Source organism: Anabrus simplex, chromosome 1 (assembly GCF_040414725.1).
Source record: "Anabrus simplex isolate iqAnaSimp1 chromosome 1, ASM4041472v1, whole genome shotgun sequence".
In the NCBI taxonomy this organism is placed as follows: domain Eukaryota; kingdom Metazoa; phylum Arthropoda; class Insecta; order Orthoptera; family Tettigoniidae; genus Anabrus; species Anabrus simplex.
In genome coordinates, this window is record NC_090265.1 from 610,817,246 (window position 1) to 610,889,334 (window position 72,089).

Sequence of the window (72,089 nt, forward strand, 5' to 3'; positions counted from 1 at the left end):
GTAGTAAGGTCGTCTCTTCTACTATTTATTAGCCATTTTCTGCTCCGGAAAGTAAGACAATACAGGTTATGTATTTGTGTGGGTAACTATGGCTACTGACAACCACAATTAGCTTCTTAATAATTAAATTCGCATGCAGTTGCTTAGGCTTACCTCTCTGGATCTTTACGAAATCTAAAGAAAGACAATCCTGGTTAATTATTTCTGTTATGGGAGCAATTTATAGCACCACATGCGTTTCTGTAATATGTTGACTGCATTTTAATTAGTACAGCTGTAGTGAACGTATAGCGTTTCCTCTACCTCGCCGCTAGGAGCACTGTAGTCGCCTTGGATGCAAAATAACATCAGAGCTTCGCGACTGGTATACTAGACTGTGGTCTAGTGTCTTGGACTGGCTCTTCAAAGAATTAAACTTACGGCGCGCTTCCTGGTAGGAAAGACCATCCAGGGTCTTGATCTCCTGGACTTCTCACTCAGGTATACCGGACAGTCCCTATCTCGAGGAGAAAGAAGACCAGGGCAGTTAGCGCACCTACGAGAAGGAGCGTGTACTCTTCCGCGCCATGAGCTTCTCTTCCACACATACCACACATAGACGGATTCGAACAACGAGATACCATGTGTCCGAATCTCTGGCATTGATAGCACCGCACAGGACGCGGGATGTACGCGCCTAGATCGTCCCTTTTAGTCGCCTCTTACGACACGAAGGGATTACCGGAGGTGTATTCTAAATCTGCGTCCCCCACCCCAGGGTGTATTACCCTTTTAGTCGCCTCTTTCGACAGGCAGGGGATACCGTGGGTGTATTCTTCGTCTGCGTTCCCCACCCACAGGGGGTCAGTGTACAAAGGAAAAGGTGATACACGCAAAGCAGACAATTACAAGACAGTCAGCTTGACAGGTGTTGTTGTAAGTTCTGGGAAAGCATTCTTTCTGATTATATTAGACACATTTTTTTTTTTTTCTTTTAAATTACTAACTGAAATGAAATGGCGTATGGCTTTTAGTGCCGGGAGTGTCCGAGGACAAGTTCGGCTCGCCAGATGCAGGTCTTTTGATTTGACGCTCGTAGGCGACCTGTGCGTCGTAATGAGGATGAAATGATGATGAAGACGACACATACACCCAGCCCCCGTGCCAGCGAAATTAACCAATTAAGGTTAAAATTCCCGTCCCTGCCGGGAATCGAACCCGGGACCCATGTGATCAAAGGCCATCACGCTAACCATTTAGCCATGGACCGGATAATTACTAACTGGTTTGGTAGAAGGCAGTTCGCGTTTAGGAAAGGCTATTCCAATGAGGCTCAACTTATAGGATTCCACCCAATATATAGGAGATATTTTAGATTCAGGAGGTCAAATTGCCTGAACCGCTATTGACCTATCCAAGACTTTTCATAGGGTAGACTAGCTGCAGTACCCGTCCTTGACGGGGCAATCATATAGCATATCCGCCAATATTCAAGCAAGCTGTTTTACTCGGGACGCAGCAGTAATCCCACCTAGCGGAGCTGAGTATCAGCAAAATCATATCAATCACACCGCAACAATGGTCAATGAAACGTTAGTGTTGTCAGTTTTATAAGCTTTCGATATTGTAGGCCTTCAATTTAGTTTTCTTCCAACTCTTGGGATATTAAGTAGAGCATCGAATGTAAAGCTTCCTTCTTTCATGACTCCCTCATGTTTTATTCTTCAAGCGATCGTTCTTTTACGATTTTTCTCTTTTTTTTAAATAATCATCTTAACAATTTTCCATGTCGATATGTACCAATGACCACGTGGTTTTATTACCTTAAGAAAATCATGACAAAATCCATCACCACTTAACACGGTCAAACAATATTTCCATGTTAGCAATGCTATGGAATATACCTGGCGAGTTGGCCGTGCGGTTAGAGGCGCGCAGCGGTGAACTTGCATGCGGGAGATAGTGAGTTCGAACCCCACTGTCGGCAGCCCTGAAGATGGTTTCCCGTGGTTTCCCATTTTCACACCAGGAAATTGCTGCGGCTATACTTTAATTAAGGCCATGGCCGCTTCCTTCCCACTCCTAGCCCTTTCCTATCCCATCATCGCCATATTTCTATCTGTGTCGGTGCGACGTAAAGCGAATTAAAAATGATCTGGAATAAGTAACAGAAGTCTAAATTCATATCACGGCCGGTATGGTAAAACTCTATAAGATATAAATGGGATGTTTTCTCTATAACTTTTTTCGTAATACTTTTTGATAGGACCAATAACTTAGGTTATTTCTTGCAGCGTGAATAAAAAATATTTATAGCCTAGGCTGTAGTACCTTATTCCCAGACTTTACCCATACCGATTTTCATTCTGTTCACCCATTTTCTCGTGGTTCGGCTTTGATATGGACTTAGCAACAAACATCGAAATTCATATCTTTGTTATCATAGCCGGTACAGTAAAAATGTATGAGCTATAAATGATCGGAAATTGAATTTTATATAACCTTAGTTATGTAGTATTTATCTACAGGACCACTAACAACATAAATATTTGAGAATTAAATGTAGGTCTTCCGCTAAACTACCATTTCACTTAGCGTTAGTACAATTATTTTTAGCCAAGATTGTAGTGCCTCATTCCCGAATTTATACACCAATTTTCATTAAATTCTCTTCAGCTATTTTCTTGTGATGCCCGTGCATACATACATACATACATACATACATACATACATACATACAGACAGACAGACAGACAGACAGACAGACAGACAGACAGACAGACAGACAGACAGACAGACTGACAGGCAGACAGACAGAGACGACGGAAAATTTAAAAGTAAGTTATATTTCCTTGTTGGTGTGAACACGACTGATATAGAAATTCTGAACAGTGTACAGACAAAACTCTTATTTTATATACTGTACTGTATAGAAATATGATGGGAGACTGCTGACAAAAATGAGGGTTATTCAGGACCATGAAGTGAGGGTTGGCCCCTGCGGACTAGAATGTGTCGCCTCGTTGAGGCGATGCGTGACGTTATACGCCAGACAGCACTAGAGCAGCGCTTCTGTAAGCCTGGTGCAACAATGCTTTCTGGTCTGGTAGATTGTGTACTGGTCATCGGTTCGTTTACAATTCACGTAATTTCTTACATTGTGGTGGTTTACTGAGAACTAAAGTGTACTCTCCGAGAAGCACACGCTTTATGAGTAAAATGAGTATAGTTTAAAACTCAAGTCTAGCGTTAAACCACAAGCAAAAAAGAAGTCTAGAGAATTAATTTATATGCCAATAGTGTCCAAAATCGGAGGCAATAATAAAAGACATCTTCTTATGTGTCTTTGTTCAATCAGCTTTCTTGGGCGGAATAAAGGACAGACTGCAAGTGTTAACAATAAAACCATTATAAGATACACGGACACATTTGCTTAAAATAGTAAAGCATGACGTTAGGATAGTTTATGCGGGCGATAGGCTCGTTCAGCAGCTTTCACGTCCTTAGAGCTACACTGGGCTACTGGTAGCGAAACACAACGTTCACCTTGCACTGCGCACATGCGGCAGTGAACAATAATTATGAACCATTATCAGTTGAAAAAATTCTTACATAACATACCTCGTCCACCGCGCGCGAAAATTTATATGCATGCGGATGACACCACCATATCCTCTGTATCTTGGCAATCACCCAGAGTCCAAGAAGCTCTCTCAACTTTCGTACATTGGCTTCGAAAGTGGAGAATCAAAATTAACGTCACCAAGAGCAGTGCTATTCTATTTTCCTAAGGCATCAGAGTCGACCCCGAACCACTGGTCAAAGTGATCCGGTGGTCATCTGGATGTAACCTTGGACAGAGGATTGACATTCAAAGATCATGCCATTAGAATTTCGGCTCAGATCATTAAGCACCTCTCAGGAATCATTCCATTAATGAAAGCCGACCTAGAAAACATGCTCACTCTGTATAAATCCTCCATACGGCCAGTCTTTGCATACGCCAGTCCCATCTGGGGGATCACAGCTAAACTTCATCTTGATAGAATCTAATGCGTCCAGAACAGAGCCATACGCATGATTTCTGGCGTGCATTGGTTTGAACGGAATCGAGAAGTACATAACGACTTACAAATGGAAGAAATTTACACCAGAATTCAGAAGACAAGCCGGAAATTCTATTCTGGTGTAAATTCCAACTCCAATGAGCTTATTTCCTCCTTGGGCAACTACGATGCCGATGGTCTCAAGGACTCAAGCACAGAATGGCCAGATCCCTACTCATCTAAACATCCATACTCCAGGGTGCAGGCCACATTCTGACCAACTCGATTCCCTACCAAAAGTTACACCACTTCCATATCCATATACAGTGGCTCAAAAAAGTATTGGTCTGTCGAGAAATGCTACATGTGAGGAGGAGGAATCGAAGGGAATGATGACAAAAATTGACATATACTAGAATCCTTGATTATTTATCATCTTGTGTAACATGTACGTTGTAAAGAGAACATAATTCTTCTACGTCCATATAGGCCCTAACTATAAAACATAACTTAAAACAATCATTTTCACTTGTCACCAAAAAAATATTGGTCTGAATTAACACAATGCAGTTTCTTGATTCTTCGTGAACGTTTCAGTACTTGGTAGGCCCTCCTCTTCTCTTTATAATCTCATCTAATCTATTTTGCATCGGTCGTACCAAGGTTTCCGTAGTTTCCTTTGGTATGTTATTCCATTCGGTGAGTAGGCTTCTTTCAGGTCAGCTTTGTTTGATATTGCAAGTTTTCTCACGTTTTTCTCCAAATAGTGCTACAAAATCTCGATGGGGTTGATGTCGGGAGATTTTTGTGGATTTTCCATCCAACGCGGTGTATTATACAACAGCCATAACTTCATGTTCATGGCTGTGTGTTTGGGGTCGTTACCTTGCGTAAACGTATACTTTGCTGAGAGTGTGTCTTGAGGATGTTAATGTATGCTTTGTGATCCATAGTCACGTCAATAAAGGCTAATTCACCTACACTTTCACACTCATGCAACCACAGACAATCAGAGAACCGCCTTCATGTTTCACAGTAGCTGCAGGTTCTTCTCTTCAAGTTCAGAATTCGTCTTTCTCCACACAGCCACTCGTCTGTCTGACCTGAAGAGGGCAAATTTACTCTCATCGATAAAAACTCTCCTCCCATCCTCATAGTTGTCATTTCTGGGCTCTTTAGCGTACACAACTCTCTTCTTCCTGATAGCCTTTCTGATGTACGGCTTTCTATGGCCTGTTCTTCCCGCATACCCGCTTTAGCGTAGCCCATTTCGGATGATTTCAGATGACATTTGCACTCCTACATCTTGTTGTAACGCAGCTGCTATCTTCGGCGCACTTAGCTGAAGATTTTGGGCTACTTTACGCACAATCTGCCGTTTGTCTTGTACTGATAACTTTGAGGGGCAGCCACTTCTTGGTCTATTTTCTATTATCTTTGTTCTTTTGTACCAGTACACAATATTTTTAACAGTGGTAACAGCTCTTCCAATAATTTCACTTATGTCCTTGTAAGTTTACCACTTTGAAATAGTCGCACTGCAATCCTTCTTTCTTCCACGATTGTTTCTTTCATTTTCCTTCCGATTGCTAGCTGAGCACGGAAACAGTGTTGAATATTACCTTCCAAGGTGTCAGCACAGGCACAATGAGCCTGAGTTGTGGCAGACAGCACAAAGTCACGATGATATTTTTTACTAAACCAATACTTGTTTGGCGTGTAATGACGCACGCCGTTGTATTACTGGTCCGTTTACAAACAACATGAATCCCCTTGGCTCCATATTCAATCTGCCTATGTACTTGACTGTCCTGCATTTCTAAATGCGTGTAATTCCATTATATGCACCATTATTTGTACTATACTGTTCCATTCATACCACGGCTATGGGAAGACCAATAATTTTTTGAGCCACTGTATGCAGCGTTAGTTAGAAATTGTTACGAAATTGCACTGAAGGCCCTATGGGCCGAAAGGCTATAATCGAGACGTGTGATCTGTCTACTAACATCCCATTATTCTGTTGAATTGTACAATGCGGAGTAGGCTTTCGTTTATACTGTACCACTGCAAATGTTTCCACACTAATTCGTTTCACTGCCATTCGTCAATAATATAAGACTGCCATACAAATACTTGTCAAATGCATTTTCAATGTATTCATCCTCTAACATTGTCTAGGCATAATCGTAATCAGTACATCTGAGAAATATTACAAGATCACTTTTGACCATTCTAAAAAAAAACCGACATCTATAACACAATCATTTTGTGGTATTCTGTTCCTATAAAAATAGGTGTAACTGTGTCATACTTTTGGTACTGTTTCAGTTCAGCACCTGCCCTCGGGAAGTGGTCTGCGATTGCCCCGCTTCCTATATAGGACCGTCCTTGGCCAACACCTGTGGGGGAGGAGCCTTCGTACTCTTCATGAGTATCTTGGACATCTTCATCCGCTCACAATGTGATCTGAACGATCCTTGTGGTCGAATTTCCCCTCGTCAGGAACCTGATGATACGTACGACTTCGTGGTGATAGGCGGCGGCTCAGCTGGATCTGTGGTGGCTAGTCGTCTGTCAGAGGTTTCGGAGTGGAAAGTGCTGCTGGTGGAGGCTGGTGGAGATGAACCGCCAGGAGCTGACGTCCCTTCGCTAACACTCAACTACTTTGGAACAGAGATAGACTGGCACTTCAAGACAGAACCAGAGAAGTACGTTTGTCAGAACGATCCCGAAAAGCGCTGTACTTGGGTTCGCGGCAAGGTATGGTATTTACGATGGCATTGTCTATTGTTTCTACACTTAAGAAAATGGAAATTGCAAAACCATGAAGGCATTGGTCGTTTGTGTTGATTTTCAAGATATTAGAACTATGCCATGTAGGTATGTAAGCGATCAAAATTTTAGACCCATTGGATTGTTGCTACAGGTCTCGCCACGCGATTGGTCGCGGAGGAATCAACTCCAGTATACGGACTCTGGTGTAGCGTAGTCTGTGCAGTGAAGTGTTCCCCGTCAAACATGCCTCGGCGACAGAAAAGAGCACGCTATAAACAACTGTTGCCGTTTGAGAGACCGTTCGTTGTCTGGCTTTGCTTATTTTTTTGAAGGCAGGAAAAGAGACAAGGACTAGCGACAATGACACAAAATATAAAACAACAGGTTCTTGATATTTATTCCAAACTAGCACACTCAACATTAACAAAATTAAATTAACAAATCTTGATAAGTAAATTATATTATCTTCTCTGCCAGTTTTTGAACATGGTGATTAACTTCTCCAATATACTGGACGGCATTATCTCTGTAAATATACAGACTAGCATTAGCCTTACTCCTGGCTTAACGAAACAACAACAAAAATAAAAATGATATTTTACATGGGAGGACCTCCTTCCAATAATATCATACTATTTACAAGTTGTAAGAAAGTGAAACTATTTGATTTAAATTTATCCTGGACGTCAAATTAACAGACTTATCTATCTTAGCATTTGCAATCTCAAATAAATTTTCCTTCCTTAATACAATGAATTAGACGTTATCTCAATTAATTAGAAAAAATAGTGAAACCAAATTTTTATCGAAATATCGCTCAAAAATGTCTCCATTGGACTTGATATTACACAATCGTGTTTATACAATAATTGTAACTCCAAAACTTTCACTAATATTTTATCAGACAAACGTAATGTCAATCTTTAGAATCTGACAAATGTAAGGACATTTTTAACGTCGTAGACTTTACAAAAATAAATGGTGAAGCTTGTCCACTGAAATAATTCCTTCTTATTCATTATTATAGGGTATTCTGAACCTTTCTTTAGTTAAATTCAAAATAAAATTCACTAAAGGTTTAAATCTTCAAAAATTATAACGACACAAACAACGGTGCTGATAACCAGGACTCACGTAACGAACACGTGGCCAGGTCAAAACCATAGTCAAAGAAATATCACAATTCACTGAAACAATTATCAATCACACACACAGCATTCACACTAAGGCACACGAGAATTATTTACAATATTTACAACGAATTCCAGCCTTTGAATATTACATTTTATTTTTAATCCCAAATATTGGAAATTTCTCGATGACGGTATCGGGCAAAGAAAAGTCATTTACGTCCCTCAAATGCGTGATTGAGTCTGGATAATCACTTAGTTAAAAAAGATGAAATTTACAACGTTGATCAAGATAACATCGGTAGCAGATATCTGAAGAAATTGTCATCAACAAAAACGCACATAGAGGGGTGTGTCACCATAATTGTTCGTAATTGGCCGACGTCTAGCGTTTCATTTCTCGAAAGTACTTCCGTCTGAACTTGCCATGCGCCAACCTGGCGAAGCGGCCTTGGCCTTCTCCTCTGTAGATCACGTGAGGACAGCTGACAGCTCACTAGAAAAATTCAACACATAGCTCCCCCTCGCCAACGTGACCGATTCTGGACAGGTGATACTGTCTCTGTAACACAGGACTGGAGAATATCGCCCGTGCTAATGAAATAAAAGTCTTACACAGTCAGAAACAATAAATGCTTATTATAGGCCAAATTTGAAGGGGACAGTATTTCAGTTCGTGGTGAGTACATCCTGTATTGATTGTTGTCCAAACTTGCGCTCAGAGGGACGTGAAAGTGTAATAATCGAATCACAACCGAACACTCGAACTGCATGTGCAATTGGAGCAATGTAGTACCACTCCTTCTTCAGTGTATATCACAATTCGAAGGTTAGAGCCAGTTTCTTTCACCAGTCTTAAATAATTGACGGACAGTGTGGAATGAGAGGAGGATACATACTCCGGTGCTCACGCGAATGTCTCCTGTCATCCAGGGGTACAATTTTCTTGGTACTGTATACAGTTTTAAAAATGTCATTCCAGTATTTTACATAATCCTATAAAACAACTATTAAAGGTATCTATGGAGTTTAGGATTAATTTCTCGAGACATTTCATTATTGTGACACCTCAAAAGCAAGCACATGACAATAGTCCTCCAAGCGAGCATTGGCGGGAGATAAAATTTGTTGTATAACATACTTGTAACATTATCATCTTCACGAAGTTTTCAGAGTGATTATAGAATGCCGTAACATGGGACATTATCTACACAGTGGGAGTTAAGCATTCGATCCGTCTTTTCTTGAAACATGCGCTTTCCGCCCAACTGCGCCAACAAAGAGGTTACGAGATGCATACAATAGGTAAGAACGGAACGCAGCATATAAACTTGCACCGATCAGAGACATATTTGTGAAGAACTGCCTAAAATCGTTGAAGCCCGGAGAGTTCTTGTGCACTGATGAGCAACTAACTGATTGCATTTCGTGGAAAGTGCACTTACAGGCTGTTTATACATGGTAAATCTACCAAGCATGGGCTGAAAATCTTTTGCCTAGTTAATACACAACATATTTATACAATATGGAAATATATGTCGGCAAACAACCAGATAGTCCTTTTTAACTCAGCAGCTCACAACATGATGTCGTAATGCGACTAGTCCCAAAGAGGATGTAGTGTATGTATGTATGTATGTATGTATGTATGTATGTATGTATGTATGTATGTATGTATGTATGTATGTATGTATGTATGTATGTAAAGTGCACTTACAGGCTGTTTATACATGGTAAATCTACCAAGCATGGGCTGAAAATCTTTTGCCTAGTTAATACACAACATATGTATACAATATGGAAATATATGTTGGCAAACAACCAGATGGTCCTTTTTAACTCAGCAGCTCACAACATGATGTAATGCGACTAGTCCCAAAGAGGATGTACTGTATGTATGTATGTATGTATGTATGTATGTATGTATGTATGTATGTATGTATGTATGTATGTATGTATGTATGTATGTATGTATGTATGTATGTATGTATGTATGTATGTATGTATGTATGTATGTATGTATGTATGTATGTATGTATGTATGTATGTATGTATGTATGTATGTATGTATGTATGTATGTATGTATGTATGTATGTATGTACGTATGTATGTATGTATGTATGTATGTATGTATGTATGTATGTATGTATGTATGTATGTATGTATGTTCTCCAGTTGTGAAGTATTACTTCGGGGTTTAATTCTCATAATGCCTCCACATGTGTACACGGTAGAGGAAAGGGTATTTATGTACAATAATTATGTGAAAACAGAGTCTTGCAGGGAAGTTGTTAGGCGATTTGTAACAGTTTCCATGTGTAATTTTAATTATTATCTCATGTCATGCATGGATGAAGTGAGCGAAGTGATGACCTTGTTGCTATTCCAGTTCTAATTGTAGTACATTTTCTGGAGAACAAAACTACATATGTTGGCATCGTGAAAAGGAATAAAAGAGATATGTATGTATGTATGTATGTATGTATGTATGTATGTATGTATGTATGTATGTATGTATGTATGTATGTACGTAAGTATGTATGTATGTACAGTGAGTTTCTCTCATCGGTTGGCCGGCAGGCGCGCCCAGCTTACCTACCTCCCGTTGAATCATCACTTCCCGTTACACAGTGCAGTGACAGCTCGGGAATGCCCGCACTTGGCAGTTCAGGTCTGTGCGTAGAACGTGTACTAAGTGTTGATCTGTCGCTCCAAATGTTCTCCAGTTGTGAAGTATTACTTCGGGGTATAATTCTCATAATGCCTCCACATGTGTACACGGTAGAGGAAAGGGTATTTATGTACAATAATTATGTGAAAACAGAGTCTTGCAGGGAAGTTGTTAGGTGATTTGTAACAGTTTCCATGTGTACTCCCTCCACATAGAGAGACCGTGCGGAAAATCGTAAACAAATTGAGAGGAACTGGTTCCTTACTCGATAAGAAGCGAAGTGTTAAAAAGGTGTGCCTAACGAGGAAAAAGTAAATGAAATCGCAGAAAGATTAGAACACACGCCTACAAAATTCCTAGGACGACTTGGACAAGAAGCCAGGCTTTCAAAGAGCTGAACATGGCGGGCTATGAAAATGTTAAAATTTGGAGTAATGCAGGAGAAGAACATTTCCAACATCTCCTGTCATAAGGTACGAGCTTATTTTCTTAATTCTTAATTACTAATTTTTTAAATTCTTATTTTCTTAATTTTAATTATTATCTCATGTCATGCACGGATGAAGTGAGCGAAGTGATGACCTTGTTGCTATTCCAGTTCTAATTGTAGTACATTTTCTGGAGAACAAAACTACATATGTTGGCATCGTGAAAAGGAATAAAAGAGATATCCCTGAAGAACTGGAAGTTTCCAAGAATAAAAATACATACACAGTTCTGAGTTTGCATTCCCAATGCACGCTTGTGTAGTATCATACGTACCGAATAAAGGAAAAGGTGTTCTAGTGCTGTCCACGTTACGTGAAAAAAGGGACATCAACGAAGACATAGGTGGAAAAAAGAAACCAGCACTTTTGATATCCCTCAACAAAACAAAATTTTCACTGGATATCCTGGACAAAATGTGTGAGAATATATTTCTAGAAACTGTCGGCTGTGGTCATTGGAAGTATTTTGATCTGAAAAACATAGGTGGAATCGTTTTGTAAGAAGAACCATGGTTTTCCAAATATTTTGAGAAGAAAGGTCCCATACGATATCTGGATATCATCAAACCCTGTGTCATGAGAAAAATTCAGCAAGAAATGACCCAAGGAGGTGAAGAGGAGGTGCAAGTTATTCTTGGAAATCGAAAATGATGAGAGACCTGCTAATCATCCACAAGTCGGAGTGCGAGGACGCTACTACATGTGCGGAAGAAGTCGCAACAAGGCTAGTCGGATATCCTGCAGTACGCGTTTCAAATGGATTTGTCTTGATCACACAGATGCAGTCTGCCTCAGTTATTCTTGTTAAACAAGAGAGGAGGTAAGAGACAATGAAAGTGGTTGAGGACAGATATATGTAAACAGTTGGAAGTTCTGCCATATTCTTTAACAGATTATTTGTAGCACGTGATACGAAGTTTCAAAAATAAAACATACACATTTCTGAATAAATAATGCCGTTATTTAATAGGTAAAATGACATGTAAAATACATATATTAATACTTAAGATAGAACAGAATTGGGTTTGTGTTTTGTTACGCTGGTTTTCTGCGTAGTTTTTCACACAGCTGGATGACAGGGCGCGTGGCCACACTTGCGTGTTTGCACGACGTGATTTTATCAGTGTCGTGTATGTTGCAAAGCAAAGCATCTCCATTGTTCTACATATCAAAGGAATTTCATTACATAAAAACTCAGTTGTTGCGTTATGTTCTGTGGTGGTTGTTCGTCGAAGTCATCAAAGAAAATATTGGATCCATCCTATAATAGTGACAAGTCAGCAAGTAGACAATTTGTGCTCCTACAAAATAAACTAAAAGAAAATAAAGATATTTTGGAGTATACTATCACCGTATCGGTCATACAGATAATTAACTGAAAATTGGTTTAGGCAGTGGAAACTTTTGTCAAACTCCTTTGTCCATGTCGAAGTCAAGTTGCATCAGGTTGCACAACACCTCCGACTTGGTGGTGCAAACACAAGTCCGTCATGGCTGGAGAGATCCCCAGAAAGAGAGCGAGCTATGAAAATTACACGGAAGAAAAATACATAGTGATAACTCCGCCCAATAAAAATGGCCGAAACACGGTAATGCCAACGTGCAAGCTTGATTTGTGCTGTAAGATTTCGAGATAAGAGAATTAATTAGTAAGGGATATGTTTTTATAGTAGACCACTGCTAAAATTATAATTGTTTGTAAAATTTCAACGAGTTGAAAATTACGCCACCAGAAGATTATATAAGCACCAGTAGCGTACCCACGCTAGCTGATAACGCAGACTCCAGACGGGGGATCTCCGGAAAGGTAAATATCTGATAAACCGCAGATCGATTTGTTTCCCGCACTCAACCAAATTACTTGGAATTCTGAGCTACACGTTTAACCCCATCGCCAGTGTTACAGAACTCGTAGAGCGGCTGATGTGCAAAATGTGGTGGGAGCCGTTCCACCGTCTGTTGTTCGTGTAGGGGTAAAATTATTAAAGAACCCGCGGTGATGCGCAAGGGGTGACTTGACGTGAAGTATTGGAGGCAGACACGCGGTCCGCTGGTGTCCTGGCCTTACCTTTGTTCGGGAGTGCTACTGTACATTTTATCGATACGCTGTATGAAATAATATGTTCAAGTTACAGATAAAGTTAAATTACTGAAAGTATGTGAAAATTTGACTAACAGGACGATTGTGTCGCTGTAAAAAAGACCGCGGGAACTGTATTAGAGTTTCATAAACTGTGTTGGTGAAGGACGTAATTTAATTGAACGTCATTAACATTAGACTTGTTCCAGTGAAGAAGACCCCAGGGTTATGAAGGTGCTCAAGAGGACCAGAAGAGGATTTGAACAAGTGATCCACGCCAGCGCCATGAGGGGTTAAACGACTCCAAGGGCCTTCCCAAGGCCCGAGCTATGGTTTTATCGGCATGACGATGAGTACTTTAAATTTGAAATACCTAACTTTGTAAGTGCGGGGTTATTTTATGTAATTATGTTAAATCACGTAAGATAGGTTGGTAAATGTACAATGCGTGTATTGTTGAATTAGGGAGAGACTTGTAAATGGACTTCATACGGTATAAAATAATGTTTATGTAAATGAATGGGAACGGAAATTCTGGAATATGGGGTAAATTTTCGAGCCTGGATTTATAGACGAAATAACTGAAAAGTTGGGAGGCTTTAGACTGCGAGGGTAAAATATAGATTTGTTTTATTGAAGATTTCAAACAGTAAAATTAATACCTTTCTTTATATAAATACTCAATCTATGTTGGTAATGCATGACGGTAGTGTCTTCAAAATGCCAGTATTGATATGATAATCGTGAGAGTAGCAATACACTCTGATTTTAAAGTAAATTTGCATGAGTAGAATATAGAGATGGCTGTATCAGTTTGTGTAATATGTGACAAGCCTGGACTCAAACGGACGTCCTCCCATTTTTAGATAGATAGAGGTTTCCTTCTATGTCAAGAAGTATATAATTTTCTTTAAAATTTTAATAAAGTTATGGATACGTTCAGATCCACTTGAGATTTTTTGCGTTCAAATTTGTTGGAAAACCATAGGCTGATTTATTTGTGCGACCTACTAGTTGTGAACCCACGTATTACCTGTGTATGGATGTGACACTGAAATGATGAATAGTGGCTTGATGTGAGTTAAAGAGTTGTAAATGGGCAGTGAATGAATAAGCGAACGAAGCTTTTGAATATGATAAGAGGATATTGGTCAAAATGATATATATTTACCACGATGTTTTCTCTGGGAGACTGGTTGTCTCGTTTTAAGAAGGTTTAAAATGAAGGGTCACCGACGTTATGATTTATGATATGTGAGAAGGGGAACCTGGCCGCTCCCGTAAGAAATAATACTGCCAAGAGTATTGTTCAAGCCTGTGCACCAATACGGGTTCATGATTATCTCTGTAAAAAAATTGAGTAACTGGGACGCCAGAATAGTATTTGTTTCTTGATCTTTAGAATAATTTAGGTAAAGATTTTCAGAGACCCATTTGTCGGTGGCATCCTGGAGACCACCGGTTCGAAGTCCAAGGCAAACCCTGGATTTTCCGTCACACATAAGTTTATTATCTTTTAGTTCCATGAAATACAGCCAGTCGTATGTGTTTATTGTCTACACTTCTGTTTGTATTGTGTGTACATAATTTTTGAATGTGTTCTTTGAGATTTATTTCAGGTTTGATGTCTGAATTCGATAGCGGGTTCTGCCTCGTAATTTTGTCATCGTGTTCATTGCGATGTGGGTTCGATTCCGGACCCGACATCTGTTTAATTTTATTGTTGGTTGTGATATTGTCTACTAGCGTTGTATGTATGTATGTTGGGTATTCAGCCCGAAGGCTGGTTGGATCCTCAACAGGTCCACCATTAGCTGTCATAGATTGCCTAGGTGTCACTCAAGAGGCGTACTAGGGAAATGAGGAGTGAGGTAGGTTCCCGTTGCTTTCCTCACTGGGCCAGAAGTTGCTATTGCATAGCAGTCTGCCAAGCCCACTGAAATGCGTGCACCAACCGACTCTATGAGCGACTTTTTCACACCATTCATAGCAGGGACTGGCTGCATAAGGAATGGCATTACTAACATCACTCATACCGCAGCCACTTTCATATTGTCAAAGCCAAGGGTAAGACTGAGACAGGTTAGCGTTAGCTTATTACTTTTAATAATAAGAATTTATTGCAGCCAGATGGCCATATAATGGGTTACAACAATAGGTTTCAAGGTTACAAAGTAAGCATGAAATTGTCACAATACATACTGCGATTCACAGATGCTCGAGACGGTTTAGTCTTCGCTATAGTCAACTATGCTCTTTTCCCTTTTACTACACAGTGTTATGTGGTGTTTGTCGCATGGATTCTCACACAGAGAACATATACATTCTTTGTTCGGTTCATGATATTTTATGTTTTTGCAAATTTTGTGATGGAAGCCGTGTACGGCGAGTCTAGTGATTACGTTTCTTAGTTCCTGATTTTTCTGTGTCCATCGTCTATCGGTCATTGCTTCCGTTGCGTAAAAATCCAGTGGTATGTCCTGTTGTTTCAGATGCCTCTGCTCAAGTACCTTCTCCATTTGCAGGGTAGATGGCAGGTGTAGTTTGAATCGGAGGTCTTCTATATAGAAAGGTTCCCTTGCTAATTCATAGATTAGTCTGGAAGGTGACGATCCTGCCACGCCCAGTGCTCTCTTAAGGAATCGTGCTTTCACTTTTTCTATCGTGGTGAGGTCTGTTGTTGTTAGCCTTTCCCATATTATCTCTAGGCCGTATGAGATAGTGGGAGTTATTTTGGCGTGGAAGAGTGTCATTGCTGTTCGTAGTGAGAGTTTGGTTATGTTCTTTAATCGTATATTCCTCTGATGGCAGCTGTTGCTCGTTCCTTTATGTGGTGTCTGAAAGAGTGGCACGTTGTTTGCAGGGTGACGCCGAGGTATTTGTAGGTATTTACCGACGTAAGTTCTTCTTCGCCGAGAGTCATTTTGTTTTCCGCTGCTAGTTTTCCCCCTTTTCGGAAAGCCATGTAGGCTACACTGTCTTTCTCTAGTTTATGTTGAGATCATTATCAACTGCCCAATTGTGAAGGTTATTTAGGACTTTCTGTAGCTCTTGCCGGTTTGGGGAACCCAGGACCATGTCGTCTGCGTAAACATAGAGAGAAACTGAAGTTGTTTCCTCTAGAATCATTGTGATGTCTGCTGTCGTGGCGTTAAACAGGATGGGACTCAGTGGGTCCCCTTGCAGAACTCCATTTGTCTGGATTATTTCTTTTGAGGTCGATATTCCGTCATATACTTCCACTTTATTGTAGGCCAAAATGTTCCTTATTACCCGTGTGAATCCGTGGTCCTCCGTTAGCATATGTTCTAGTTTCTGAACAAGCTCTGATCTGGAAAATAAGTCGAAAGCTTTTGTGAAGTCTACGAATACTATGTGAAATATTCCTTTGGGATGTCTAAGAGCTTCCTCTAGGTCGTTTAACAAATTCCTTACGGCATGCAAGGTGGACCTTCCTTTCCTGAACCCGAATTGTGTAGTTAATTAGTTAGGCGACCACTCAAAGTTGTCTCCGAGTTTGCGTAGATAGCGTTTTCCTTCTGATAGTGAAGAAAGTCTTTGATGAGAACCGTCGCGTTTACAAGGATATTTCTATACTTAAGAATATTTCAAATTAATGCGTGTTTAATGATCTAGGTGTAGCCTATACGTCGTCATGACGTAAACGAAAAGAACGTTCAAGTTGATAAATTTTTAAATGAACGGAGTCATATCTCCGAGCATATGTATTCAGTCCATCAGACACTGTACTTTTTTATTGTAGTGCTATTCAGGGTTACATTGAATTTATTTTTGTGTTTTATCAAGCTATATTAAAATAGAGTTTTAAAGTTTGTCTGCTTATCATTTGCCGAAGTTGAATGCATCTTAGTTTTCCTCCGTTCACTTATATCTTTAAGTTAGTTTTAGTGTTATAGTTTGATATTATGCCGCGAATGCACCGTGGCCCTGGGAGGTCGGAGGTTGTATTCTATGGAACGGAGGAAGTGCAGTTGATCCTTGCACGGTCGGAAGACCTTTTGTTCACCCATCAATTTGGAGTTTACTTTTCTTCGCTTTATAGATGAGGTGGCATTTGACTCTAGACTGAAAAGGTCCTATACCATCGAACGCCTTGGCTTACGGTCCCGTATGGCGATCGCCCAATTTGGGGGTAATTCTGCCGTTGTATGGTTGTATGGGGGCAATGGCGTGGGTGGTATGGTTGCAATACATAACGTCCGTGACTTCATTTGAAATGTTTTCCTGCTTTTTGAAAAATGCTATCAGTAAAAGGAAAACAATGTCTCCCCCCCCCCCCCTATACTTCATCCTCTTCTTTCTGTTTTCCCTTTATGCCCTCGCAGGCGTCGGGTCTCCCCCAGCACAACACTCGTTAGTGATAACCACGCATTTCTCTTCATGCCTCTGTTTTTGAACTCTTGGTCCTTTGAGTCGTAAAGTCACGGGTACTTCTGAACATCCAAAATTATTAATTCACTAATTCCATTCTGAAAAGTGAAAGTACCAAAACGAACGCAAATGGACCACGCTCAGTATTTAAACAACGGTACAATACCGCAACGTCTTCTTCTGGCAAGTGTGGCCAGGTAGTGAACGGGAGGACCTCGGCCCATTCTGGAGCGGGGGACCTTGAAGACGCGCCTTGTCCCTTGTCCCACGGTGTGTATGGCCGGTCCCATCCAAGTTAGCGCTGTGCGTTTTGGACGAGAGATTTCACGCAGTAATGCAGCATGGGATCACGGAAGTATGGCAGTAGCCTTAGAATACATAGCGCGAGCAGCAGATGAAGCTCGTGGTGGTAGTGATTATTGGTATTTTTTGCTATTTGTTTTACGTCGCACCAACACAGATAGGTCTTATGGCGACGAGATTATTGTTTTAAGGAAAAGTACAAACATATAATCATTCCCTCTCAGTCATAATCACAAGAGAAAAAGGAAGAGGTCTGATCAATCGAAGAATGAAGGTATCAGTAAAATACAGAGCCACGAAGGAGATGCAAATTAAAGACTCCCTAAGCCTCACCAACTTAAAATCTCGGGTCAGAAGAGAACAAAATTTGACCAAAGCCTTTAGATAGGAAAGATGTAAGTGAGAAGCCTGGCGTAAGAAATGCCGCGTGCACACCGAGCGCGCTTCGCGTAGTGTTTCGCGTGTTGCTCAACGCTAAGCATAACCAGTGCTTTCTTCCTAAGCCAGGTGTTCACACCATCCGCGCTCTGCTACGCAATACGCCTACCTTAAAGCTAAGCGAAGCGCCAGATAACGAACAGTGTTGGTTAATTGCTTAGCGTCACCTAGCTGTTTCAAGCTATGGAAGAAGAATAATTATTCATGCAGTGTTTCAAAGACAAGAAATTTGGAATCCAAGTCCCAAAAAACGATAAAAATGTAATTGTTTTGCAAAAATAAGTGGACTGAAGTATCTATAACAATTTTATCACATTCCTACAGTAAACATTAGTTCTATTGTCACATTTTACTAGGCTTAACATTGTGACAGGATGAAACTGCGTCTGGCTTTTAGTGTCGGGAATGTCCGAGTAGAAGTTCGACTTGCCAGGTGCAGGTCTTTTGAATTGACTCCCGTAGGTGACCTGCGTCGCGATGAGGATGAAATAATTATGAAGACGACACATACATCCAGCCCCTGTGCCGGCGGAATTTACTAATTACGGTTAAAATTACCGACTCTGCCGAGGATCGAATCCGGAACTCCTGTGACCAAAGGCCAGTACGCCAACCATTTAGCCATGGAGCCGGACACTTTGTGAAAAAGTGCATAGAATATCCCAGACTCTGTCATATCGGTTTATAATTTTTCCAATGGAGTGTGGTAACATGAAGAATAAAATCATTCTGCAGGCTAGTAGTGGAATTGGAAGTAAATATTTATATTTATGAATTATTATATTTGTCACATATTTACTCCACGTTTGTTATGGTGATACATTGTACATGCTAAGTGTATTTATTCTGCAAACTACAGATTCAGCGCCATTTCAGGAATCACAGATGACAAAAGTAGTGGAGCAACAGGGATTCAGAAACAATGGGAGCTGAATCAGCACTTTCCCTGGCAAGGTCATTAACACCATTACGTCAAGGCCACGTGCTATGAGTTCACGGCCACGTGCTATAGTTTACAAAAAAGACCACGTACACTTGTTTTGACAGGTGTGAGCCGCGGAATTTGAAAAAGAGAACGAGCCCAACCGCACAGCTGTCATCTTGAAGGGTTCTAACCTACACCACGTGATTTTTTGTTTTGACAGGTGTGAGGCACGGAATTTGAAGAAGTGGGCAAGGCTAACCTTACAAACGTCATAATGAACGGACTTAACCTCACACCTCGTGCTTTTTGGTTGACTACGTGCTCTTGCTTGACAGCTGTCAACACAACCACGCGCTGAGGCGCGCAAGAGTTCAAGGCTAACCTCACAGACGCTATCTTGGAGGAACCTAACTACACAGGACCTAGGTTTACGACCAGATTCCCTTACCGACGCCATCTTGGAGGGGTCTAACGTTACATTTACAGACAGATGCCCTTCCTGACGTCATCTTGCTCGATGCCCTTCCCGACACTATCTTGGAGGGCCTAACCCCACTTTAATGGCCAGATACCCTTCCCGACGCCAATGCCGTAGTTTTATAGCCTGATGCCCTTCTTGACGCCATCTTGCCAGATCCCCTATCCGTCGCCATCTTGGAGGGGCCTAAACTTACAGAATTAGTTTAACGGCTAGGTGCCCTTCCCGACACCATCGTGTAGGGGTCTAACCTCACAGGGCCCTAGTATTAAGATTCGATGCCCTTCCCGATGACATTTGCCAGATTCTCCACCGACGCCATCTTGGAGGGGCCTAACCTTACTTTAACGGCCAGATGCCCTTCCCGACGTCATACTGCTAATTTCTCTTCCCGACACCATCTTGGAGGGGCTACTTTTATGGCTAGATGCCCTTAACGACGCCATCTTGCTACATGCCCTTCCCGAAACAATTTTGAAGGGGCTAACCTTGCAGCGAATTGTTTTATAGGGAGATGCCCTTCCCGACGCCATATTGCGAGATGCCCTTTCCTAAAGTCACCTTATTTAACTGATGTGAAAATGGGAAACCATGGAACGCTCTATATCCGACAGTTTGCCGTTGAGTTTCAGAGTTCGAATCCATGCGTTTAATAGGAGATTTTATGTTATATAATGTTATACAGAATGTTAGGGCTATGCGTGCAGATATTTTGATAGTCGGTAAAAAAATGCATCTCAGAACATAGGCTATGTTCTTTTTACCTTGTCCTATTAGTTTCCCCAAGAATGAACCAAATATTTCAGGACCTAACGTGTTTTGAACGGTCGCAGGTGGGAACGCCATTTACGTCACACTACCCTCGTGTGGTAGAGTATAGAAGTTGTTGAACCTGTTTCTTATCGCAGACCAACACATGTTGTGCACTTCCCCTAAAGGCTTGGCAAGTAGGGGAGGTTGACTCATGTGCCAGGCCACTTGCTGTACTCGAAAACCGGTCTAGGGTACTCTGTGTGAAAAGTACATAGAATCCTTACAGTGTCGTCGAAGATCCGTACCAGCACATACATCCGAATCACGTGTTGTATAGTTGTGTGTGATTTATAAGACGTCAATGGCATTACTCAGTGATTAACTTTTATATTCATAATAGTTAGTAATAATAATAATAATAATATTTACTTCCCAATGGGACGCGCGGTGTCGGAATTTTGCCCACAGGTATGATTTTACGTGCATGTAAATCTACCGATCAGAAGCGGACGTATTGAGCACCTAAAAATAGCACCGGACTGACCCAGGATCGAGCCTGCTAAGATCATGAAACCGGTGCTTGAACCGTCTGAGCCACTCAGCCTGGCAACGTTTATTTTGATACGTTTCATAGGCATTGAAAAAGCAGCAGTATGCTAGAATGCTTTAATTTACCATTAAACATGTTATTTTCGTTTGGAAGCACGAAAGGAAGTTACGTTTAATGTATTTACTCTTATAACATACCCCTTATTGGTATGAAGCAAAACGTTCGATGTCCTTTGACAATTCAGTTTCGATACCACTCATTTGGACATCATATCCCATGCATTCTTTCGTTGACGTAAGAAACTTTATTTACGTACACGTCAAGACTCTTTTGCCTAGCATACTAACCGGACATCCTATAGGTTTTGTGTATGAACTATGTTGTGCATTATAACAAAATGAAGAAATGAAGTCCAGGGGTGTTACTGCATACGGTGAGCTGGTCTCCCAAAAAGCCATGATAATGAAATCACACCGTGGGAGAATATTTAACGTGAGCAGTTCGACAAAAGCACTAGACGTGTTACGTGCCGGTTCGGTTGTCTGCTGTTCCTAGCAACGGGGATGTGGTTAGACGGGTTCCCGCCCCCTACATGAAATCGGACTAGAGTTATGAGCTGCCTGCCTGACCTTCACCTGAATAACAGCTGTCAAAGAGGCGAATTATCGTACGTACTAGTACGCGAGTTACTTCGTAGTAGTAGTAGCAGTAGTAGCAGTAGTAGTAGTATTTGAATAATGCCAGTGTATGAAAACCACGAATACCATGATATGCTGCTGGTATATCGTGCGGCAGAACAGAATACGGGTTGCGCTCCATGAATCTATCGGGAAATGCTTCGCAACAGACGGGTGCCGAATCCAGCAACGATACTTGCTGTATTGCAGCGCGTTCGCGGTTTAGGCTGTGTTACATCATGCTATGAAAAGCGAGGGCCTGAATGGCCACGTGTAATCCTAGACGCGGAAGAAGAAATCCTGACAATGGTAAACAATGAACCCGGGCGCCGTACGTGTAGTATAACACGTGCCGTTGGTATATCAACTTGGCCCGTACGTAGGACACTGCATGAAGAGCGAATAAAACCTGACCACATTCAACGGGTGCAGTGTCCTTCACCAGCTGTTTACCAATATTTGTTTACAAGTTGATGTACGTCGCCACGACACAGATAGGTCTTACGGCGACAGATATATCTAAGGGCTAGGATCGGGAAGGAAGCGACCGTGTTCTTAATTAAGGTACAGCCCCAGCATTTGCCTGGTGTGACCATGACAAACCACGGAAAACCATCTTTAGGGCTGCCGACAGAGGGGTTCGAACCCACTATATCCCACACATGGGCTGTGGAACATATCTGGATGAATGTAGTAGGAGGTCGGTTACGTGGAGTAATCATCCTTTTATTAATGTTATCTTGTTCCTGTAGATACAGTACGTTGCTGGAGCCTTCAGAGGACGTGTCGCTTCGACTACACAGAACCACGTGGATTTTACGCGAAGGTGCAGACATTTCCTCAACGGTGGACCGGACGATGTGGAACTATAAATTGGCCAGCCAGAACTCCAGACCTTATTTCAGTGGATTTTTATGTCTGGAGGGACATTAAAAACAAAGTATATCAAACTTTAGTAAACACTTCGGATGACCTGCGTGAACGTATTTCTTTAGCAGCAGAGGATGTTCTGAACCACCATGATGTCTTGGCTCGAATGTGTCGCAACTGGATTCGGAGAAGTGAAGCCTGCAGGGAAGCCCAGGGTGGTCACTTTGAACAACTGGTACGAGTTTCACTCTGGTATGTCAGATGTTATGCCATTTCTGCAGCTTATTTACTTGGGAGTACAGTACAGAATCGATATAGTATTTTGAGTCTCGATAGTTCGATATTCTCATAAATCCAAGCAGAGAAATTGATGTACCGGTAACAAAAGTTATAAATCGAGAGTTTCAGTGCGCGAATGCCATGTACGTAGCGAAAGCTGAACACAACACACGGAATACGTGCTCGTTAAAAAGCTAGACATTGACCTTGAACGCAGTTCGGCAGTCCCTTAATCCTATCCTGCACGCGGTTTGGGTTCATTACGTGTATTCGAGCATTTTATACTTTGTTTTTATACACTGTGAGTTACACAGAAAACACTTTGCGTTTTCAACGGCTTATGAGCTGAAAACGGCAATCATAATCATCATCATCATAATTATCACATTTAAAAATTCAATAAAATGTCTGTTTTATATTCATCACTACCAAATAGGAACTATTAGTTAACATTCAACTTAAGAAAGTTGCCTAGAGCGTTTTTTAATTTACAAAACACAATTAAAAATTTCTTTTTTGTGTAAGGCAATCTGTATGTTTTTGTTTTCTAAACTGTTGTGCTCTAATGTTTAACGTAGATAAATTTTTCATGTACACAGGCGTTTTCGTGTACGTTCGTATATGCGTGCTTTTCTATTCGAGATAGTCTCTTTACCATCCACCTGTAATTACGGGGCCCCTACTGTGTGTTAGTGTTCATTATTTTCTACAAGAGAGTGTTAGTATTACGACTTTAGTTCCTACGACCCGCTACTCTTATGTTTGTGTCACTAATGTGAGCCCTGTTCGGCAATGTCCTTCTTGACCATGTGGCTCCCGTTACCTTCTCCTTCTTCTTCCTCTTCTTTTTCTTCTTCTACTGGAGCCTTACGTCTTAACAGGTTTATTCTACCGGCATCATCTTAACAAGCAGTAGCGTAATCTGTTGCGAATTGTTATTAGCACCAGTAGTTAAAAAAATACATATTACTATGCGTAAGACAAGAACCAGCTAAAGCTCTTGGAGATGAGTTTGGAAGTTCGCTTTCCGGCCAGGTCAGGGATTTTTACCTGGACCCGAGTGCTGGTTCGAGGCCACTCAGCCTACGTGATTAGAATTGAGGAGCTATCCGACGGTGAAATAGCCAAGAATAACGGCCGATAGGATTCGTCTTGCTGACCACACGGCACCTCGTAATCTGCAAGCATTAGGGCTGAGCAGCGGTCGTTTGGTAGGCCGAGGCCTTTCAAGGGCTGCAGTGCCATAGGGTTTAGTTTTGGTTTGGTTTTATATAACATGTCCATTATTCGTTTGAATAATCTCATCTGACGAGAATGTAACGTAACATGGCATACACTAGTAGCAGCCTTCAGCTGTTATCGTAGTTCAGTAGTGTGCTATGTTAGTTACATTCTCGCCAGACTGGTTTTGTTGTTGTTATTATTTAGTTTCCGTCTTAGGGGCTTCAGATAGCCCTAGTCATCGGTTTCGGACCCTGGAGATGTATCGAATACTCAGCGTTAATACGGGTTAATTTGCTGTTACGTCCTTTAGGAGATTGGCATATCAGTGGTCATCAGCCCTGTGGTCTAGTGAGTATGGAAATGACCTGAAAAGCTGTGTCGGTGCGGAACCTGTACGAGCGTATGATATAATTATTGGTTGGGATAGGCGCGCCGGGACGTGAAATACGGTACCATCCCCGTTGAGCACTGCGTGAAGAAAGAAGGCAGTTCATTACGCCAACGGAAGCATTCATGTGATAGGAGGTCCAAATGAGTAGCATCGAAATTGAATTATCGAAACACATCGAACGTTTAGTTTCAAAAGAATAATGGACATGTTATACAACTAAATTAATAAAACATACCTACATTGCGTGCCTCCTTCCGGACTGAGTGGCTCAGACGGTTGAGGTGCCGGCCTTTTGACTCCAACTTCGCAGGTTCGAACCTGGCCCAGTCCGGAGGTATTTGAAGGTGCTCAAATACTGTACGTCAGCCTCGTGTCGGTAGATTTACTGGTACAGAAAAAGAACTCATGCGGGACTAAATTCGGGCACCTCAGCGTCTTAGAAAACCGTAGAAATATTTAGTGGAACGTAAAGCACTTAACGTTATTATTATTATTATTATTATTATTATTATTATTATTATTATTATTATTATTATTATTATTATATTATTATTATTATTATTATTATTATATTACTATTATTATTATTATTATTATTATTATTATTATTATTATAAGGTCATTAAAAGCCGAAATACGTGGAAGAAAATAGTAAAATATGCGTGGTTTAAGAGGTACATGATGAAATGTACGTACGTGAGGCAACATCGGTCGCAGTAGTTAACTACAGATTACTATGCGTAAGACGAGAACCAGGTCAAGTTCTTAGGGATGAGGAAGCTGTAATATCGTATTGTGTATAAACATCAAACATACACATCAACAAATCTGAGAAACATAAACAAGGTTACACGTTAGAGGCATGTAGCTGTTAACCTGAACACCAGGCCGACGGTCACTTTCATGAGTACAATATGAGTTATCAAATTATACACAATTCACAGATGTCGAACGTATCTAAGAAGATTTCGCCACAACTACATCCTACATTTTACTATGATGGTGCTAATAACAAATCGCAGCAGATTACGCTACTGCGTGTAAAGGTGATGTCGGTAGAGCACAGTATACCCGTTAAGACATAAGGCTGCAGTAGAAGAAGAGGAAGAAGAAGGTAACGAGAGCCACATAGTCAAGCAGGACAAAGCCGAACAAGGCGCACATTAGTGACACAGACATAAGAGTGGCGTGGTGGTAGGAATTACAGTCGCAATAGTAACACTCTGTTGTAGAAAAGAATGAACTAGCATACAGTAGGGGCTCCGTAATTCCAGGTGGACGGTAACAAAACTATCTCGAACGGAAAAGCACGGATTTACGAACGTACACGAAAACGCTTGTGTACAAAAAATTACCTATGTTAAATATTACAGTACAACAGTTTAGAAAACAAAAACATACAGAATGCCTTACACTAAAAGAAATTTTAAACTTCCTTTTGTAAATTAACAAAACCCTCTAGACAACCTTCTTAAGCTGAATGTTTACTTATAGTTGCTATTTCAGTAGTGATGAATATAAAACAAGCAATTTATTGAATTCTTTATACGTGATAATGATGATGATGATGATTGCTATTTTAAGGTCATCGGCCCTTAAAAACGCAAAGCGTCTTCTGTTTTAATTCGTAGTGAACAAGAAACAAAATATAAATTGCTCGAACACACGTAAAGAACCAAAACCACGTGCAGGGTAGGATTGAGGAACTGCCGAACTGCGATCAAGGTCAATGTCTAGCGTTTTAACAAGCACGTCTTCCGTGTGTTGTGTTCAGCTTACGCCACGTACAATGCACTCGCGCACTGAAACTCTCGATTTATAATTTTTGTTACCGGTACATCAATTCCTATGCTCAGATTTATGAGAATATCGAACTATCGAGACTCAAAATACTATATCGATTTTGTACTGTACTCCCAAGCCATTACGTTGCGGAAATGGCGTAACATCTGGCATACCAAAATAAAACTCGTACCAATTGTTCAAAGTAATCAACCTGGGCTTCTCTTCAGGCTTCACTTCTCCGAATCCAGTTGTGACGCATTCGAGCCAAGACACCAGGTTTGTTCAGAATATCATCTGCTGCTTAAACAATACGTTCACGAAAATCATCCGAAGTGGTTACTTCAGTTCGATATACTTCGTGTTTCATGTCTCCCCAGACATAAAAATCCATTGGAATAAGGTCTGGAGATCTGGCTGGTCAATTGATAGTTCCCCATCGTCCTGTCCACCGTTGAGGAAATGGCTGCACCATCGTGTAAAATCCACGTGCTTCTGCGTAGTCAAAGCGACACGCCCTCTGAAAGCTTCAGTAACGTACTATATCTACAGAAGCAAGGTAACATTAATAAAAAAGATGATTAGTCCACGTAACCGACCACCTACTACACCCATCCAGGTATTAATTCAGAACCGGTGCTGGAAATTGCCTTGTCCTACTGAATGGGGATGTTCCATAGCCCATGAGTGGGATATAGTGGGTTCGAACTCCTCTGTCGGCAGGCCTCAAGATGGTATTCCGTAGTTTGCCATGTTCACAGCAGGCAAATACAGGGGCTGTCCCTTAATTAAGACCACAGTTGCTTCTTCACGATCCCAGCCCTTTCCTGTCCCGTCATCACCGAACAATAAGATCTATCTGTGTCGTGGCGACGTACATCAACTCGTAAAAAAATGGTATTCAGCTGTGAAAGACACTGCACCCGTTGAATGTGGTCAGGATGCTCTCGCTCTTCCTGCATTGTCCTACGTATTGTCCAAGTTGGTACACAAACGGCACGTGTAATACTACGCGCACGGCGACCGGGATCATCGTTTATTACTGTCAGAATATCTTCTTCCGCGTCTAGGATTACATGCTTTTCAAAGCGTGATGCAACACAACCTGTATCGCGAATACGCTGCAGTACAGAAATTATCGTTGCTGGATTCGACCCCCCGTGTGTTGGGAAGCATTTCCCGATAGATTCATGGAGGGCGACCTGTGTTCTGTTCCGCCACACGATACACTAGCAGCATATCATGTTATTCGTGGTATTCATACACTGGCATTATTCAAATACTACTACTACTAATACTGATTCTACTACTACGAAGTAACTCGCATACTAGTACGGACGATAATTCGCCTCTCTGACAGCTGTTATTCAGGTCAAGGTTAGACAGATTGCTCATGCCTCTAGTCCGGTTTCATGTAGGGGGCGGGAAACCGTCCAACCACATCCCCGTCGCTAGGAACAGCAGACAACCGAACCGGCACGTGACAGATCTAGTGCTTTTGCCGAACTACTTACGTGGAACATTCTCCCACAGTCTGATTTCAATATTATGGATTTTTAGGAGACCAACTCGCCGTATGCAGAAACACTCCGTGTTGACTGTACGTAAATAAAGTTTCTTACGTCAACGAAAAAATGCATGGGATAGGATGTCCAAGTGAGTAGTATCGGAATAATTTGCAAAGCACATCAAACGTTTTGCTTCATACCAATAAGGGACATGTTTTAAAAATAAATAAATTAAACGTACTTTCCTTTCGTGCTTCCAAACGAAAAGATCATGTTTAAAGGTAAATCAAAGCCTTCTAGCTTACTGCTGCTTTTGCAGTGCCTATTAAACTTAACAAAATAAACGTTGCCAGGCTGAGTGGCTGAGACGGTTCAAGCACTGGTTTCATGAACTTAGCAGGCTCGATTCTGGCTGAGTCCGCTGGTATTTGAAGGTGCTCAAATACGTCCGCTTCTGATCGGCAGATTTACAGGCTACGTTAAAGAATACCTGTGGGCAAATTTCCAACACCGCGCGTCTCCATTGGCACGTAAACATTTATAATAATAATAATAATAATAATAATAATAATAATAATAATAATAATAATAATAATGGTGGTGGTGGTGGTGGTGGTGATTATTGTTTTAAGAGGAAGTACAACTAGGCAACCATCCTCTATATAACACTAATCAGAGGGAAAATATGGAAGGGGTCCGACACTTCGAAAAATGAAGATATCGGCCAAAGGAAGACAAGGGCCACGAAGGGCGTGAAAATGAAAGACTCCCTAGCCCTCGCAAACCTAATAGCGTCGGGGTCGGAAAAGAACAAGAGTTGACCAAGAGAGGTCGGATAGGATAGATGAAAGTGAGGAGCCTGGCACAAGTAAGTGGAAGCAATGCCAGGACTCAGCTGAGGGCCCCGTGGTCGCTAACCCACGCTCCAAAGTTCTGAGCCCTTGGGGCCCGTTTTAGTCGCCTCTTACGACAGGCAGGGGTTACCGTGGGTGTTATTCTACCGCCCCCACCCACAGGGGGTAATAATAATGGTTCGTCACATCATTCTCTATTGCTACAAGAAATAATTGCACGTATACCCCAAATACCCTGTATATTCTGTGATCTATAAGCAATCGGTTTTCATATATTGGCATTAAGAACAGACTATGACAAAATTATGTTAATTTTTCAGTCAGCAGGCCTAATTTTAGGGTACCTAAGCATGAACAACGTAACATAATGATCAAAAAAGTGTGGACGGTTAAAATTAAATAGGGTATTTACATATAGGCTAAGGCCTAATACAACATTAGGACTACTATAATAAATATTAAAGCCAGCAATTTAGGCTACACTTCTAGTAACAGGAATAAAAGCGTATATTAGAAAACTGTCTTCGTAGGGTAACGATTAATGTAATTAACTGCAGTCCTCGGGGTCCGGGTTCGATTCCCTGAACTGCTGGAAATTTAAGATTGGTATCTGGTCGAAATGATACATGCAGCTCACATCTATTGCGTGTGTGCCTGAAAAAAGAGCCGCGACGCCATGGGATGATGATACAAGTTTGTTGTTGTAAAGTAATGCATTTCATTACAATTCACTTTACGTTGCACCGTCACAGATAGGTCTTTTGGCGACGATGGAAGAGGAAAGACCTAGGAGTGGAAAGGAAACGACCGTGGCTTTAATTAAGGTACATCCCCAGCTTTTGCCTGGTGTGAAAACGGGAAACAACGGAAACCCATCCTCAGGGCCGCCGAACCCATTATCTCTACAATGAAAACGGATAAATACGTGACCGAAGACCCGCAGCCGCTTGCTCGGTGACGTGCATTTTATATAATAATAATAATAATAATAATAATAATAATAATAATAATAATAATAATAATAATAATAATAATAATAATAATAATGTGCAATGGTGCTGCGTGATTTGTCGGCTTATACTGAAGAACTGTACTTCATTTATGGCTTCCGCGGAATAATAGTGGTTCTACTCGTGGTGTTCAAATTGAGTTAGTGTTATCTTGTGATTTTGCCGTTGTATAACAGGGTTTTTGGTTAATATTTAATATGAATTTCATGCCGTAAACGTCTGCCATCTTGGTAAATACGCCAATTATTCTATAGATAACACGATCTAGAGGTCTCTTCATATATCTAATCAACATTTTTGACACAACTGCACTCATTTTGTTTCTTTTATCATCAATTCCATAAAAACCACGAATAAGATATGCAATATTCTTTTTACTATCAGATTTGCCAAGGTCACATTGCCGGCCACTATTGTCACCCATCTTTAAAACTGGCAATGTGACTCATATGTATTTTACAGCCTAAAACATTATTACCTGGTCAGCTTATGTGGGGGTTTAGTTCCGAATTGAGTACGAACTAAGCATAACCCTGCGTGAGACATTGGGATGGGGGCCCTCAACCCCGACACGGCGCGTCCCAATGGCCAATAGTGGAAGTTTCCTGAAAATATACAGGAGAAGTGTGAATAAGACGTAGTCAAATAAGCACTCGCAGATCAACTGAGGAAACTAGAACTGTGGTCAACGGCTTCGATGGCAGAAGAGGACATATGTCTCAATGGCTGAGAGGGAGGATGAACCATAAATGAAATCCACCTCGCGTCTGACTCGGATCGAGCGGCGAAATGGTTAGCGTCTGTTTACCTAGTAGGTACGGCTGTATAGTTACGTTGCAGGAACTAACAATCCCTGGTCCTAATTTCCCAGTGGAAACACTGGACCGATCTTTAATTACAAGCTATGATGATTCGTGAGAGTACAATCAACATTACCCCAGGTGGTAACCAATCCACCCGTCATGAGACGGCTACTGGGTATTCAGATTCTGGGGAACAGGCAATCACGAACACAGAGAAAGTAGGAGTTCTCTGGCAAACTAACATCCAAAACCTTCACATATATTGGCATGTTCACTGTAAATACCTTAATCCAACACGGTAAATTGAACAATCTTGTAACAGAACTCGATCAACAGAAAATCCAGATACTTGCCCTGCAGGAAACGAGATTCGCTGATGAGGACACAACTGATTATGGAAACTAGCGGATCTTCACGAGTAAAACAGACCGGAGAGTTGGTAAGGAACTCCCTTGCCAAGAATGGCCTTCATGGTACATAAAAGTATAGTAAACTCAAGAAAAGAAGTCACTCCCATAAGCAGCCGGCACATGACAATGCGAATCCAATATGCTAACAAGAAATATACAATAGTGAATGTACATGCCCCCACTAACGCGGACAATAAAAAAGAACCGCAATAAACTGATGCATTCTGGGCTAAACGTGAGAAAATCATGGCCAAGATTTCAAAAGAGAATACAAAAATTTTGCTGGGCGACTTTAACGCACAAATTGGTAAAGAAAAAGAACACCAAAAAACGTTTGGCAAATTCACTAACAAAAACGGGTTAAAGACTCATTGAACTCTGTCAACAAAACAATCTTAAAATCGTGCCCTCTTCTTTGAGAAAATCACCACGGAAACAGAAGACCTGGAGGTTTCCCGTTCCAGGGATCGATGAATTTCAAATCGATCACATAGCCATCTCTCATCCCATGCAGGGAGAGGTACACGATGTACAAGAGCAAATGTTGATTCACCGTGCTCGATAGCTGCAGTCGCTTAAGTGCGGCCAGTATCCAGTATTCGGGAGATAGTGGGTTCGAGCACCGCTGTCGGCAGCCATGAAAATGGTTTTCCGTGGTTTCCCATTTTCACACTAGGAAAATGCTGGGGCTTACCTTCATTAAGGTCACGGCCGCTTCCTTCCCAGTCCTAGCCCTTTCCTGTCCCATCGTCGCCATAAGATCTATCTGTGTCGGTGCGACGTAAAGCCAATAGCAAGAAAAAAACGATCTCTACCTGGTGAGAATAAAGGTAAAATTCACCCCGAAGAAAATTCACCATAAGAGGCCACACATACCGAAGTTTGACACGACACAGATTGGAAACACTAATCTGCAAGAAGTGTGGGAAGGGAACATGCAGGCACCTGGGAAAAATTCCGCAACAAAATCATCCAGAAAGCTCGAGAGCAAATTACCCTGAAAAAGAATACAAAACACCCTTGGTGGAATTCAGAATGTGAACGTGCCTTGAAGGAACCAAAGAAAGCATTCCAGAAATACAACAGCAAGAAATCACCAGAAAACCAAACATATTTCAATGAAACTAGAAGACGAGTAGTCAAAATCATCAGGCAGGTCAAGAGAAAATACTTGAAGCAACAATTGGACTCGACTACCGACAAAGGGAGAAATCCGTGGCCACATCCTCAAACTTAAAAACAATAGGACGTCCGGAGAAGGTAGCATCATTGCGGAACTTCTGAAAAATCTTGGGCCTAACTACCACAAGGAACTCACTCAAATCATTACAGATATCTAGCAATATGAACTATTACCTCAGGACTGGAAGTGCGCTCTCATCCACCCATTACACAAAAAGAGAGATAAGACTGACGTGAACAATTACAGGGGCATTTCTCTTCTCCAGGTGGCATACAAAATTCTTTCAGCTTGCCTTTTGAAGAGAACGCAAGAACAACTTGAACAAAGTATTGGCGAATATCAAGCAGGCTTTCGCCCAGGTTGTTCGTGTGCAGAAGAAATATTCAACTTGAAGGCAACACTTAAATACAAAGCATCGGAGAACAAACCGGCCATCTGCATTTTTGTTGACTTCAGGAAAGTGTACGACTCGGTTGATCGACAGTCTCTCTTCGTTATTCTTGAGGAAGTGGAGCTTGATTCCAAGACCCTCAACCTCATCAAGGCAACACTCACTGACACTATCTCCAAATTCATGGGAGAAATCTCTGAACCATTCACGATTGAAACTGGCATCCGACAAGGTGACGGCCTATCTCCGTTTCTTTTCAACTTCGTCGTAGACAAAGTCATCCGCGAGCGGGAGAAGGCATTGAAATACATGGGATACTGGCACCCCATACGACTAGGACGACCCAAAGACGGTATTGAGGTATCCTGCCTTGCTTTTGCAGATGACCTGGCCATACTGACAGATGATGTAGTCACAGCCGGAAAACAAATTAAAACCCTTAGCGAATGTGCTGGAAAGGATGGCCTACAAATTTCCTTCGAAAAGACCAAGTACTTCTGCTCAAAACTTGACATTCAAAATTTGAACACGACATATGGGCAAATCAACCTAGTACCACACTTCAAGTACTTGGGAGAAATACTGGAACCAACGGGAGGCGAGAAGGCTGCCCAGATAATTCGCCTACAAAAATTTCGGAAAGCCTACGATAGGATTCACAACATATACAATAAAAAGTGCTTGTCCCGCCATGCAAAGATCAGACACTATAATACAGTAATTAAGTCCGAAGTCTGATATGCCAGCGAGACCCTTACACTAAACGGGAAAGGTGACCTAGAAAACATTTTAAAAGAAGAAAAAGAATCCTGAGGAAAATTCTCGGCCCCAAAAAACAGAAGATGGTTATAGACTGAGGTCACGCAAAGTGACAGAAGAGCTTTCCAACATTGCAGCAGACATCCGCAAAAGGCGTCTGAAATTTTATGGACACGTCCGCAGACTACCAGAAAGTAGACTGACACACAAGGTTCTCACCTACAAAGAACATCTAAAAAATATTCCATGGGTACTGGAAGCTAAGAAAGATCTGGAAAAAGCCCAGATGAACTCAACTGACACCGTGAACAGAAACCTCTATAGGAAAAAATGGATGGAAAGTGCAACCAGAGAACGAAATGAAAAAGACTGAAGCAAAGTGGACAGAAGAACGAAAAAGGATCCACGGAGAAACGATGAGAGGTGTTTGACAACTCAGAAAACAGAATCGTTAGAGCTTTGCGTGATCCATTGGGTCCATACCCACATAATAATAATAAGGTCCAAACTTCTTGATGACTGGTAAACAAAACACGTATAATTTCATACAGTTCATGAAACTAAACAACAAGAAAATTACGTCCAATTACTGCAGTGACATATTCTGAGTAAAGGTTGAAGTAGGACTAGTTTCAAGTTCACGATTTCTCCAGTAGAGTAGTTCTTTTAGGCGCAATATTTAAATGTGCGGCGTAGAAGTGTACCTCCCGGTACAATAATAATAATAATAATAATAATAATAATAATAATAATAATAATAATAATAATAACCACCTCTACCGCCTCAAGGGCAGTATCCTCGAAAGTGAGACTTTGAGTCTGGATAAAACTGGGGAGGAGGGCCAGTACCTCGCCCAGCCGTCGTTACCTGCTATGCTGAATACAGGCCTTGTCGAGGGATGAGAAGATTGGAAGGGGTAGACAAGTAACAGGAAAGAAGCGGCCGTGATCTTAAGTTAGGTACCAACCCGGCATTTCCCTGGAGGAGAAGTGGGAAACCATGGAAAAACCACTTCGTGGATGGCTGAGGCGGGAATCGAACACCTTTCCACTCAGTTGACCTCCCGAGGCTGAGTGAACCCCGTTCCAGCCCTTATCACTTTTCAAATTTCGTGGCAGAGCCGGGAATCAAACCCGGGCCTCCAGGGGAGGCAGCTAATCGCACTAACCACTACACCACAGAATGAAATATAGCGGGTTTGGTCTAGCAACACCCTGTTCGAAAAGAACAGTGTTCGGCACTTCAGCGGGATTTGTCTAGCGACACCCTGTTCCGTATCGCCTGCACTCAGCTGGAATTGTTTAAGAGCGGGGAAAGGAACCCACGAAATATGAAACAGTAAGAGGCGCGCATCTTGGCATTTTGATTGACAGCGAATGCGCGGTAAATATACATGTCACTGATTTTAATTTTTTTTTTTCCGTATGATTTCTCGCTTCGTTAAACCACGTTCATCGTCAAAGCATTCTTCTACCGTGATTTACGGCTGTTTGTGTTGTGATATCCACTGCAATTTGTGTATTAGGAGTGTTAGAAATAGTCTAAATACATAGGCCGTATATAAAAGCATGGCAGTGTCAATATACCAAACGTTATTGAACTAGGCGTACGCATTTCATATTTTTCAATACCTGCCTTCTCTTGCCATATAAAAGCCTTAGTTAATCTATAACTGTTAGGTTCTTCCGTTTCTCGAAACTGATTTATGATTAAAGAAAATTTATAAAATACCTGAAAAATAAAACATTTAAGAGAATAAACCTGAAAATTAATGTAATTTAATTAAGATGTTTCTCTTTCAGATTTCATTAACACCCAATTTGTTGTGTTAAAAACATATTTTAGCTTTTTCTAGACACATTAAAATTAAAGCAGTGAGGAAACAATTTTCAAATTAGCATTTATGAGGTTCGTTGATATTTTCTAATTACCCACTGCCTAAGCCTTTGACTGTTATTTTGGAACTGTTATTCGGAACATAGTGTGTTTTCGGATCAGGAACAACCGGAACTGTTCCAGAAAAGAACAATTTCGCCCACCTCTAGTTCACGCTAATTTCATGACTCCCCGCCCAAAATCATATCCATTGTAATATGAGATGATTTTATATGTCAACTGTATGATTATGGTACAATATTGTACGATCACTTCTGCTGCTATTCTTAGGTAATGGGAGGTTGCAGTACCATCAATGGAATGGTATACTTACGAGGTACCCCCCGCGACTACGACCACTGGGAAGAGGCAGGTAACGATGGCTGGGGCTACGAGGACGTGCTGTCTTACTTCAAGAAATCAGAAGACAATCTTCAAGTGGAAGAGATGGGACCCGAGTTCCATGGTGTAGGAGGTCCACTCACAATCAGTAGGTTCCCATATCAGCCTGAAATGGTGGAAGGTCTCTTACAAGCCGGAGAAGAACTTGGTTATCCCAAAAATCCTAATCTCAATGGTGAAGTCCTCACGGGTGTCACTTTGGCACAAACAACCTCCAGGTGAGCATTGTTTGTAAGCACTTAATCCATCAATAGGATGCTAACTGAAGTTCCACGTCAAGAAGTTAAAAAACAATACCACTGCCATGTTTGAGAGCTCTAAATAAGATGGGTTTTAATGCTGAAAAACATTTCTTAGCAGACAAAGTACTGTAGGTGCCCCCATACTACAAAACGTAAAATTAAGCATTTTCCTCAATTGTGCCGAAAGTTGAAGGGCTAAAGGGCCCCGAAAGGTTTCAAATTGTGAGCCTTGGATAGCATTATCAAACTAAGAAAAACAAATTTCGAAAATCACTTCCAGACTAAATGCAGTTCCGAATAAAAAGCCTAGAATCGCTTGTTCTTTTCTCGTTTCCTTTTTTAAAAATCGTAGTCAAATTAACTTATTTACGTAATGTGTTCCTTGGATCAATACCTTCAGGCGATGTTTGATTTGTGAAAAATCTTCACACCGAATGTAGTTATAAGGGCTTGAGTGAAACTCTGCATTGACTCACATGAGCGTTGTTAGTGGTACTTAAGTGAAACTCTGCATTGACTCACATGCGCGTTCTTAGTGGTACTTAAGTGAAACTTTGCATTGACTCACATGAGCGTTCTTAGTGGTACTTAAGTGAAACTCTGCATTGACTCACATGAGCGTTCTTAGTGGTACTTAAGTGAAACAATGCATTGACTCACATGAGCGTTCTTAGTGGTACTTAAATGAAACTCTGCATTGACTCACATGAGCGTTCTTAGTGGTACTTAAGTGAAACAATGCATTGACTCACATGAGCGTTCTTAGTGGTACTTAAATGAAACTCTGCATTGACTCACATGAGCGTTCTTAGTGGTACTTAAATGAAACTCTGCATTGACTCACATGAGCGTTCTTAGTGGTACTTATATGAAACTCTGCATTGACTCACATGAGCGTTCTTAGTGGTACTTAAATGAAACTCTGCATTGACTCACATGAGCGTTCTTAGTGGTACTTAAATGAAACTCTGCATTGACTCACATGAGCGTTCTTAGTGGTACTTAAGTGAAACTCTGCATTGACTCACATGAGCGTTCTTAGTGGTACTTAAGCGAAACAATGCATTGACTCACATGAGCGTTCTTAGTAGTACTTAAGTGAAACAATGCATTGACTCACATGAGCGTCTCGAGTCCTAAGGAGTCTTTCATTTTCACGCCCTTCGTGGCCTTTGTTTTCCTATGGCCGATATCTTCATTTTTCGAAGTGTCGGTTCCCTTCCATTACTGTGGTTAGTGTTATATAGAGGATGGCTGTCAAGTTGTACTTCCTCTTAAAACAATAATCACCACCACCACCACCACTCACATGAGCGCTCGTAGTGGTAGAAACAGGCAAACAGCTACTCTAATCGACCGGATAACGATGATCAAGAAAAGGATTGTAAATTTTAGGAATAAGTAGGCCTATAGAATATATTCTCATACTTTATTACATTTTATTTACCTAAAATTCGTAGCTCGTATCCCTAGGATGTTTACAACATTGAGTTGCTTGCCTGAAGGGCTGGTACTGTGGATTTTTTTTTTTTTCATATCGGTATTAGCTTGCATGTGATGGGCTTTTCAAATTGATGCTGTAACATTACCTTGGCATTTTAAATACCTTACTTTCATCTATCAACCTCTGTAGTTTACACCTTATTTCCAACAATTACCTACATTTTTTTAAATACAGAAGTTGCAATGGAAGTATCAGTTCTTTGAAGATGGCATTTTCTTAGTTGTACATCAATTTGAACTAAATTATTCGTAGTGCATTTACATTTATTGACCATTGAACATTACAGGCTTTTCGCCCAAATATATGTTCCCAACAATTCGTAGAAGGATAAAACATTTCTAATCAACAAAAGAATAGCATACTGTAAGAAAAATCAACTTAAGTGCATACGGTCTCGGCAAGGGCTATGTGTTCTTTTTATGTTAGTGAGTACAAACTGCGACGACTGAAAAACTCTAACGCGAATGAACTTTTAAATAATAACTGTAAACGGCAGTTTAATAAGTTTAGTCAACAGAAAAACACAGTAATTCTCTGAGTAGTGACTTTAGTTTTAACGACCCTAATGACCCGGCACAACTGATGTCAGAAACGAGATTAAAGAGTCGTGCGAGGAAAAGCTGTAGCCGGGTAAGATAGTGAACATTGGCCTTAAGTGAAACCGGACAAGTCATATACCGCACCAGTCGTTAGCCCTTCGTTGGAGAAATATTCATGCCAATTTCAAACCACTATCGGTACCGGAACCCTAGGAGGAGTATCAGTTCGAAAGCATCTCCGCAAAGCCCGAGGTAGAATATATCAGGGACGTGTGGGACATCACTACCAACTTCCTATAATATTTGCAAAATGTAACGCCCCCTCCATGGCACTACAGCCCTTGAATGGCCTTGGCCTACCAAGCGACCGCTGCTCAGCCTGAAGGCCTGCAGATTACGAGGTGTCGTGTGGTCAGCACGATGAATCCTCTCGGCCGTTATTCTTGGCTTTCTAGACCCGGGGCCGCCATCTCACCGTTAAACAGCTCCTCAGTTCTAATCACGTAGGCTGAGTGGACCTCGAATCAGCCCTCAGGTCCAGGTAAAAATCCCTGACCTGGCCGGGAATCGAACCCGGGGCAGGCATGCTCCCCCTACAACACGGGGTCGGCTAAAGTTTAGAAAGGTACATGTAAATGTCTCCTCTGCATGGAAAAGCATCGAATCATGGATATTATTTTGGGCTTAGGAAACGAGAGAGCGAGTACGGATTCTTAAATCGGAAGAAATATGAAGCATCATGATCTACGTTCAACAATATGGCAGCTGATTCAACACACAACAGTCCCATGCCATATCACAAGATAACTCCACCCATCAAGATCTACGTCAAACAAAATGGTCACTGATTTAGCACACAATTTTATGGCTATAAATATCCGCAAGATTCGTATTATGAGAACAATTCTGCTGCCTTCGGTGACGTTATCGTGCTTTGCTGTGCCAGTCGAAGACAGACGAAACTCATTTAAAACACGGCGTCATTTGTAGGCTACCCCTTGTATATAAAAGACAGAGAATGTGTAATATAGATAGATGACGAATACTGGTTGCCTGGTTACCACGGTGTCGGTTTTCTGTCTATGCCAAACTGATGTAGCTAATTCCAGATAGAGTGGAGGTGGTGATTATTCTTTTGGTAGTGGTGGTGATTATTGTTTTCAGAGGAAGTACAACTAGGCAACCATCCTCTGTAGCCCTATAACACTAGTCATATAGAAAAAATGGGCCCAACTCCTTGGCTCACCGGTATGTGCCCCTTTCCACATTCCGCACAAGTCGCTGAGCCTTGGCAGCGCGGTGATGTGTGACCAAACCGGTGGCAGTTGTAACAGCGCATAAGTGCTGAAATATAAGGTCGAACTGTCAGCGTATACATTGAAACTTTATTTCGTTCGGGCAGTGCCTGTTTGTCATAGGTGAGTATGAAAGCACCTGTGTCGTGAAGATTGGTTCCGACACGCTTCTTGAGCCTCTTGACGTCAGCAACCCCCCGACGCACAAGGCTTCGGATGAGATCATCATCAGATGCTTTGACTAAGTCCCTGTGAAAGATGACTCCTTTAATGGAGTTCAGGGACTTGTGCTTTTCCACCTTAACAGGAACTGATCCGAACATTGTAGCTTCCAGTAACCTCTTACTCTGTACAACCGTAGTGGTCTTGATAAGTACGGAGCCGTCTCGCAGCTTCCGCATCTCATCAACATCTCCACCAACAATATCCTCCACAGCATTACTAATTGGAGCAGATTTTCTGGAAGGAATCTCTGTCCATCGACTCTGGAGGCAACCAGGAATCAAGGCTGATTTTCCTCAGACGTTTCCCTATTGAACAAATCATCGGCTCGGTTGAAACGTTCACGTTTCTTTGTGGTACAATTTAAAGACGCAGTTTTAAGGCCTGCAGCCTTCGACGACTTAAAACCAAACTTAAAAACCATGCATAGTCCCACGAGTACCCGGGATATAAAAGGTCGACCTTCGGCAGAGCCCTGACATACCAAAGGCAAGGCTATATACTTCAGAGGGGTATCTGGAGGGGGGTCGCTAAGAACTACTTTCCCAATAGCCATGCATCACCTCACCACGACTCGAAACTTGTGATTGGGGTAGGACGCTAAGAACTACTCTTCCGCTAGCCATGCATAACCTCGCCACGACCCGAAACTAGTGATTAGTGGAGGATAAAACCTCCGTACTAACCAATCCTGCATGGGTAACCCTGAGCTGGCACAGCCCTCGGGATCAACAAGCAAACAAGCCCCCGCACCGACGTCAAGGTCTTGGTGTCCCTAGAGGGGGCGGGTCTCAAAGGATGGCAGCAGATAGTGCCAACCATTACACTACGGAGGTGAACCGCGTCACAGTGAAAACAATGAAATCCGTCTCTGCAGCACGGGTACCCTACACTACAGCAAAGAAAGTACAGCACTCCTACAGAAATCCTTTACCATAGGGATTGGTCTTTCGTCATTTCGCTTCGGCACTGTAAAGTTACCGTGTACTTCAGCTGTTCGGCGCTGCACCAGAGCGTTGCCGAAGCTCCCTGCCCTGGCGATGCATCATGTCCGCCTAAGCTTCGCTAAGACGCGTCGTCTCAGATTGTGTTACCGTCTACGCTATGTGCTATTTTGTTATGCTTTTAAAATACAACCTGTGACAATACAGTTCAGTGAATAGTTCTGACTATCATCATAGATGAACAATGCTCGACAGTGACCTTACTGTCCTTCAAAATAGTCCCCTCCCATAACTATGCACTGCTGAGATTGGCGATACATGTCCTGGAAACTTTGCAAGAAGGCTTCCTTTGGAATGGTGTTCAAAAGCCTCGTCACGTTTCGTTGGATGTCAGAAATATCGTCAAATCTCTTTCCTTTCAAAGCGAGTTTGAGTCGTGGGAATAGGAAGAAGTCTGGAGGATTGAGATCTGGCGAGTACGGGGGATGTTCAAGTTGCACCACCCCCTTTTTTGCCATGAACTGTTTGACGATATTGGTTGTGTGTGGGCGAGCGTTATCGTGGACAAAAAACCATGGACCTTGTTTGCGTACTGGGGTCGTACCCTGCGTAGACGTTTCATGAAACGGGTCAAAATTTCAATTACCGTGCAGCATTCAACGTCGTTCCCTCAGGTAGAAATCCTTGTGGATAATGCCTTGACTACCGAAAAAGGTGATGAGCATCGTTTTGATGCGTGACGTTTTGGCTCTGACCTTTTTCCGACGAGAGGTATCCCGAAGAACGCCTTTCCATGCTTTGCCGTTTGGTTTCAGGGTGATACCTGAAACACCAGGTTTCATCCTCAGTGACAAAACAGTTCAAGAAATTTGGTGTCGCATCCGCCGTTTCGACAAAAATCCTGTGAAGCCTCTCTAAACGTGCCTGCTTCTGATCGTCAGTCAAGTGATGTGGCACAAGACGAGAACACGTTTTCTTCTTCCCCAATTTCTGGGTAACGATTTGTCGTACGGATTCACGGTTAATCTGCAGTTCATCCGCTATCATGCTCACAGTTAATCGCCGATCGTTCATGATTAATGTCCTCACCTTCTCAGTGTTTTCGTCACTGACTTCGTTCGCCGGTCATCCGATACGGGGGTTGTCAGAAACACTTTCCCGCCCTCCTCGAAAACGGGCGAACCACTCGTACACACACTTCAAGGACAGTGCTTGATCTTCATAAACACGTAGACCTACTAGCATCGTATGCGTTTCTTTCGGTGTCTTGCGAAGCTTAAAACAAATTTGTACATTGACCTTTTCGTCGTTCATGTTCCTGTTCGCACTTCAGAACCAACGCACTAAACACGCACTGTGTCAAACAGGTCTTACACGGCACACACACGGCTCAACTGAACAACGTTGGGAGCAGGTGGTCAAAACATGTTGCTACGCAACACTGTGTGTCGCCAGTGTTGCCGGATCGACCGTTCTGACTTCATTCACCGAACTTTATTGTCACAGACTGTATGATTGCATTCGGTCGTGACAGATATTACTGCTTGTTTATGTCCCGTGCTTTGTCATCTGTCGCCAAGTACAGTAGCACGCTAAATGTTGTTGGACAAATGCTCTGGACAAATAAGTACATGAATAAACAAATAAATAAATCAACTAGGAAATTAAACTGAACTCACCAGTAATAAATAAATAAATTAATTAATTAATTAAATACATAAATAAATAAACAAGTAAATAAATAAATCAACTAGGAAAATAAACTGAACTCACCAGTATTTACAGACGATGGTGAAAGTGATCTCCTTCAGCTGCAATGCAAGCTTCACATTTTGTAATGAGATTTCGAAACACACTTTGTAGTTCATGGACGTCGATAGAACGCACAATGTTCCTAATTTCAATTTTTAATTCTTCTGCAGTTCGAGTATTATTCCTGTAAACTTTTCCTTTAAGATTTCCCCGTAGATAAAAATCACATGTGCTTAAATCAGGCCAACGAGGGGGCCATAAGCCTTTACTGATGATCTGATCATCATCGAACACTTCCCGTAACTGTCACACAGAGCTATGCGCTGTATGAGTCGTTGCACCATCCTGCTGGAAATAGCCGTACCTTTTCTTTTCTTCAGTCAGTTCAGCAAAAAATGGTTCCAGAATGTTGTGAATATAATGGTCAGAAGTAATCGTGTCCTGAAAAAATATCAGACCGATAATTCGTCGGGCACTGATAGCAGACCACACACCCATCTTCACATCGTGCAGAGGTCTCGGCTGTAAAATGTGCGGGTTGTCTGTATCCCAGATTTTATTGTTCTGTGAATTGATATATCCACTCAAATTAAACCAGGCTTCGTCGCTCATAAAAGGAAAGTTCGGGTCCACAATACCGTCGTGGACACTATTCATTAGGCAATTGCACAATCGTATTCTTGAAATGAAATCTGTAGGCAGTATGTTATGGACTGAATGAGTCCGATAAGATCGTAAATGTAATTTTGTTGCATTACATGCTGAAGAAGGTGAAATACCACTTTCCTGAGCTACTCTCCAAAGTGACTTATGTGGAATGACTTGGAGTCTTGCCTGTATATCTTCTAACCTCTCCCATGTGAGAGCTGTTCTCCTTCGCTTCTTTTGCTTATTGATTACGGAACCAGTACTACGCCACTTGCAAATGAGCTGATGCACGTAACGTTTTGATGGTACTGTCGCACCGGGAAATTGTCTACGGAATTTTCGAAGGCACCTTTTAACTACTTTCTTCTTCTTGTGCAAATAACACTCGACCAAAAATATTATTTGCTCTATAGTGTATTTAACCCTAGAATGGTAACAATACGCCTCATAGATGTACACGCAAATGTAAATGCCGGCCAAAGCGCGTGACCGTGTCAGGGCATCCCTACCCTCCAGCTATGCTTCAAACAGCACCCCCCACCTCCCGTCGTGTGTCACGTCCCAGCCGTGTTCCTGTCCACGTTCGGTGAGTTAACGTAATGCAGTGCGCCTAAGAGACGCGTAGTTACCATCAATTGGTGTGATTCTTTCTAGTTTATTTCATATGAGTTTTTATCAAATTTGTTGTAGGTTATTTTTTTTTTTTTACTTGAGTTACTTCTGGAACAAGAATTTACTTTCAACAAGCTAGTAAGACTGTCTTGAGGGTCTAGTTTTTTTACTGGTGTTTATTTTTATGTACCACTTGTGCCTTGTATATCTTGTGTTGGAAATATAATAATTAATTCAAGTTTCAGGAAGAAAATATAATTGAATTCACCTCTATACTAAGTGATGTAGTTAACATGAAGAACGTTGGAGAAAAGAAAGATAGGAGACAGTACAGACGTTGTTTTGCGCCGTGTACGCCTTGGAAGCGTATAGTTACCAATGAGCGTTAAATTTCCTTGTTACCATTCTAGGGTTAACCATCGTGATAATAACCCCACAACACACCTTAAAAGTCTAATAGTTTCTAGTGAACTGAGGGACAGAGTGCTAAACAGCTGCGCACTGGCAGTGAAGACTTCTTGTCTCGCCAGTGTTGACACAAGCCATATGGCGCTCGCTCGGGAATTCCCACGGCATGCGAGCAGAAATCTAATACTTCCTCCCTCAATTATTATGTCACCACATGTTCAATCAGCACTTGTCTTCATGGACAATTTGCATATGCACCACTTGATATCAGCTGCGTGTGGCAGAATATATTTAGAACAATGTACGTGATGTCATTGTATTAATTATACAGTGTCCGACTCGTTGGCTGAACGGTCAGCGTACTGGCCTTCGGTTCGGAGGGTCCCGGGTTCGATTCCCGGCCGGGTCGGGGATTTTAACCTTAATTGGTTAATTCCAACGGCACGGGGGCTGGGTGTATGTGTTGTCTTCATCATCATTTCATCGTCATCACGACGCGCAGGTCGCCTACGGGTGTCAAATAGAAAGACCTGCACCTGGCGAGCCGAACCCGTCCTGGGATATCCCGGCACTAAAAGCCATACGACATTTCATTTTTTTCAATTATACAGTCTCAGTGTATAATAACACAATTGTGTAGATTCATGTCTATGTCTATGCTACAGCTGTACTCCGTAGACGAACGAAGAATATACTGCCACTGGGTGTCTTTGCTGAAGGGTAGGTAACCCGTACTGCAGGGAAAGCTTTTGTTTTCAACCCACGGAGCAGGCTGCGATTGACACTATATATAGAAGCCTATATACTGTGGTTTATGAGATTCCTACCATATACAAAGAACGTCAGTCACTCAAATATATATTCATTCTTACCAAAAAATAAAATATAAAATTGCAATTAAAACTAATCATGCTTCATTTTAAATTTCGCAAGAGTACTTCTCAAATTTGAGGCTAATGACTGGTATATGATTTATCCGATTTGACTCAAGGGAAGTTTTCACTATCTTACTTGGCTAAAGCTTTTCTAAAATAATTGGCAAGATGGCGTCTGGCTTCTAGGCTCTCTTATTATTAATTCTGCGTGGGAGGACGATAATGTTAGTGAAATAACACATGAGGAAACTGAGGGAATCACGAATAAACTACACTGTCATAAGGCAGCAGGAATAGATTAAATTAAGCCTGAAATGGTGAAATATAGTGGAAAGTCAGGGATGAAATGGCTTCATAAAGTAATAAAATTACCATGGAATGTTAGTAAGGTTCCTTCTGACTGGACGAAAGCAAGAGAACAGGAAGAATTGCAACGACTATTGAGGTATTTCATTTATCAGTATTCCAGGCAAGGTGTTCACTGTCATTTTAAAAAGGAAGGTGCGATCACCAGGTGAGAGTAAATTGGATGAAAACCAGTGTGGCTTTTAGACCAGAGGGGATGTCAGGATCAGACTTTCAGTATGTGTCAGGTAATTGAAAAATGCTATGAGAGGAACAGACAGTTATGTTTGTGTTTCATATACTTAGGTATATCTAGAGAAGGCATAGGCCTATGGCAGAGTACTGAAGGAAAATATGTTAGCCGTACTGAGAGATTGTTGGATTAAGGATAGATTATTAAAAGTAAACAAAGGTATTAATGTTGACAATTGGGCTGCAGTGAGAACTGATGATAGAATGAATTCTTCGTTCATTGCACTTACAGGATTGAGATAATGCCTAGAACGCTGACAGCCATATATCTCCAGGGTGATTTCTGGCATACACAAGCTTTTAAATTGCTTTAATATAAAATCTCTATATATTGTTCTGAACCATCGATATAAAGTGGCAGGAAGGGATTCAGTTAGGTGGAAATGCAGTGAACAGTTTGGACTGTGTTGATGGAATGGTCTTAATGACAGACTGTGCTGAAAGACTGCAGTCTAATAATATCTTGGAACTTCAAAATAGGTACAGTGAGTATTAGGTACCGGTATATGAAAAGTAGCCTTTCTAACACTAACATTATGCCAGTAGGAAAGACACCTAAGTAAATTAAATGTCAGGTTAGGAATAAAAAACTAGAACAAGTAGATCATTTCAAGTATTGTCCGGCTCCATGGCTAAATGGTTAGCATGCTGGCTTTTGGTTCAGAAGGTCCCGGGTTTGATTCCCAGCTGGGTCGGGGATTTTAATCTTCATTTGTTAATTCTGATCGTTCAGGGCCTGGGTGTGTGTGCAGTTAGAATTCATCATAGGTAGGGCCCCATCCTCACAGATGCGCAGGTCGCCTATATGACGTCAGCTCAAAAGACCTGTACCAGACCTCTTTGGAAGCCACACGTCATTATACACTGCCAGAAAAAACATGCAACATCCTCAAGGAATGTGTTCAGTGGCACCAGGGTATAATACTGTATGTGCATACTGAGGGGTTGTTGTGTTAGCGATTCCTTTGTCATGGACATCGGCAATCAGATGGCGCTCAAGAAGCCTGTCCATGTGCACTATGTTTTGACTCTGCAGGCAGTAACTGTGCGGAGGTTAGAGGTGAACAGTGTTTGCAACATTCATTCTAGGCTACAACGATGCCTCACTGACGAGTACGTGCTCCTGTTGAACAACTGCAGCCATTTGAATGGGGCCGCATTGTGGACTTGTGGGAAGTTAATATACATATCAACGGATTGCTGCACATGTTGGACAAACTCTATCGGTGGTGTGTCGCTGCTTCCAGCAGTGGTCTATGGAACATTCCCACACCCGTAGACCAGGCTCCAGGCGTCCGCATAGTAAAGACACGCGTGAAGTTTGACGCGTTGTGCGAGCAGTGGTGGCCGAACGAACATCATCCAGGAACAAAATCTGGTTACATATTGCACCTGCTGTGTCACCAAGGACCATTGGTACCCGCCTGCTTGCAGCAGGATTACGATCACATATGCCTCTAGCCAGGCTGCCATTGACACCACGACACTGATAAGTACAGCTACTCTGGTGTTTTAAAAGAGTTGACTGGAGAGGGGAATGGCACTCTGTTGTCTTCAGTGATGAGAATAGGTTCTGTCTGTATGCAAGTGATGGATGTACACGTGTATGGTGTAGATCTGGTGAGCGGCCTATTCCAAAGTGCATTCGCCCACGACATCCAGATCTCACCTCAGGCTTCATGGTGTGGAGAGGAACATCAATTACAACTTGCGGTCACAGTTGGTGTTTCTGCAGGGTAACGTAATCGGTGCCTGCTACATTGCACAGGTTGTTGTCTCCGTGCTACTGCCATTTCTTCGACAGGAAGGTGATGTCCTATCTCAGCAGGACAATGCACATCCACCAATGCAACATGCTCTAAGTGGTGTACATCAACTGCCCTGGCCAGCAAGATCACCGGATCTCTTGCCAATTGAACACATGATGAAGCAGGAACTTTAGCATTCTCCAGAGCCTTGAAAAACCATTGCCAATTTGCATCAAAAGGTGCAACATGCTTGGGACAATCTATCGCAGGGTGCCATTCGGCACTTTTTTGATCGTTTGCATGCGCGAATACACGCTTGAATTGCTGCCAGAGGGAGAGGTGGGTAACTGTGTATTGATGCGACTGCTTGGGCACCCTTTACTGTGACATGTGGGTTTCATTTGGTCTGAATTTGTAATCATATACTCCTGCAATGATGAAATACCTAATGCATTGCTTGTGAATAAAATGGCCCTCTCCTTGAGGATGTTGCATGATTTTTTCCAGCAGTGTACGAATATAGTTTAGTTATATATGATGTGTATTCTCCCGGGATAGTAAGTGAGATTGAATCAACGCGCAGCAAAGCTAATGCAGTGAGCTCGCAGTTCCCGTCAACAGTATTCTGTAATAAGGAAATCATCTCCTGGATGAAAATATATTTACACTAGTCTATTTTCAGACCAACCTTGCTGCATGGGAGTGAAAGCTGGGTGGGCTCAGGATATCATATTCATGAGTTAAAAGCAACAGACATGAAAGTATCGAGAATGATCACTGGTACTGTCAGGAGGGAATAATGGTGGCATGAGGGTATTTGGAATGAGAAGATAAAGACTAATGAACTCGACTGATGAAACTGTACACATTAACTGGCTTCAGTGGTGGTACCATGTGAGGCGAATGGAGGAGAATAGGTTACCTAGGAGAATAATGGACTCATCATGGAAGGTACGAGAAGCACAGGGAGAGGAAGACGATTCAGTTTCTAATAGTTTAAAGATAAGAGGTGTGGAACTAAATGAGGCCACAGAGCTAGTTGCAAATAGAGGATTGTGGAGCCATTTAATAACTTCTTTTCTCACTAGTGGTTTAACGTCGCACTAACACATTGAAGGTTTTCAGTGATGCAAGGATGGGAAAGGGCTAGAACTAGCAAAGTACCAGCCATAGCCTTAATTGAGATAGAGCCCCAGTATTTGCCTGGTGTGAAAATCAGAAACCATGGAAAATATTCTTAAGTGAATTCATGGAATGGAGTCACAACTTCAATCCAGTCAGGACAAACTTAAAGCAGGTTAGGACAAGCTTAAGACAGAACTTAAGGCTGAGTTTAAGGAAGTTAAGGATGGACAATATAAGTTAGAAGAGAATGAGCACACTCTTGAAGTAAGACTAAAAACTGATATTATGAAGGACTTTCAGTATGTGAAATGGTCAAAAAATAGTTCAAGGGAACTTGGATTGTAGAGTTCAGTGTTCAAGAATTCAGGCAAAAATGCGATGAAATGAAAAGGCAGTTCAAGACCATAACCGACCTCAAATTGTGGAGTCCAGTGTTTGACACTTGAGATGAGTGACCTACAAGTAAGAATGACAGCCCTGTAAAACAGCAGGGACAGAGGTACCAGAGTCGCGAAAGTGAAACTACTGGGTCTTAACAAGAGTACATCTTGGATGACATTCCAGACTCAGTTTAGGACTGTGGCCAGTCATAATGAGTGGGCACTGGAGGAGAGGGACATACAACTCATCGGCGGGTTGTATGGTCAAGTGACGGAGGTTCAACACAGCATCCGTGTACAAAGAGATCATGGAGATGCTCGAGCGATGCTACGGTGACCTCCAGTTAGCAGCTGCCTACCCCATCCAATTGAAAAAGAGGATACAGCGTGAGGATAAATCACTGAAGGAATATGCTGTAGAGGTAGAACAGCTTGCCCACAAGGTGTAAGGGGGCTTACCACTGGAACACATACGTTACAGTGAGGGGATGCCTACAACTTCATTGATAGGCTCCATGACACCCAGATCCACCAACACCTGGTGATCACTGGGGAGCATTGCCTCAAGGAAGCCCTCACTATCACTCTGCAAATGGAAGTGATGCAGAAGGCAGAAACTTCAATGTCATCAGTGAGGATACAAGTCATCAGGAGCAAAGAGAACCTCCAGGAATAATAATAATAATAATAATAATAATAATAATAATAATAATAATAATAATAATAATAATAATAATAATAATAATAATAATAATAATAATATCATCATCATCATTATTTAACCATCTCCAGCTGCTTGGGTGAAGTGTAAGAGCACTCCATTTCTGTCAATGGAGGTACATTTGTTTTTCCTTGGAACTTTGCACCATTCCACTCCTCTTCAATCAGTCACAACTGATCTGCATTTAGGACTGTCACTCAGGTGGCAAATTCCCTATCAGTTGTTTACGTAGAGTTTTCTTAAATGATTTCAAAGAACTTGGAAACATTTATTGAACATTTCCCTTGGTAAATTATTCCAATCCCTAATTCCTCTTCATATAAATTCATATTTGCTCCAATTTGTCCTCTTCATTTCCAACTTATCTCCATATTATAATCTTTCCTACTTATCAAAAATCCTCTCAAGCTAATTCGTCTACTGTCATTCCATGCCATCTCTCTGCTGACAGTTCATTTCCCTACTCCCAAACTTTCCCAGCCAAAGTTGCAACATTTTCGTGAGAAATCACCCAGGGCAAATCACGTTGCTTTCCTTTGGATGTTTTCCAGTTCTCAAATCAGGTAATTCTGATGAGGGTTCCATAAATCTAACTATACTCTAATTGTTGTCTCATCAGTGACTACACTCTCTCTTTTACATTCTTTTACAACCCCTAAATACTCTATAAGCATATGAAGAGATCTGTACTCTTTATTTACAATCCTGTTAATGTGATTACCCGAATGGAGATCTTTCCTACTGTGATCCCCATGAGGGACTTTCACCCCATCAACACAATAATAAAAACTGAGAGAACTTTTCCTGTTGGTGAAAGTTATACAGTAACATGACTTTTCTCCCTGTTTACCTGCTGTCTATCTCAAAATATTGTCTTTTTTTTTTTTTTTGCTAGTGGCTTTACGTCGCACCGTAAGTCTTATGGCGACGATGGGAAAGGAAAGGGTTAAAAGTGGGAAGGAAAGCGGCTGTGGCCTTAATTAAGATACAGCCCCAGCATTTGCCTGGTGTGAAAATGGGATACCACGGAAGACCATCTTCAGGGCTGCCGACAGTGGGATTCGAACCCACTATCTCCCGGATGCAACAAAACATTGTCAAGGTCATTTTGCAGTCACTCAAAATTCTGTAACTTATTTATTACACTATATCAGGGGGTTCCAATTTATAAGGGCTTGAGGGCAACATTGGAAACCTTAGGCATGATCGTGGGCCACACTTTAATACTAGGCCAATTTTCATAAAATTCTGCATATAGAATAGAGACATCAGTATGAAATAATATGCATAGTTTAATTGAAATGAAGGTTTAATAACTTTAATTGCTTAAAATACTATTTTACAAAAAAAGAGTGAAACTCTTATACGTGGAACAATAGAATTTGGAAGAAGGGCACCCAATAACGTCTGTTCATTTGAATTAATATTTGATAAATGACAATAAGGAAAAAAGAAAATGCTGAAAGACAAACCAAAATTAATAATGCAGTCAAAACAAAACTTGAAAAGGGCAATTTAGTGGAAGCAGCGTAAGGGAACAATGATATATATAATTGTAAGGGCCTAAAATCCCAGCAATGTACTTTCAAGGGTACTTCCCAGAAAATTTCTTCGAGTGTATAGCACTGTCTGCCAATGAGAGAAGAACGGAGAATTGAAACCGCTTCTTACGCCAATAGCAGTTAAAGTATTTCTAGGAATTAACTGCATGCTATGTTGCATAAAATGTCCACAGTGAGGTTGGCATGGAGTTAAAGAATTGATATGGATCCCATAGCCATTTTATAATGGTTAAGACCTTACACTGGCATTTGTAAAGGCTCATTTTCTGCTGAAGTTTGGATTTTAACTTTTTTATCAATAATAATCTATTCAGCCCAAGTGAATACCAATATAATGGTCCGTTATTGGACGTTATAAATTTTCCAGCTAACTCATCCTTGGTTGCCTGCGTTTCGCACTCATGTGCTAAGTTAGGCTCGTCAGTTGGGACTTAGCACACCACCCAAGACGCAAGGCTAGTGCATACCGTGGAGGCCACTGCATAGGCTATTTGAAGCCACCAGCAGTGCCAATGCACTATGAGAGCTATGTCTCATTTCCAAAAATAGATGCCTGCCTGGCCATCAAATGATGTAGATGTTGATTCCCATAGGGAACCTAAAATATTTGTCCTGAATGAGTAAATTTATTTTAGCTCTGACTTGAGTCTATAAAGGGTACAAAAATTAATACTTTTTGAATGAGCTATGAGATATTTTTTGTAAATTTTGTTCATGTTTCTTAAAATATTTTTTTTAAAGCCACAAAACGTGGCCATTTGGAAAACCCTGCTCTATACAGTATAACAGGGCCTCTCAAACGCCCAAAATCTCACGCGTGCAGAGCGAGGCGCAAGAGCTCCGTGCACTGTGCATCGGTGCCGTTCGGTATAGCTCGGATCAACACTTCGTGTCTGGGTTACTCGGCTAAGCTCGGCTCTACTCGGCTCCACTCAGCCCTGATTTGGAGCACTACGGCGCAAGTGGGGCAGAAGGAGACAGGCGGAGCGAGCGAGAGAGGCGTGAGGAAAGAGAAAGTAAGCGCTATTGCCAAGTCGTCTTTTGCAACGTGCACAGTGCATGCACCACGCGCATGCACCCTGAGAGGCCCTGCAGTATAACATAATTTGCATAAACCCTTATCTGTGATTCCAATTCTTTACTTATATCATTTATTGTATATGTACAAGAAAAAAATAAAGGTCTAACAATACTGCTATGCAGAGAGCTCTCATAGAAATTTGGTTGTCCCACAGGAAATTCTGATTTGGTGGTAAAACAGAGCACCTTTGTGAAGTTTGTTGTTGATTTCAGTAGAGGACAGACTATTATAACATTGTTTGGTTCAATTCGGCTCATACAAAGCAAGTAGATGTAGCTTTGAACGAAACCTGCAGAGTAGTTACAGGATGTCTGAAAGCAACCCCTACTGAGAAACTTTACTGTCTGGCTGGGATTGCTCCCCCTCATATTCGAAGGGAAGTGGCGCAAGATATGGGAGGACAAAGGTGGAGAACAAAAGGAAGTTTTGACCGCCTCCTTAAAGCTGAAAATCAAGAAAGACGTACCTCAATGCCTTTGCCACTTTAAACAAATGACCAACAGTCATCGAGACATGTGGCAAAGTAGGACACTGCACCTTTCAGTGTGGATGGCACCTCAAGAATCTATACCTCCTTGACATCAACTCAGCTGGGCTATTTGGAGGTCACTTAATTGTTTGAGGAGTGGCGTTGGAAGATCTAGGTAATACAAACTACCCCACACATGTAAAACTGTCAAAAATGCCATGACCAGTGTACACTTCCAAGACCTCATTCAAGCAACCAAAGAGGGAACTGCTGTCACTGATTATTGGATGGACTCAGCGTGACCACAAAAAAAATCTAAATATTAAAAAAGTTTACTAAAATCAGCTGTGTCCAATCTGCCCAGCCATTCTACTGGACCAATTTGCTTCATTCCTTTTTTTTCTTTTTATTATCTCCAGAATTACCTGCCAGTGAATCATCAAACACTGACAGGTCTCCTAAGTTCAGTCAGCTTTGAGTAACCCTAAAATCAAATCACTAAATGACCACTCCAGTAATTACAGATGAAGACTTACACTAGCCCTCAATACATTCTCTACTTCACAGAGATGAGATATCTATTAGGTTCCACCTATTCAATACTAATTACGTGTTGATCTTACTAATAACTCTTATTCAACTTGGGACCGGTTTCGACACATAAAATGTCATCATCAGCCATAAAATGAATCACAAATATATAAGCAAAGACATAATAATCAAAACTATTGTGAATACATATTGAAATATGATTTAAAAATCTTTAACTGTCCATTCACACCATGGCTGATGATGACATTTTATGTGTCAAAACCGGTCCCAAGTTGAATAAAAGTTATTAGTAAGATCAACACATAATTAGTATTGAATAGGTGGAACCTAATAGATATCTCATCTCTGTGATCTCAGTTCAATACAGAAACATCAATGAAGCTCATATCTTTGAACATTCTGTACTTAGTGGGTTGCTAAGCAATTAACACTTTTATTAATAAGTTATTCTGATAAATGGGATTTTCATCCTTAGTAGTATGATTGCATGCCTTTGCTGGTGGGATGTAGTGTTTACAGTGCACTATGTCTTCTGATATGGGCTAGAATAAAGTTGTTACTTTCATTGACCTGTCTCAGTCTTGTCCTTGGCTTTGACAATATGAAAGTGACTGAGGTATGAGCGATGCTAGTAATGCCATTCCTTATACAGCCAGTCCCTGTTATGAATGGTGTGAAAATATCGCTCATAGGATCAGTTGGTGCATGTATTTCAGTGGGCTTGACAGAATGATATGTAATAGCAACTTCTGGCTCAGTGAGGAAAGTAACGGGAAACTACCTCACTCCTCATTTCCTAGAATGCCTCTTCAGTGACACCTAGGCTATTTATGACAGCTCTTGGTGGAGCTGTAGAGGATCAAACCAGCCTTCGGGCTGAATACCCAACATACATAGCATGATTGCGTGCAGTTATGTTTGATTACTACTGACCAAGCCAGAGAGTATACACTTCCCCTGATCCTGGAAGAATACTATTCTCTGCTAGACACTCTTTGATTTCTCTGACTTTTCCCAGCTTCCAAATATACTCATCAGAAGGCAGGACGTTTCTAATAACTTAGATGCTGCTAAGAGAACACAGTCGAAGGACGCACAGACAGGAAAGTATTGAGTCGACTAGCCTTCTGTATGGCCATTAATAAAGTGAAGGGACAAACTATTGAAAAAGTTGGTCTCTACTTACCGGAACCAGTATTCAGTCATGGCCAATTTTATGTTGCACAATCTCGGGCAAGATAATTTGAAAATATTAAGATCCGGATACGCCCGAACGGTCAAAGCAGAGTGAATATTGTATGGAAAGAAGTGTTATACACTACATTACAAATGAACCAGTCATTATGTACTGGTATTAAATGTTCATAAAATTACTGAAAATGGCAGGCACAACAATATGACTACTACAGGCATATCAAGGTGAGTTATTTGACCTATTCATAACGAATGCAGCGAAGCAGCATGGGTCCACTAGTATTTCTGTGAAGTGCCATGTATTTTGTGTAATTGTAATTTGTATGTTTATGTATATTTGTGTTGTCTCAATGCTCTGATATGAAATAATAACTGCCAAGATATTGGGCATGGTCAATTTCTTCCAGTTTCACAATATCCTATTGAATGTGTGTTTTATACAACTAATTTTTTGGCCAAACTCCTTGAATTGATTATTATTCCAGCTATTTAATTTTTGTTGGACTTCTTCTTCTGTGCTTCCCCATGTCATTATGTCATCTACAAAAGTAAATGCCTTGAATTGTTTTCTGGTACCTGGTCCACATCCTCAGAAAGTGCGCCAATCTCTCTGGCCTAAGACGAAGCCTCGGCCTACAGGAAACACTCTAACATATATTAGCCGATGACGGGACTACTGCTGATCTCATCATCCGCTTTAAGTGCGACAGTGGATTATTCAAGGATATGTAAATTGCAAGTGTTCTGTTAATCAGGGAACTCACGTTCTGTTTTGATTCATTAGTGAACTTTTTGGCTTAATACAATAAATTTTTGTTTTATTTTGTACTTCATTTCTTAAGTCCTACGTTGAATACATAATTTTGTTTTATTTTACATTTCCCATTAAATTTGTGAAGTACAACTAGGCAACCATCCTCTCTTAGCACTAATCAGAGGGGAAATCGAAGAGATCCAACCCTTCGAAAAATAAAGGCCCTGGCAAAAGGAAGGTATATGAAAGGTATGAAAATAACAGACTCCCTAGGCCTGGAAAACCAATACCATCAGGGTCAGAAAAGAACAAGTGTTGACCAAGAGAGGTAGGATAGATGAAAATAAGGAGTCTGGCTCAATTAAGTGGAAGCAATGCCAGGACTCAGCTAAGGACCTTGTGGTCTCATAAAGATTAGAATTACCTTTCAAACATATCATTATGATTCTAATCTCCTCACATATTATCAAAATAATGTAATGTCATGCCCCAAGGAAGCTCAGTAGCCTATATTTGAAGAAAAGCTGCACCGAGATTTTAGTTTTCCCTTTTGTTATTCATTATTCCATTATTTTATTATTATCTTTTGTTCCTCTTGTCTTACAGGGATGGGAGCCGGATGAGCACAGCAAGAGCTTTCTTGCGCCCTGCCAGAGATAGAGAGAATCTACACATCCTGCTAAATTCTACTGCAACCAGAATATTGGTTGATAATGAAACAAAACACACTACTGGAGTGGAATTCATAAGAAATGGCCAAACAGCAACTGTGTTTGTGAAGAAGGAAGTAATTGTTTGTGCAGGAGTCATGAAGTCTCCGCAGCTTCTCATGCTATCAGGCATTGGGCCTAAAGAAGAGTTGGCCAGGGTAGGCTTACCCATCGTGCACAACTTAATGGGTGTTGGGCGCAACCTTAACAACCACGTGGCATTCCCTGTGTCATTTATAGTCAAGAACATTTCCGACATCTTCTTCTTAGACTGGCCTTCAGTAGCTGAATACATAGCCAGACGTCGAGGTCCAATGGCATGTAACGGACTGAATCAGGTCACTGCCAGGTTTAACACCAAGTATGCTGATCCTTCAGGAAAGGATCCTGATTTACAGATATTCTTTGATGGTTTTTTAGCTGACTGTGCAAAGTCAGGTTTCACAGGAGAGTTGCGAAATCCAAATGCTGGCGATCAAAAACATCATATAAAAATATCTCCGGTAGTTCTGCACCCCAGGAGCCGTGGATATATAACTCTTAATTCTTCAGATCCCTTGGACCCTCCACTTATCTATGCCAACTATTTTTCTGACCCAATGGACATGGACATAATGCTTGAAGGTTTCAAAATGGCAGTAAAACTGGGTGAAACAAATGTGTTAAAGAACAAGTATGGGCTTGAACTGGACAAAACACCACTCTCAGGGTGTGAAAACCTCCCTTTTAATTCTGATGAATATTGGAGATGTGCTGTATCACACCTAACTGGATTTGAAGTACATCACCAGGCTGGTACCTGTCGTATGGGGCCTATAGGTGATCCTGAAGCTGTTGTTGATCCTCAACTTCGTGTGCAAGGAATACAATATCTTAGAGTAGTAGATGCCTCAGTCATTCCTGCAAATGTATCTGGTAATACAAATGCACCAGTGATAATGATTGCTGAAAAGGCAGCTGATATGATAAAAAGCCAATGGCAAGGCCAGCTTAAATTATAGTCATTTTTGCATTAAAATTGTACCTTACAAAGAACAAATTCAATCATTTGTTAATCAAGAAAAATATGCAAGTAATTAAAAATTAGACTGAAAATCTCTGCCTACCCCAAACTAAAATAAAACACATTTTCAGTAGTCTGACAGAAAAAATTTTAAAAATAAAAACAGCTTGAAACTGATTGTCACACACATGAGAAAGAACTGAAATGCATCAAGTTGCTTAACAGCAAACCTTGCCCTCCTTCATTACCAGATATGCACAGCTAAACTGGGGTTGGTAGCCATCTGCACAGTCTTTTTTTATTCATCTAAGCAATAATACTGGAGTTTCTGTAAGGAATTAGTTTGTCTCTAGGTGGCATACATATTCTCCTGTGATGATATGGCTATTTCAGTGACTAACTCATCATCGAGTAATCCACCTGAATAGTTGCAGCAACACAGGAAATTCTGAAGTCAATCCTGTTCCTTTATTCTACGCCTGCTTTAGACAGTTCATAGCTGTGATTCAAGATTTCTATGATGTTACAGGAACAATTTTGAAACATTGTGGCCTAAATGATGGACAGAGTTGAAGGATGATATGGTCACCATGTGCTGATCTATATGAACAACATAATACAGGAATAGAGGCATGAAAAACACATGGATTAACATCAATCAGCAGATATCTCACACATCTAGATGCCGTACTATTTGATAATGATGTTGCACTAATAACATCATGAGAAGATGATCTTCAGTGGTCAACTTTTAATATCGAGAAAATCTCTTCAAAATTCAACATGATCATTCCTCTGAAAAGGCCAAAATAATGGCCTTTAAGGGAAAAGACCCTATCTCCAATAAAATCTTATTTACATAATACAACTTTAGAAAGAGTCAATGAATTCAATTATCCAGAATACATGTTATCTTACATCTGCAAAATGCAACCAAATATACCAGAACAACAGAAAGTATAATTCACATCATGGAGCTCTAGTTCAAAACCACACTGGCTTACGTCTTTATATCATTTTAGCCAGATCAACACTTTCCTACGGCAGCGAAGCATGGACTTTAAGAACTTAGAACTTCTCCAAAATTACAGCAAGTGAAATTACATTTAGGTATCAAGCAGCGGGCTATAAAAATTTGGATCATAAAAGAAATGAAGATGTGCTTAAGGAATTGAATGTGAAACCAATAATCAATACATCTGTGATTACCAAGAAAACTAAAAACGTCATGTTCAAAGGATGGAATCTGGAAGACTACTAAAGCAGATCCCACACTACCACCCAAAGGGAAGCAAGTCTTTAGGCCGTCCGATGAAGCAATGGTGAAGAACGAGTATGGACAAAATGTGCCGATCTGTCAGTCCAGAAAATGAATGCCATCTTTGGACAATCCTGAACAATATGTTGAATTGTCTGATTTGCATCACCACAACCACCTCTCTGGAGGGCTTTCAGCAGTGTGGCAATGGATGCCCTTGATTGTTGACATATTTACAGTTATTTATTCATCTGTGATTGGTATGTGAGGGGGGTAGGGGAATACAATTAAGTGTAACATCAAGTTTAGCATATTCTTGTATATTGTCAAGATGGAAAAAGCAGATATCTGTTCTATTGGTGTTTGGTGTATTTAGGTAATAAAAATATTAATTTTATTCTTTTAATTTCTTCTTTCCATAGTAAAATTTCTTAAATCATTGTTTATTAAAATTGCTTACCTAATAATTACAGAGATCTGTATTAAACCTATCCTTATCCCATTTTTCTCTTCAATCCTTAATGATCATTGTAAAATTTAAATTTCCAATGAAATATTCCACCTTTTCACTTATTAGTGCACTTGGAGTAAGTCTAAAACAAACAAAAATATGCATACTAAAAAATTCTATGCCAGTATAAGTAATTCACGGTACAATATTCACTTGAGCATGAACAGTTTACACACATTACACTGAATTATACCAATTTCAATACTTAATTTCAACAGTAGATAAATTCCCTCTCTGGTAGGCTTTCAACGGTGTGTGAAAGGCTGTCCTTAGTTACTGACTTAATATACAGATTGTAACAATAACAATAACTCCCAAGGGCTTTGCTGACTGTCAATTTATGTCAAATCTGTATATGTACATCTGTACATATATGTTGCCACAAGCTAAATAAATAAATAAATAAATAAATAAATAAATAAATAAATAAATAAATAAATAAATAAATAAATAAATAAATGATGGTAAATACAGGGTTTAACAATAAGGTATGGCTAAACTTACAGGATACATTCCTCAACACATAGAAGAAGAAAGAATCTTATATGGATAAGAGTCCAGAAATGTTTTATTTCCATGTTAGAACTTTTTTCCTATAATTCTACGTAGTGCATTAATAAAAAAAACACACCAGAATATGTATCAATGCTAATGGATGGCATTATGAACATTTAGTGTAAGAAAGAGTTTAATGTTATATGGTGGTACACAGTAGTGGCGACTAAGAGGAGCGAGAGGGGCAGTCGCCCCCCAACTTTGTGGAGAAAATATTACATTTTTATTCCATTTTAGCCGGCTGAAACTAGGAATTATTGGAATTATTTTTTAAAAATTATATGAGCCCCATTATCTTATCAGCTAGCTCTTTAGTTTATTTTCATTCATTATTAACGGAAATACATACAAAATATCGTTCGTCGCGGCTAACCAATTTGCATAGCTCCTCATTAAGTAGTGGGGACATTGCATGTGCTATGAAAAAGGATAGCAGGGGTATGTCTTTTTGCCGAGATCAAGGACACTGAGGTATCATTCACTGATTGCCGTGCGCATTCATCCGCCTGACAGCCTCTTTATTGTTAGTTTCTTTGTGTGTATTCAACAACTAAATGATTTTTAATTCTATAATCACGCCGTACTTCTATTTAATTGTAATACGTGTGTATATTGTTCCTTTGGTAAAGTTTTATTCTGTAGTCTAGTATTGAATCAACATCTCAAAAACTGTTATTACCACACTTAAATTGGTAAAACCTTTACCTCTATGTGGAAATTCGCTCAGAGAGCATAAAAAATGTACCACTTTGTAGCTTTTCTTCCCGCCCACTAATTCCCACTAACCCAGGTACTTTTTGTTGTCCGTAATTTTTTTTCGCTCCCCCACTTTTAATTCCCAGTCGCCGCTACTGGACTGGTATGTTCTGTTCCTGTCAAAATGTCCTCAGTAGATCCAGAACATGCCTTCTTCGGACAATCCTGAACAATATGTTGATCTGTCTGATTTGCGCCACCACAATCACACATAACGGAAGATAGCATGCCACATTTACAAACTCAAGAGCCATGATTGATATGGGTTCTGTTGAGGGCAACCCAGGTTCTCCATAGCAGATCAAACCCCTTTTGAGAGTGTCAAGTATTAAACAGAAATTGACATTCTTGTGAACTGTTACAGTCTCCGCTCCAATAAAATCACTGTTGTATTTGAAATCAGCCTTGTCAATACTTAAAGACACTTCATTAATGATTTATTATCGCATGACACACCATACATGTTTTGAGGACCTTGGTGTCCTCTTCCTCAGCGGTTTACTCTACTGTAACTACCAAATATCTCTTGGACCTATTTACTTTGAATTATTATTAAACACCAATCACATTCTTAACAATTCCTCTTATAATATGTTACAACATATTTAATTCTAAACATCCCTTATGTTATGTTGCAACAGGTTATAAAAGGACTTGTTAAGAATGTGATTAGTGTTTAATAATAATTTTATATACAGGCGTAGGGATGTGGCAACCCCATCACCCAGTAGGAAACCACTGCAATCAGCTATCTGAGTTTTGGCAGGTATGGAGGAAATGCCTACTCCCAGTCCTGAACAACTAGGATGAAATAAGACAGAAAGTCTTCCTCACAATTTCATAAAATCATCCTTCATCTCTCATCTTCACCTTTCTAACTAACATTTAGAATTGTAACTTGAGGATTTATCCTTATTTCAAGGTGACACCTTAGACAGTCGACCATGAAAAGTCCTTTGAAGAAAAATTTCACTGACTGCAATCATATATTGCAGAAAAGACAGCATTCAGATGCAGTGGGCTGTCATTTGGAAGATTATGATGGACGGCTTGCAATACGAGATTATGATGGATCTGAAAACTCAAACAACCAGCATCTGCACAAAAACTTCAAAGAACTAAACCTAAACAAATCTCTTTCTTCTTGACACACAATGTTAACTCTTTGTGCCAAATAGGAAAATTAAAGATTGTCACTGACATCACGGACAAACATAAAATTCTAATCATGGCCCTTCAAGAAATAAGGAATAGTGATCAAGACCTAATAGAATCACAAGGAATCCCTGGAAAACGAGTGATGAGAAACTGTCCACAGTTTGGTAACGGATTTCTAATAAATTTCAAAATCATAGATTCAGTCATGGAATTTTTTTTTTTTTTTTTTTGCTAGGGGCTTTACGTCGCACCGACACAGATAGGTCTTATGGCGACGATGGGATGGGAAAGGCCTAGGAGTTGGAAGGAAGCGTCCGTGGCCTTAATTAAGGTACAGCCCCAGCATTTGCCTGGTGTGAAAATGGGAAACCACGGAAAACCATCTTCAGGGCTGCCGATAGTGGGATTCGAACCTACTATCTCCCGGATGCAAGCTCACAGCCGCGCGCCTCTACGCGCACGGCCAACTCGCCCGGTGTCATGGAATTTAAATCTCAATCTCCTAGAATTGCAACACTAACTCTGAAATCTGCAAATATAATCTACATAATTATCAATGTACATGCTCCCACTAATCAGAAAAATAACACATATAAAGGATAAAGAAGAAGCACAAAAATTCTGGGACCTCCTGGATCAAACTTTAATCAAAACCTCAATCACACGTTAAAATTCTCCTTGGCGATTTCAACGCACAACTGGGACAAGAAAGAAGGTATCAAGATATCAATGGAAAATGGCCAGCACATAAGAGGATGAATAAAAACAGTCAAAGATGGGTTGAATTAAACAGAAACCACAATCTTATCTCAAAATCAACATACTTTAAAAGGAAACCTCACAAATTAAAAACTTGGAAACATCCTGATTTCCAAAAAGGTGAATGGCAACTGGACCATGTTTGCATGGATAAATTTCACCATCGTGAAACCTACAATGTCAAAGTCCTAAGTGGGGAAGACTCAGGGTCGGACCACGATGTTAAGATCAAAATAAAATTAACTCCAAGGGTTAAGAAAAGACCTCCAAATAAAAATATAAAAAAATTCGACCCTGCCACCTTAATAAATAATAGGGAGTACTATAGGAAATCAGGAGAAGGATCTATCAACACTAATACATTAGAAGAACTGACCACCAAACTAAAATCGATAGCAGAAGAGTTAGCTCTAACAAATCCTAGGAAAAAACATGAATGGTGGAATGAAGAATGTAAGCAAGCAATTGAGAGAAGACACCAAGCTTGGAAAAATTAATGAGCCCAAAAGTCAGATAAATCAAATTTATAACTAATAAAATAAAGGAAGTCAACTCATAATATCATCAGACAAACCAAATGCAAACATCTTAAAAATAGCTTACAAAATATAGAAGAGAGTTTTAACAAAAAACAATCACGAGATTATTATAAAACCTTTGGTAAATACCTTAAAAAGTATGAGCTCCCAATATTAATGCTGAGAGATAAATCAGGAAGGTAGGCCCATAGTAATGAAGAAAATGCAGAGATCCTTGCAGAGACATTCAACAAACTTTTAAATTGTGATGACCCACTGGAAACATTGGAAGTAAATAATGACACAACCATTTTAACCACCCCATATCTAAAGCTCCTCCAGCTATCAATGAGGTAGAATTCATAATTAAGGAACTAAAAAATTATACACATGTGGTGAAGACCTAGTCTTTGCAGAAATCCGGAAAAATGCAGGGAAACCAGCAATCATAAATCTACATCAGCATCTGGTCAAAATGTGGATCACAGAGAAAATCTCAGAACATTGAACCTCAGATGTAATCCACCTATTATTCAAAAAAGGAGATAAAATTAATCCAGACATTCACAGAGGAATAACCCTTTTGGACTGCACTTATAAAATTTTCTCCTGCATAATTTACAACAGGATAAAAAACATTCTGGAACCACAACTTGGAAAATACCAAGGAGAATTTCACCCATATAGAAGCTGCCCAGACTAAATTCTCAGCCTGAAACTAATAATGGAATATTACAAATACAGAAATAGACAGCTGTTTATTTCATTCATAGATTTCAAAAAGGCTTATGGTAGTATACACAGGCCCACTCTTTTAAAAATCCTCAGATCATATCGCCTCCATCCTACTGTAAATTAACAAAAATTATTGAACTAACTTTAATCAACACAATTTCAAAGGTAAAGTTAGAAATGTCAAATGCTTTTACAATAAAAACAGGCCTCAGACAAGGTGACGGGTTATTCCCATTGCTTTTCATTGTGGCTCTAGATTAGACATCATGAAACTTTGGCAAAAAAGAAAACCTACCTAAAATCAAAACTGGAGCAAAATCCTCAATAAGGACAAACTGCATAGGGTTTGAAGATGATTTTACTCTCTTAGCCCTTGACATGGAAGAAGTCTATGCTCAGATTACCAGTCTCCAGAAAATTGCATTAAAAATATGATTACAAATATCCTTTGAGAAAACTGAGATCATGCCAATGAAACCCCTTGACATAAACAAAGTCATCATAAATGATCAAAAAATGAACATAGTCCAACAACTTAAATACCTTGGAGAAATAATTATGCACACCTTAAGTGAGAAAGCAATATGGATAAATAGAACCAACAAAATTAAAAGAAAGAACATTTTCTAACCTGGTCAACTTATAACAAAAAATGCTTATCAACAGGCACTAAGATCCATAACTGTAACTTTGCCCGAAGCCACTTACACTTGCAAAACCTTATACCAAATTAAAAATGAAAGAAGAACTGATCAGCTCCTCAAAACTGAAAGAAGAATTATCAGAACTTGCATAAATAAAAAGTACCAGGTTGAAGGAGTCTGGAGAATTCTGCCCAATGAAACTCTCTATCAAGAGATTGACCCAGTTACCAGCATGATGAAGAAGAAAAGAATCTCTTTTTTCTTTCACATCTTACGATTACCAGAAAACAGGATTTTATGACAACTAGTGATGAGAAATCTGAGAAAGAAGACAGGAGGACACTGGATGAAAGAAATTCAAGAGGATCTCAGAACAGTTGGACTCGAAATTACAGATGCAGAGAACAAAAATAAAATTACCACCCTTCTTAGGAATCACAAATTTTCAATTCAAATGATGCACAGAAGGCCTGTAGAGATTTCAGACGAATTAAGAATACTGCGATCAGAATGAATGAAGAAGTACTAGACAGATAAGAAGAATCAAACAGTACAACCTTCAAAGAAATATGTATATGAAAGACTCAAGTGGTCCAATGTGGCCCATAAAGTTAATAATAATAATAATAATAATAATAATAATAATAATAATAATAATAATAATAATAATAATAATAATAATAACAACAATTAAATATACAGTAAATAGGACCAAGAGATATTTGGTAGTTTGAGTAAACCATTGAGGAAGAGGACACTAAGTTCCTTAAAACATGTACGGTGTATTCTGTGATAAAAAAATAATTAATTACCGTAAGTGCCTTTAAGTATTGACAAGGCTGATTTCAAATATAACTGTGATTTTATTGGAGTAGAGATTGCAGTCAATATGGACCGACACTAAATCAAACCACAATGATTAAGTTAATAAACACTTACAGTGATAAGCCAAACATCACTCAGTTGCCACATTGTAGTCTCTGGGTATCAATTCTTGTGCTGTTTGGAGAGATTTCAGTTGCTGCAGTTCTACAGCTATGGTACATCACTATGGATAGGAAGAGCCCAATTCAATGATACATTACCATACACCCACTCTAGATTGGTTGATATTCTCAAGCTTGGGAAGTACCGGGCGGGTTGGCCATGCGGTTAGGGTCGCCCAGCTGTGAGCTTGCATCCGGGAGATAGTGGGTTCGAACCCCGCTGTCGACAGTCCTGAAGATGGTTTTCCGTGGTTTTCCATTTTCATACCAGGCAAATGCTGGGGCTGCACCTTAATTAAGGCCACGGCCGCTTCCTTCCCACTCCTAGGCCTTTCTTGTCCCATCGTTGTCATAAGACCTATCTGTATTGGTGTGACGTAAAGCAAATAGCAAAAAAAAAAAAAAAAAATCTTGGGGAGTACTTCGGTACACAGTAGTGGCGATTAGGGGGGCCGAAGGGGCAGTTTCCCCCCTACTTTGTGGAGAAAATATTACATTTTTATTCCATTTTAGCCAGCTGAAACTAGGAATTATTTTAAAAAAGCAATTTGTACAAACCCTGTTGTCTAATCAGCTGAATATTTCATTTATTTTCTTTAATTATTAACAAAATTATTAGCAGGAATACGCACAACATGTCGTTCATTCCAGATAACCGATTTGTATAGTGCCACAGCAAGTATTGGACACTTTGCATGTGCTGTGAGTAAGGGTAGCAGGGTATATATATTAGCCAAGGCCATGATGATTCACCTGCTTGCCACGCGCATTCGTCAGTCTGCAAGTCTCTTCAGTGTCTGTTAGTTTCTTAGTGTGTAGTCAAATATTAAGTTAATTTTATTGTATAATCACGCCATACTTTTATTTAATTGTAGTAAATGTGTAATACTGTTCCTATGGTGAAAGCTTTATTGTATAGCAAGGGTTTCCAATTTGTAAGGGCTCTAGGACCACATGTTCGCGGGCGGCACTTTATGGGCCAATTTTCGTAAAATTCTGCAAATAGTATGCACAGTTGAGTTGAAATTAAGGTTTAGAAATTTGAATTGCTTAAAACACTATTTTAGAACAGCATGAAAGAGTGAAATGAAAAATAAACTATTATACCCAGGACAATTACATTTTGAAGAAGAACACCGAACAATGTCAGTTCATTTGAATTAATATTTGACGAATGACAATAAGGAAAATAGTATCGGTACCTAAAGAAAAACTCAAACTAATAATGTAGTCGAAACAAAACTTTAAAAAGGACAATTTAGTGGGAGTAATGTGAACGAATGTATACCTCCAGCTCTGTTGTTGCTAATCTCAAAAGATGCAGCAAGGGAGAATCTGAAAGTCGATTTCTGTATTGATTTTTAATGAATTTCATAGAAGAGAAAACACTTTCACATATGTACATGCTCCCAAACAATGAGGTCATTTTTAGTCCAAATTGCATTAACTTTGGGTATTTTTCACTGCATAGCAGTATAAAAATGTGTGATCCCTTTTCTTGTCTGGTATGTAGCGTATCGGCTTGCAGATTGCTGAAACTGGAGCGAGGCTCAGTCGTTGTGTTACGTACGGTACGAACAACTTAAAAACACGCCGAAATGATTAACGTAGCGACAAAGAATCTACTAGCAGGGCTCAATACGATCATACATAATTCTCCATATTTGTACTGCTTCAATGAAAGGAGAACACTTAGAATTGTGATACGCGGGGATATTTCCCTGTAGAGGCCTCAGTATTGGGAATGTAACTGTGTGTTGACAAATCTCAAAAGATGCTTCTTTTTTTTTTTTGCTTTACGTTGCACCGACACAGATAAGTCTTATGGCGACGATGGGACAGGAAGGGCCTAGAAGTGGGAAGGAAGCGGCCGTGGCCTTGATTAAGGGCCGCTTCACACTAGGCGACAGGAATCGGCGACCAGAATCGGCTACAGAGTAGCTCAGGTGAATTCCGTGTCGCCGTGCGGTAGCCGGCCACGCTACTTAGCCGCCTTCCCCGGCCTAGTGACAGTTTTTATAACGAGTTCTCAGGCAGAGGAGTGTCTCTTGCTGCTCTTGTTATTGTCGAAAAGAAAGAATGAAAGCTTCGTAGGTTTCATTCACAATCTATAATGAAAGATCGTTTGGAAAAAGGACTTTTCTATAAACTATCCCATAATTTATGTGATAATGGTACCAAGTTTTTTTTAATAGTTACCGGTACTTCACTTTTCTCTGTAGACTTCTGAGAAGAAGGTACTATAATTGTTCGTACAGCCTCATTTTGAAAATTGTTGACTGATTCCCTTCATTTTAAAAGTAAAATCAAGAACGCTCGTAACAAGGTGCCTTAAATATTGTTCTCTCCACAACTTACTTAATAATAAAAAATTTCCTGCCTGCCCTTGTATTGGCAAAATATTCTCCATTATCTTTGAATTCTGCCTGACTTTTTCCCAATCAGTTGACGTCGGCATCTGACCCCATTTTACGGAGCGATGTATTTACTATTGCGTGTGGTGTGTATAGACGAACAAAAGTACCCAGTCCCCGAGGCAGTGGCATTAACCATACGGCCGCGCGGTTTGATCCACGGAGCTATCATATTATGTTCGGGAGATAGTGAGTTCGAACTCCACTATAGGCAGTCCTGAAGAAGATTATCCGTGGTTTCACATTTTCACACCAGGCAAATGCTGGGGCTGTACCTTAATTAAGGCCACGGACGCTTCCTTCCCACTCGTATCCCTTTCCTGTACCCTCGTCGCCATTAGACGTATGTGTCGGTGCTACCTAAAGCAAATTGTAAAAAATCCCCGACTCATTTTCGAATCGAACCCAGGACCCTCTGGACCGAAGGACGCTGTGCTGAGCATACAGCCAAACAAGTCGGACAGCAAAATCTCAATTATATTGAACATTTTATAAAAGTGTTGTCGCTTATATTTGTAATATTTTAATTACAAAGCTCGTTCCTTTCCTGCGATGTTCTTTCTTTAAAGTCGCTGAAAAACTGTGGCATTACTTCATACCATGTATTTCTCTTCTCAACTTCATTACTATAGCCTATTCGTCACAGTTTAAGTTCCAGATGGACGCTGCTCAGTTTATATAATATAAATCATTCACACTGAATGTAATATATTTATTTAGTGCAGTTTGTAATATTCTGAAACGGAATACGCAACGGGAAGGAACTTGAAATGCACAATGACACTGAAGGGTGTTTTGAATGGAACGCAAAGAGGACGAGTAGCTGGGCTACACAGTCGCCTAGTGTGAAGACTCCAATACAAAACAATGGTTCACCAGCTGTCGCCAGTCGGGGTTGTGCAATCTGCCTCGGCGACCGGTAGCGGGACTGAGCTACTGCAAGGTCAGTCGCCGGGCTTCTTTCTGTAGCGCGGCTACTGCGTCGCCCAGTGTGAAGACCTCCATTTAAAACAATGTTTCACAAGCACGGACGGCTGGTCGCCGATTCCAGTCGCCTAGTGTGAAGCGGCCCTAAGGTACAGCCCCAGCATTTGCCTGGTGTGAAAATGGGAAGCCACGGAAAACCATCTTCAGGGCTGCCGACAGAAGGGCTCGAATCCACTGTCTCCCGGATGCAAGCTCACAGCTACGCCGCCCTAACCGCTAGGGAAACTAATAGAAAAAGGCAAACCCTCCCTAGCATATGTTGTGACGTATATTTTTCTTTACCAACTAACAAAGTATCTATACCCATACACCTACACAGTGGGGGTCGAACCCACTATCTTCCGAATACTGGATACTGGTCGCACTTAAGCGACTGCAGCTATCGAGCTCGGTGTCAAAAAAGATGAGGAAAAGGGCAATTAGCCAGGGATTACTCAGTAGGGGGCCGGAACGTAACCACCGAGATAACGGCGTCCACGGCCAGAAACAGTTGCAAGCTTACAACATCGTGTCAGCTTTTGCAGATCGGTTCCAGGAAACAACAATATTCTAGGGATCCTGGAGTTGTACCGTGGTTGAGAGATGTTCTGTGTTTAAGATGCAGCGTTCGTAAGACTGTGACAGGATTGTGAGCTGCACGTTAGTTCCTCATTTTGTGTCATATAAGTAACTTTTCTTGAAGAAATTATGTACATCCTCGAAGTTATGAAAACAATTTAAAATGGAATGTATATTTGAATAACATTTATAAAAAGGCATACAACAGGTTTAACCTCCTACACTGGTTAAAAGGTCAAACTTGGGGACTAAAAGCCTCTCAAACAATTAATACATATGAAGTCTTTGTTCGACCTATCATTACCTACACCTCATTAACCTGTACTTCAGCCCATCCAATCCACTATTTAGACATCTTAAAATTAGACCGACACGCCATTCGACTTGCCTACAGACTCGGACCTAAAACTAGAATAGAGACAATTAATGACTTATACACATTCCCTACAGTCCGTTCCTATCTTCACTCGATTAGATTGCAGTACCTTAAAAATGCTAATTCCCACAACTTTCCCACAACCTAGCGAAGCCTTCAACCTCTCCCCGCTAGCTCAATCTATCCTAAACTAACAGAAGACACCCGCTACCACCCACCTATTCCCAACCCCAGCCACTGCCCGAAAATAACAACGATCAGAAAATTACATTAAACCACTGCAGATGGCGCAAAAGTAGGGCAAAGGCCCCATAAATAACTTTACCATTGGCAACACACAATACTGACTTTAAGGCGATAACACCGCCACCAATTAAAATACAAATCTACAGTATATATACCAGGTGGCTCAAGAACGCCGTACTTTCTACTTACAAATGTTCCGCATGCACAAATGATGAATGGGATATCTACCAACCGATTTTCACAGGCGCACTACTGCCAGTGGGTAGGTTACGTCAGAATATGAAGAGATAAGAACCAGCCTCTCGCTCGCAGCATGTTACTCAGCGATACAGGTCTAATGCACCCCTTGCAATAGTAAACATCGTTTTCCACCGCATACTTCTAGGCTGGTGTATGGTACAGCCGCACTGTATTTGCTGTCAGCATATCGGCAATGGATAGTGTGTTCAGCAGCGACAAATATGCCGACATTATTTTAATCTGGACAACCTGGTCGGAATGCAGCCGAAGCTCAAAACAGACGTAGGCCAATGCCCCCTACACACGTATTTCACCGAATAGTGTTAGTTTTTGTTTCATACAAGCAACTCCATTATCGAGTGGAATGTCTACACGTTTATAAATTAATAATTAAATTTCCTTTTTTGCATCTTTGGCGTGTTTACAAACAGTAGCGGTGATTAGGAGGTGGGGCGAGGAGGGACAGTGGCACCCCCCGCCCACTTTTTGGAGTAAGCATTATATTTTTTCCACTTTAGTTAGCTGGAACTACGAATTATTAAAAAACATATTTGTACCAGCCTTGTTGTCTTATCTGCTAATTCTTTCCTTTATTTTTTAATTATTAACATAATTATTGGCGGAAATACGCATAAAATGCCGTTCGTCGCGGCTAAACGATTTGCATAGCGCTACGGCAGGTAGTAGAGACTTTGCATGTGCTGTGAGGGAGGGTAGTAGGGGTACATACTTTTTGACAAGGTCGTGGACACTGAGTTATGATTCACCCTCTTGCCGCGCGCATCCATCAGTCTGGCACTCTCTTTTAGTGTCAATTAGTTTCTTAATGTGTATTCAAATACTAAATGACTTTTAATTGCATAATCATGCCGTACTTCTATTTCATTGTACCGGGCAAGCTGGCCGTGCAGTTAGGGGCGCGCAAATGCGAGCTTGCAACCGGGAGATAGTGGTTTCGAATCCCACTGTCGGCAGCCCTGAAGATGGATTTAAGTGGTCTCCCATTTTCACACCAGGCAAGTGCTGGGGCTGTACCTTAATTAAGGCCACGGCCTCTTCCTTTCCACGCGTAGCCCATTCCAGTTTCATCGTTGCCATAAGTCCTATCTGTGTCGCTGCGACGTAAAGTCAATTGTAAAAAAAAAATATTTAATTGTAATTTCAACGGGAGATAATAGCAACTTTACTTTCACCGGACTAAATTATTTCGTTTGTGTTATGTTATTTATTATGTAAATGTAATGAACCTGCACCGTAGTTTATTTGTAATACTTTCTTGAGATTGTGATTAAATGCTTTATACTAAAATTATCACCAGGTTTCACAAACAAACCATGCGGCAGGTTAAATAGATTTACTTAATAAATAACATAACACAAAACAAATAATTTAGCCCAGTGAAAGGAACGTTGGTATAATCTCCCGTTGAAATTACAATTACAATTGAATTTATTTTACAATTGGCTTTACGTCCGCCTCTGTGCTGTAGTGGTTAGTGTGATTAGCTGCCACCCCCGGAGGCCCGGGTTCGATTCCCGGGTGTGCCACGATGTTTCGAAAAGTGGTACGAGGGCTGGAACGGGGTCTACTCAGCCTCGGGAGGTCGACTGGGTAGAGGTGGGTTCGATTGCCACCTCAGCCCTCCTCGAAGTGGTTTTCCGTGGTTTCCCACTTCTCCTCCATATAAACGCCGGGATGGCCCCTAACTTAAGGCCACGGCCGCTTCCTTCCCTCTTAGTTGTCTAACCTTTCCAAACCTACCATCCCCCCTCCAAGGCCACTGTTCAGCATAGCAGGTGAGGCCGCCTGGGCGAGGTACTGGTCATCCTCCCCAGTTGTATACCGACCCAATGTCTCACCCTCCAGGACACTGACCTTGAGGCAGTAGAGGTGGGATCCCTCACTGAGTCCGAGGAAAAATCAACCCTAGAGGGTAAGCAGATTAAGAAGAAGAAGAAGAAGAATTAGCTTTACGTCGCACCGACACAGGACACGACTTATTGCGACAATGAGACAGGAAAGGGCTACGCGTGGAAAGTAAGAGGCCGTGGCCTTAATTAAGGTACAGCCCTAGCACTTGCCTGGTGTGAAAATGGTAAACCACGGAAAACCATCTTCAGGCCTGCCGACAGTAGGATTCGAAATCATTATCTCCCGCGTGCAAGCTCACATTTGCGCGCCCCTAACCCCACGGCCTGCTCGCCCGGTGCAATTGAATAGAAGTACGGCATGATTATGCAATTAAAATCATTTAGTATTTGAATACACAGTAAGAAACTAAGGCTGATGACACACGGAGCGGTTTTTGCCGTGTCGGCAGCCGCGTCGGCCGCCTCCTGTGATTGATACACAGAGCAGTTTTTGCCGACTGTGACGAAACCACTGCCTGCTCGATACGCACCCGAAGACTGCTTATAAGCAGTCATTTTAGATGCAGTTCGAGCAGGCAGTGGACAAAACACGTTAGTGAGAGTGACGTTAGGTGAGGAAGCTAGCTAAAATTACCGAAAAATAAAGGATTGTTCTTATTCTTATTCCAAAAGACTACTTACTGTATATGTCCTTTTACGTGTATATTATTGAATTTCAAAGATACTTCATGATATCTAATACAAGAATACCTACCAATGATGCAATCGCCGCGTAAATTCAGCCACGCCCGACTAGAGCGAAGCATCAAGTCAGCCGTGATTCAGCTGAATGTAATAAATCTATGGCGCTAGAGCGCGCACAAAGTCTTCAAAACGCTCGCTGCACCGCCAGCTACACGACAGGTCGAGTCGGCAAAAATCTGCCGCCTGTCGGCGAGCACCGCTGGGTCTGTTTCATCCCATATGATACAATAGAAACATGCGCCGACTCGGCGAAAACCGCTCCGTGTGTCATCAGCCTAACAGACACTAAACGAGACTGCCAGACTGACGGATGCGCGCGGCAGGCGGGTGAATTATAAGTCAGTGTCCACGACCTTGTCAAAAAATATGTACCCCTACTACCCTTCCTCACAGGACATGCAAAGT

At 40.9% G+C, this 72,089-nt stretch overlaps 1 protein-coding gene across 1 annotated transcript; it reads left to right on the forward strand.

Moving 5' to 3' along the window:
• The first annotated feature begins 4,113 nt into the window (after positions 1-4,113).
• On the forward strand, positions 4,114-56,516 carry LOC136857205 (glucose dehydrogenase [FAD, quinone]). Its single transcript, XM_068229107.1, has 4 exons — positions 4,114-4,284; positions 6,357-6,788; positions 35,321-35,649; positions 55,262-56,516. Exons 1-4 carry the CDS (start codon positions 4,114-4,116, stop codon positions 56,364-56,366), a joined length of 2,037 nt encoding a protein of 678 aa, XP_068085208.1. The 3' UTR covers positions 56,367-56,516.
• Positions 56,517-72,089: the final 15,573 nt, after the last annotated feature.

Coding starts and splice junctions, on each gene's coding strand:
- LOC136857205 (XM_068229107.1), top strand. CDS start 4,114: ATGGAAGAAATTTACACCAGAATTCAGAAGACAAGCCGGAAATTCTAT. Junction 6,789..35,320: donor GTACTTGGGTTCGCGGCAAG/GTATGGTATTTA, acceptor TGCTATTCTTAG/GTAATGGGAGGTTGCAGTAC. Junction 35,650..55,261: donor TTGGCACAAACAACCTCCAG/GTGAGCATTGTT, acceptor CTTGTCTTACAG/GGATGGGAGCCGGATGAGCA.